A 70,975-nucleotide genomic window follows, 5' to 3' on the forward strand; every position below is an offset into this window, starting at 1 on the left:
TTGGAGAAAATACAATAACGAAGACTCATTGAGGAATTGTGTCGAACACCTTGTGAGCATTCTTCGTTTGGACTGCTTTGTTGTAATTTGACCTTCTCGTAAGTAGATAGTGAACCATATAAACAGACCAAAACCCAGAAATTGAGTGAGTTTTTTTGAATCTTCATGTTCAGGAGCAAATGAGATAATCGAAATTGCTTGGTATATTTTGGGTTTTGAGTTTTGAGAGATCTGTAGAAGGAAATTGGTTTATTATATGTTTTTGAGTTTTGGCTACCGGTTTAAGATGTACCGATTCTCAAGTTTTAAAATTTGAACCGGTATATGTTAAAAATTCAGGTTAAATTTACAAAATGGACCACGGTTTGGAAAATATTAAAGAATGTCCATTTTCCGGTTATGGAACACACAGGGCTTGAATGGGAAGCGTATAAATAGTCGATGATTTGTTAAAGTGTGAGGAACGCTAATTATTATTTTTACTTTGCGTTTCTTAACTAAAAATAATAAACAAATCAATAACAGTATTTTGAACCGCATATGGTTCAGTAATATGGAGAGGATCAAGTGGTTCATCTGCACATTGAGATGTTTTATTTCATTTATTTAAACTTTAATTAATTTTTTTTACTTTTTAATATTAAATTTTGGATAATAAATTACTAAAATTTGGATAATCAGGTATATAAATTTAGTTATTGATTCTATCAATTCTATACTATAAATTTAGTAGATTATGGATTTTGGGTCTAATTACCATATATAGTCATGAGACTTCGGTTTCTTCGGTTAGTTCGGTTCTTCAGTTTTTTTGAGTTTTGAAAATCTTGCCGAAACTCGGATAATTCGGTTCTTCAGTTAGTTCGGCTATTAACGAAAACTGGTCTTTTTTTTTTGTACAACCACTATAATCCGGTTAAAAAATAGGTTAACCGAGAACCAAACCGAACTAAATTTCTCAAACTGCTGATCGGCTAATGACCCATAACCGAAACCGAACCGAACAACCAAAATCTCAGTTCGGTTCTATTATTTTGGTTCGGTTTATTATCCCAACTCTAATCATATATATAGATTAAACCAATTAGCTAAGTTATCCTTAGGTTTCATTATCCAATTTTGCTTTCATAAACGGTATATATACAAATTGGATCTAAAAATAATATTATTGTTATTATATAAATATTTGTACATTGAATTACTACACTTTTTTTATATAGTACTAGATAAGAACCCGTCCGATGGACGGGTTTATTTTTTTTAAAATTAAAATCAAATTTAACAAAAAATTAATTAACAACGTTGTAAGTAGAAATTTTCTTTTAAAAGTAAAAAAAAATATTTACTTTTTCACTGTTTCCTTGTTTCTTTAACCACTAAAATTATTAATTCAAAATTATTTCGAATGAAAGATATATCACATAACAATAATTCATGGTATACTTATATGAAAAACAAAAATTAAAAATATTCATCATAAAGTTGGTGAATAAAACCAAAGTGGTGTTTAATTAGTCACGTTAAAAATATAAAAATGATAAATCGACTAAATTCTTTGGCCTTCCAAGCAAACGTGCGGGTTCATTTCCTATATATTCGATTGCAATAACTTTATGATCAATCAATAAAAATTAATAAATTCAAAAAATTATAAGCACGATGATATATGAATCTTATATAATTCAAATATGAACATAGAAATTGAAATAAACAATTTTGAAATAGTATAATTAAATTCAAAATATCAAAAACAAAATAGAAGCATATATGTTTCTTACATATTCAAGAATTTCAAATAAAACAATATAAAACTTTACTTAAAATCATCACATATTTCTAATTAGAAAATAATATTGATATAAATAATGTAAATTTGTAATATAAATCATGACACATGTCGTTATCTAAAATCATTAGAACTATGATATATTATAAATCTTATATAATTTAAACTGAACGTAGAAACCAAAATAAATAATTTAAAGATACAACAGTTAAACTAAAAATAAAAAAAAATTATAAACACAATGATATATTAATCTTTGATAATTTAAAGGAAAAAAGATGACTGGCTACACGAAGTATCCGCGAAGACATGGCCACACATGCAAAGTTTAAATATGTATCTCTAACTACACAAACTATATGTATCGCATGCCCACATTTACGAACTATATGAGAAGTGGTGAAACTCTTATAATTATTGAGTATGAATTACAAATTATTATTTATTGGTAGAAGTTACTATTGAGTTTAAATTATACTCCCTCTGTTTCGTTTTACTTGTCGTTTTAGAGTTAAAATTTTGTTTCATAATAGTTGTCGTTTTAGGTTTTCGATGCAAATGTTTGATGAAAATTCCAGTTTTATCCCTGCTGTTTTAATGTTTCGGCCAATGACTTTTTTTTATAAAATCTATATATACATTTTTGGATCACAATTAGCAAATAAATCCTGAAGTTGAGAAGTATTTACAATGACATGCCATTAGCATTAATTATTTAGATTTGTTTTATTTAAGTAAAGATTTTTAATTAAAATTCATTTCTCATATATTTAGCAAAAGTCTCTACAAAATCTTTCCTTATCTATTTAAGTAAAGGTTTTGAAATCAAATATGTTCTCAACAATTCACCAAAAATCTCTACACAATCTTTTTAAAAATCTCGACTTAGTTAACTTCTGATTTTTATCTGCAAAAAAAAAAAATTAATTGTAACGAGTGATGTAAAAATCAGGAACGTTGATACTACAATTTCTTCTACTTTTTTTTTCATATAATGAAAATTATTTTTTAGGGATATTTTCTTAAAACCTCTAAACAAAACAAAAGATTTCAAAAGATAGCTTCTCTTTTGGCGGGTTGACCCGCAAACCCGCAACTCCCTACGGGCATATCCGCATGAACCTGCGACCCGTAGTGGATAAAAATATTATTCAAAAAAATAAGAAATGATGTTTAATTTTACGGGACGGGGTTATATGGTGCAACGGGTTTAGATCAATATTAATATTAAACAATATACTATGGATGAAATCCTAGAATTAAAAATAAAAATTTAATTATAAAATCAGAAACACTGAACAAAATAAACAATATTAACAAAACAAATACAACTTAAAATTTTGCAAAATAATTTTTTAGTTATAAAAAAATCGACCCGCAGTAAAAAATCAACCCGCGGTGTACCGCGGGGTAAAATCTACATTTGGAAGTTTAAGGAAGAAAAATCTTTTTTAAAAAATAATAGCTCCGCGGTGTACCACAAGAAAAATATTTCTCCTAAACTGAGGCAAGAAGAAGAAGAAAGTCAAATGTCGTTTAAGTGTATATATAAATATACCATTTAAACCTAAAACACAATTAATATACTCAAAACTATTAATATAGATATATGGATGATGCATTTATAAAATAGGTCAAAATATTATATTATACTCTCTATTAATAAACAAAACTAATTATATTTAGATTTAAAAAAAAAAAATTATAGCCCCGCGGTGTACCGCGGGTTCAAATCTAGTATATTAATAAAAGGTAAAACAGAAAATTTAATGCTTTTCTTAATTTGTGTGAGAAAACCTTAAACGACAACTAAAACGAAACAGAGGGAGTAGTCAATATAATTTTCAAATAGTTAATGCATTTTAGTGGAGGAGTTACAAATGAATTTAAATGTGGAGTTACACATGAGTTTTAAAGGGAGTTAATTAGAGATTAATATATTAAAGGTAAATTTAAGAAAATATGAAAAAGAAATGCCAAGTGGACCAATCATGGGAGAGTGAAATCCTACTTTTATATGTATGATTATATAGGCATCAGCTTCTGGCTTGATCTTCACATGACATGCCAACATAAATTTTCCAAGAGTGATTGCCCAAATGTGAAGCTCATGAACGTCCACCACCTCTTCCATGTCGCACACTCCTTTTTCCATTTTGGTCGCGTCTATCTCCTTTGTTGTTGACTTCATTAAAACCTATAGAAATGTTCCTGAACATGCTAATTGTCAACCCCAACACAATGACCGAAAAAACATGGACGTGCATATAAGACCAATGCTCTTCCCCTCGGGTTTGTACCATATGATTACCCCTCCTATCATCACCCCAACACTAGGGATTGAATCACCACTTGGGTTCGTAGACTAGGACGCCATCAAAGAGCCATATCATCTAGATGGATACAATGGCATCAAGGATCTCGATCCTAAGGAAGTCATAAGACTGACGTGGGGCTGTTTCTCATCCTGAAGCCTAGAGAGAGAACAAGGATATCAGAAAGAGTACAATAATATCAGACAAGAGATGACCCGCATCAGTGAGAATGGAAAGGTTGTTGGCCTTGATCCCTCTAACCTCTTCGACGGTAGTGAAGAGGTCACAGAGCACAACAACCACCAAAAGCATCATGATAGATGTTGAGCGTTCTACATCATCTCTTGAAATATAATAGAGGAATGGGTAAAGTGAGGAAATTAGGAAAGCTGCATATATGTACACATGCATTGTAATGAGAAATTGCATAATGAGTTAATACTTGCAACACAAGAAAGCCTATAAATCTTATAGGCTATAGTAACACACTATGTTTTAAAACCGGAAATTAAAATCTCATTATTACTTGAAAACTATTAAAATAATTAAACATTCACATGAAGAATAATAAAAAAACTATAAATCCTTATTAAGAATGTTGAAATGAAAATTATTGATTTTTCGATTAAGAAGATCTTTCATATTGATGCAAACAACAATATCCCTTATATATCTCTTGTATTAAGATTTAAGTTTGAAACTAGATCATGACCCGCACGTACCGTCGGGGTTTCATATTTAAAAAAATGTGTTGTATAAAATTTACATTCAATATAGTTTTTTGTTTTGTTTTAGTGATATATATTGTAGTGTATATATTATAATAATATGTACAAAGAAAATTATAGAATTCAAAAAAATGAAATTAATTGAAAAAACAAATCTTTATTAATAGCAAACTGGAACTTTTGTTAATAGGAAACTGGAATCTTAAGAAAATGAAAACCAAATAAATTGACATCAAAGTCATTACTGCTTGTCCAAATAGAAATAATTAATTATTTAATTAGAAACTTAACCAAAAACCGAAAAAATGGATTCATCCGTCGATATTTTTACATACATGGAGAAAAACTCTCTAGCCACATTAATTAGGTTTGATCTCCAATAGAGACATGTCAAAGGAGTTTGATACTGATCTTTTACTTGTAAATCAATTGATTAAAGAGTTAGAATAAATGTGTATACATTTTAAACATAATCTCTTTTACAAAGGATAATATACCTTTCCAATGTATAATGTATTGATTTTGGAGAGAAAAATTATACACCACCACCTCATCACCAGCATTCTGAAAGATCTCCCCTATATAGTACATGGTAAATATTCACCACTACAATATAAAATACTTACTAATTTAAAATATTAAAACACGTGAAAGATAAAAAAAAAAAAAATACCTTAGAATCTCTAAGTTCAAACTACATTTTTTTTGTAGGCTTGTTAGAAACATCACAAGTTTTCATTTGACCAATACTATTTACATGACCGAGTGTAAAAAAAAAACAATTGCAAGTAATGTTAGTAATCGAATAAGCTTCTTTCAAATTATAATATAAAGATACTTATATAATTACCAATCAAGAAAATGAGAACGATAAATCAACAAAAAGGAAAAGAAGAGATGATTAGTGAGTGATAAACATGCAAACATACCCTATATTTATATCATCAAGAAAGTCGGCATTTAAAGGGAAAAAATAATTGGTAGAAGATTTTTTTAAACATATTCGCAAAATATGCTTCATTTTTTAGGATAACAATCTTTAAGTAAGATTGTTTTGAAGCATATATTGTTTATTCAATGGTGATAAATGTGTATTTATACACAAAGATGAAAGCTTGAAAACACTAGAAGACCAGGACAGGTGTCTTCATCCTGTTGCATCCAATGAATCAAGGGCAGAGAATTGATTACTCAGCTTGATCACCTCCGTACCAGCTTTCGTCATCTCTGCAACTCTGTTCTTGTTTTGCTTGTCGTTATTTGGATTTGAAGGAGACAACTGTTGAAGCTTGGACGACGTCGTTTGTGCACAGGTGGGCCCTTTGGGCTCTTCTTTGGTTTCATGGCCCACACAACGTGACAATCAAGAAGCGTCAAGCAGTTTATCTACACATCCAATGGTAACCAGGTCAAAGGTTGATACAAATATCTCTAATGATGATAGCGAGATTGCTATTCATGAAGATGATTCTCCTATTCCACAATTAAGGAAAAGTACCAGACCAAATACAAGTCCTTCTCTCATTATCAAAAAGCGTTTTTGTTATAATTCTGACATTGCTTATCCTATTCAAGCGTCTTGTTCATTTGCTAACCTTCCTACTGATCATCAAGCTTTTCTTAGCAAACTTGACCAGGTTTCTATTCCTCAAACTTATGAGGAGGCCAAAGCAAGTAAGGTGTGGCTTGAGGCAGTAGATGAAGAACATGGAGCCAAGAAGAGGAATGACACTTGTGATGTGGTTGATCTTCCACCCGATAAGAAACCCGTTTGTTCTAAATGGGTGTTTACTATCAAATACCACAGCAATGGTGACATAGAAAGACACAAAGCTCGTTTGGTGGCTAAAGCATTCACTCAAACTTATGGAGAAGATTACAAAGACACATTTGCTCCTATTGCTAAACTTCATACTGTTCATGTTGTTCTTTCTCTTGCTACTAACCTCTCTTGGGATTTATGGCAGATGGACGTAAAAAATGCTTTTCTCCGAGGAGAACTCGAAGAAGAAGTTTACATGACGCCACCTCCTTGAATTGAGATTGAAGATGGCAAGGTTCTCAAGCTTAAAAAGGCGATTTATGGTCTGAAACAATCTCCCCGTGCTTAGTATCACAAGCTCAGCAAAAATCTCATTGGCAATAGTTTTAGAAGGTATGAAGCTGATCATTCGCTTTTCACAATTTAGGGGAATCATGTATTTTTTTTGTCCTCATTTATGTTGATGATATCATTATCTCGGAAAATGTTAAATCTGTTTTTGATATTAAAAATTTAGGTGAACTTAAAGTACTTTCTTGGCATAGAAGTATGTCGTTCTACTGAAGGATTATTTCTATCTCAAAGAAAGTACACACTTGATCTCCTTAGTGGTACATGAAAGTTTGGAGCTAAACCAGCAAAAACTCCAATTGAAGAAAAGTTCAAAGACTCTCGAGAGGGGGAACCTAAGGGAGAACCTTATGACAACATTGGACAATACCGAAGAATTGTGAGTAAGCTCATTTATCTCACAATTACTCGTCCTTATTTATGTTTTGCTGTGAACCAGGTTAGTCAACATATGCAAGCTCCCACTATCAACCACTGGAATATGGTGGAAAGAATCCTCAAGTACTTGAAGGGAACTCCAGGAAAGGGCATTTGGATGCAGAAGAATGGCCATACTGAGATTATTGGCTACTGCGATGCTGATTGGGCTGGAGACAAGACAGATAGGAAATCAACAAGAGGCTATTGCACGTTTGTTGGTGGAAATTTGGTCACTTGAAGAAGCAAAAAGCAGAAAGTGGTGTCAAGATCAAGTGCTGAAGCAGAATATCGATCTATGGCTGACACTACAGAAGAGCTCATTTGGCTTAAGGCGTTGCTATTGGATCTCAGAGTCAAGACAACTCAACCTAATACCATGCATTGTGACAACCAAGCGGCTATTCACATTGCCTCCAACTCTGTATTTCATTAGCGTACGAAACACATCGAAGTGGATTGTCATCATATTCGTGAGAAGGTTGAACTTGGGATCATTTAACCTGCTTACACTAAGAGTTCTGATCAACTTGCGGATATCTTCACCAAAGGAGCAAATTCAAAGGTGTACAACTTGATTCAAGGCAAGCTTGGCTTAGTTGATCTTCACCAACCTAGATCTTCACCAACCTAGAATGTGATTGTTGTGCTCTTTTTCCCTTAACCATGGTTTTTCCCATTGGGTTTTTCTAGTAAGGTTTTTAATAAGGCAACTCCATTCTTGGCTTAATCTCCTTCTACCAAGCTTGAGGAGGAATGTTGGAATAATAATTTAATGTCCTTCTCTCTCCCTCATGCATGAAGTCTCATTTTCTCTCCTTTATGCATCTCTTCTCATTATGACTCTTGTAACAACTAGTTTTTCTCATCTCTCTCTATATATTTTGTATCTTCTTGTACAAAAGAGATTAAGAGAAATAATATACAGTTCCTCTCTATTCTTCTATTCTATCCATTCTTTTCTCTTCCGCTTACAAATCTACAAACCTGCCTCTTCAAATGGATGCACCATCTCTGTCAGCTTTAACAAGCTGGTTTTGGTCTTCTTCTTCACAGGCGAATCTAGAATGTTAAGGATCTCTTTCACTAAGTCTAACGTTGAAGATTGCTCGGTTTGATTCCTGTTTCTTCTGCTCCCTATCAAAGCTACAGAGGAGAAAGATGAAGTTTCTGAAGTAGTCTCTAAAGAACTAGAACTGACTAATGAATTTGCTGCAGGTGCTGAAGAGCTGGAACTATCTGAATCTGAGTCTGATGTAGCATTATCTGTCCTGTTAGGTGATGAGAGAAAGATGTTGCCTGTAGAAGCAGGTTCAATGCCAGTCGTACACCCAAGACTTTCCTCACCATCAACAGTGGACAAAACTGCAGGTTCGTTCTCTGGATGGGTCTGCAACAATGGCACAAGACTTATTTGAGCGTGGAAGCCCCTTTGGTCCAGTGGTTGACCAAGGGTGTTGATTATGCTTCTACATCAGGAGGTCTGGGGTTCGAATCTCAGATATTGCGATTTATTGGTGGAAGTCCCACCCGGAGGTTCTGGTTTCAATTCCCGGAGAACGTGTCTTATCGGTCAAGTTTACATGAGATCTTCAGCATGGTGCTGGTGAAACCACTAGATATGGATCTTCATAGAGAGATGTAATATTTCTCATAATTTGTAATAGAATAATAAAATCAGTGTTAAAAAAAAAAGACTGATTTGAGCAGGAAGTGAACCAAATTGAATGTGTGGTGTTGGTGTTTGAGTAGGTGCAGGAGACGATTCCACTGTGACAGTAGATCGCAAAGGAGAGATTGTATCTGAAACAACTGCAGGATTTGTAGTTTTGGGCTGAAAACTTTGTTGCCAAGCAGTTGTCAAAAGCGTGGTAGTTGATTCTTGCAGGTGAAGATAGATATCTGAGAAAGGAAAGGATTGCTCATCAAAGACGACATGCCTGCTTATATAAAATCTACCTGTGGTAGGAAGAAGACACCTATAGCCTTTATATTTATCATTATACCCAAGAAACACACATTTTAGAGAACTTGGATCAAATTTATGCTGAGCATAATCTCTTAACATAGGATAGCATGCACATCCAAACACTCTCAATGCTTGATACTCTGGTGTCTGTCCATGAAGCAATTCATAAGGACTTTTAGGACTATCCAATGATGTATGTGGAAGCAAATTACTTAGGAAATTTGTTGTGTAGAATGCTTCAACCCAATACTTCTAGGAGTTTTGCTCTGAAACATCATTGCTAAACCAAGCTCTGTGATGTGTCTGTGTTTTCTCTCTTTTAAGCCATTTTGCTGAGGAGTATAGGGACAACATATATATTGTTGGATCCCATGTTGTTGGAGATGATTCAGAAACACATTGCTTTTAAATTCTCCTCCACCATCACAACACACCAATTTTACTTTGAAACTGATTTTCAACCAAAGACTGAAATTTTGCAAAGATGGAATAGAACTCTAATTTCTGCTTTAATGGATAAAACCAACAGAAGTGAGAGTAATTATCAATAAATATGACATAATATCGAAATCTTTGAACTGACAAAACAGGAGAAGGACCCCAGAGATCACAGTGTATTCTCTCCAAGGGTCTAGTTGCAACAAAAGAGGAAGCTGAAAATGGTAGTCTACTGCTTTTACCAAGCTGACAAGCTTCACAAAAGGACTTGTTGTTATTATTAATGACAAGCAACTTTGAAGAAGATAACTGTTGGAGAACTTGTGGATTTGGGTGGCCTAGTCGTCTGTGCCAAACATCAGCAGAAGCAGTAGTTTGCCGAGAAGAATAGAACACCTGAGGAGTTTGGTTCTCCAACACATACAGTCCATCATGGCTGCTTCCCTGAAGAAGAAGCTGCTTTGTTGCCTTATCATGCACACACACCGTATCACAGTCAAACGCAAATACACAAGGATAGTCTTTTGTAACCTTTGAGACTGAAAGCAAAGATTTAGTAATGTCAGGGCAAACCAAAACATCTTTAAGAGGAAGATTACCTGATGATGATGCGAGATTAGCAGATCCTGTGTGTGTAATAGGCAGAAAATTTCCATCACCAACCATTACTGTGTCAGAACCAGTATAAGACTTAGGTTGCTGGAGATGGTATGGAGAATTGGTGACATGAGCTGTTGCACCTGTGTCTGGAATCCATTCATGACCTGAGCTCTCTGAAACATCAGTTATGCGAAGTACAGTCAAAGCAGAAGGAAGAGCTTCATATTGGTAGCTGTTGTCAAATCGATGACAACATAACAAAGCAGGATGCCCACGCTTGCCACAAATCTGACAGAGGGGTCTATCATCTGAGCTACATGTGCTTGAGGAATCACTGTAGTTTGAAATCTGCTAATGGAAGCCACGACCTCTTGTAGAGAAAGATCCTCTGCCTCTGGAACCTCCAAAGCGTCTGTTACCTTGACCTCTTCCTCTATTAGAGTAGTAAAGACTAGATGAGGGCTTACATTGGGTTCTGCAGAGTAAGCTTGCAGCCTATCATCATAGCTAGTAATCCTTGGAATGACATCCGTAAGTGTTTGTTAAGAAATATCTATAGATCCTTCAATACTTGTTTTGATGGGTTCATATTCCTTACCTATACCATGTAAAGCCGCAAAAATTTTCATCTTTTCAGGCACAACACTACCAACGGAAGCTAACTGGTCACATACGTTCTTAAGGTCCTTAAGATAGTCTTGCATAGATCACATACGTTCTTAAGGTCCTTAAGATAGTCTTGCATAGATCTATCTTTCTTTTCTAGAGTTTGGAGACGTCGTTGCAACTCAAAGAGACGAGAGGATGAAGCTCTATTAAAGTGATTTGCAATAGTTGTCCATACCTCATGAGAAGTAGAGCAGTTAACAACAACACTGAGGATGTCTTCAGCAAAGGATCCAAGCAGCCATGACTTAACAACTCTATCCGTCTTGAACCATGTCGAATATTCTGGGTTTACTGCCAGAGAAGTTGATCCATTGATTCCAGGAACATCGATGGTGGAGCTTGGAGCTGTGATGGTGCCATTGACAAACCCTAGTAACCCTTGTCCATCCAAGAATGACTCGAACTGAGATTTCCAAAGAATGTAGTTCTTCTCAGTGAGTCACAGTAACACAGTTTTAAATTTTTAGAAGAGGAACAGAATAGAGCTCCATGGATCTACAGCCTGGATGCTCTGATACCATAAAGGGAGTTTGAGATATGAGAAAAGATGAACTTTTAATCTTTCATTTCGATAACTGTTAGGGTTTTACAATGGTGATAAATGTGTATTTATACACAAAGATAAAAGCTTGAAAACCCTAGAAGACCAGGACAGGTGTCTTCATCCTATTGCATCCAATGAATCAAGGGCAGAGAATTGATTACTCAGCTTGATCACCTCCGTACCAGCTTTCGTCATTTCTGCAACTCTGTTCTTGTTTTGCTTGTCGTTATTTGGATTTGAAGGAGACAACCGTTGACGCTTGGACGACGTCGTTTGTGCACAGGTGGGCTCTATGGGCTCTTCTTTAGTTTCACGGCCCATTATTAAAAAAGTCCACCTCAAAAGTGGGAGCCTGGAGGGCTCGTTTCTGAAGAGCAACGACCGCATCAACAAAATCTTTTTTAGTTGGAATCGCACTCATCTTCTTGAAAGTCGTCATCTTGTTCACCATCTATCTGCTTTATCCCCATCACCAAATATATATATATATCAATTACTCTTCTGATTGTTTTGGACAGAGACAAAAAAACTCCCACTACGCGATAAGAAATTTCAACCCGACACCCAAGACCTAACTGGAGTTTCTACAAACGTGTTCATCAGATCTGAAAGAATCTTATGAAAATAGACTAAGACTAAGGACAGAGAAACTTACCACAGATCCAAAGGAGAGTTTCGCCTGAGAGAAATTTTATGTATAGCACGATGGAGGAGGCGCAACGACCCACTACTCTAGGCCAACCTTTTATATCGCACAGACTAAACTAGGGTTCGCCACCACAACGACAACATGTTTCCATTAATTTTCGTAAAGAAAATTTTATATGCGTATAACTTTCTTTCTTTTTTGTAGGCCTTTTCCATTAAGAAGAGATCACAATTGGTGAAGTTTACAAAATAAGCCGAAAACGATGCCACGTTTTATTGCTACCGGTTCACTTATTCCACCGGTTAACTCCGGCTATCTTATTTTAATATCGGTTATTCCAATTTCCGGTTTAAAATCCCTAATTGTGTGTAAACCGGTTTGGTATGCCTAAACGGTTTCCACTTCACGTTATATGTAATGGCCACCGCTAAACATCAACATCAATATCAATGAAGATTTGATTCTCTTTTTCACCTTTCTCTCTCTATGACTGCGTAACAACCTCCTGATCATTCCTCCATTGGTCGATCTTCGAAGGTCATGTTCTTCACATACTCGCTTCCAGGTCTTTGATTTCTTCTCTGAAACCGGATTCACACTGAGATATGTAGCCCCAACATTGTCGTAGTAAATAACAGGAGCTTTGGGAAGCTGAATATGTAGTTCTGTTAACAAGTTGCAGACCCATCTCAATTCTGCAGCGGCATTTGCTATTGCTCGATACTCAGCTTCCGCAGGGGATAACGTTGGAGAATTAAGGAAAGAGCTGGCTATGATTCAACAGAGGTTTCAGTTGAGTCTGCCTCAAGAAAGCTATTTTTTTTACATATACAAACAGAATGTAATGGATGATGACCGGTCATTCCGGTAGCACCGTGTTGATCACGGCGACACAATTGAGATTTTCAGCGGAAGTGTTTCCGGTGGCTCTTAATACCCTCAGATTCTTTCAATTCTTTAGCTAATTGTTTAAGATCAAATGTCTTCAGTAAGATCTCAAATCTTTGCCAGGTACAAGCATAAAGAGTTGACAAAAGGGAAGCATAGGATGCTGTGTGATCACATGTGAAGGAACGAGATCTAAAAGAGGAAATGGCCGTTTGGTGTAAGAGAGTCAAGCTTACTCTATTGGGTAAATGTTGGGAAGCTCTCCATCATGTCACTTTCTCTTATGGCCGTTAACCTTTATCTCTCTTTCTCTAGTATCAACACTTAACCTAGAATCCCTTATTATGTAACCGAGAATATCAAATGAAAAACAATGAGTTCTTGCAAAATATTATCTCTATTCTCTCTAGCAACATGATTTACTTTTTTAACAAAAAAAAAAAAAAAAAAAAAAAAACATGATTTACTTTTAATCTCACTTCCGCTCAAACACTCTCTTAATCTCTACTAAACTCAACATGACCTACGGCCTGTGGCAACCGAAAACAGAAATTTCGGTCCAGTTATAAAGGTGGAAGCGAAGAGAACCGACAATGGATATTCACTTGATGAGTTATTTGCGCCGGCGACGGTTGGGAGTGAAGGGAGTTTGAGATATGAGAAAAGATGAACTTTTAATCTTTCATTTCGACAACTGTTAGGGTTTTAGAATATAATATGGAAAACTACCCTAAAAACTTGGAGATTGCGTAAATTAATTTGTAAAGTCAATATTCAGAAATTTATAAGAAACTTAATCGCTGATGCTAATATTTGAAATTAATAATCCATAAAAACATAGATTACATAAATTAATTAAATAAGAATATTGGTGTGAATCAATATTTTCTCATTTTCAAATATTTGTATTAAAAATTTTAAAAATGGGTATTTACATTTTATTTTAATGTTTTTGGAAAAGAAAATAATCGAATTTAGAAGAATGTATATTCCAAAAGCTTGTAACAATTTGATTTGAAAGAGATAAATTTATATGGCTCTAAAAATATAATTTGGAGATATAGTAACTATTATAATACGTTTTATTCTATAATTCAAATTTAGTTTAGTGATATATTTTTAATATAATAAAAACTACCCGTTTAAAACAAAATATTTCAAACTTTTATATCATTTAAATTCTGATTAAAATTTAAAATATTTTAATCTATACTGTAAATATTTTCTAGATATTTACAAATCTAAAATCCAAAAATTATTTGTTGAATATGCTATATTTTAAAGGATGGTAGTAGTTAGTTTAGATAATATATGACAAATATGATAAAATTTTATTATATTTGGAAAATCAAATTTTTAAATCTTTTTTTCATGTGTACTAATCAGAATTAATTAGCATAGTTTTGTTAAGAAATTTTTTTAAAATTAAACTAAATGATAATTTAATATTTAATTAGATTGAAATATCTAATAATATATTATGAAAATAAATAAGTTTAAATATATCCAGTTTCAAATTAAATAGCTTGATTTGTTATGGAATCTTCCTTAAATGATTTCCAAAATATAGGGTAGTTATTGATTTAATTTTGATATTTTTTTTAATCCAAGATCCGCGTGTTTATCCGACTATACCAACAGGTCAACCCAAGATCCGCTGGCTTTTTATGATTAAATTATCTCAATTGTCCTTTTTTGACCCTTTTTTTTTCTTTCTTCAAATTTAAAAAATCCAATAGCATACTATGTAATATTTCTACAACTTAAATGTCTTTTATTATTTAGTGATTCCCAATTAATAGTATAGATATCGTGAGGGTGGAAAAAATTTATTCTTTAAACCATAATATCCAAATTAAATATAATATCATTTGTTACCATCTTATTAATATCATATGATCAATATACAATATATACATTATATATATATATATATATATATATGTTCATATTTAAAAGGCGTAATATATATTAAACATATTTTAGAATGAAAACATATAAAATATTGATATAATCAATATCAAATTTCAATTTCTATATATAAGAGATAAATTGTTAAAAATGCCCCTTTTTCAATACCCCTTTTCAAAAATGCCCCCTTTGAGAGTCCATTTTTAAGTTTGCCCTCTTTTAATTTTTAATGACAATTTTACCCTTATTTGAAACAAAATTAGGTCCACAAAATACAAAATATTTTTGGCGGAAAAAGTGATCCGCAATTTTCCCGCCAAAACACTTGTAAAAACTTGTAAAACCTTTAAAATACCTTGTAAAATTTTCCGTAAAAATTATTCCCGCCAAAAAAATTTACCGCCACAAGTGATTCCGCAATTTTTTTGGCGGGAAAAGTTTTAGCGGAAAAAATTTACAATGTATTTTAAAGGTTTTACAGAGTATTTACAAGTGTTTTGTAAGGTTTTACAATGTATTTTAAAAGATTTTACAAGGTACTTATAAGGTTTTATAAGGTATTTATAACTTGTAAAACCTTATAAAAAACTTGTAAAACCTTATAAAATAGCTTGTAAAATCTTATAATATCTTATAAATACCTTATAAATACGTTGTAAAACCTTATAAAATACATTGTAAAACCTTATAAATACCCTGTAAAAAACCTTTAAAATACCTTGTAAAATTTTCCCGCCAAAAATTTAACGTCAAAAAAATTGCGGAATCACTTTTCCCACAAAAAAAAATTTTTGGCGGGAAAATTTTTTACGGGAAAATTTTACAAGGTATTTTAAAGGTTTTACAAGTTTTTACAAAATCAAATTTGTAATTTTGATGTGTGCACATTCTCATGTTTTCCTTATATATTTGTGATATCTTTTATTAAAAGAATGGTAATTTAGTCATTTTGTACATAAAAATGGGTATTTTTAAAAATAGACAGGCAAATGGGGCATTTTTGAAAAGGGGTATTGAAAAAGGGGCATTTTTGTGAGTGTCCCAAAATAATATCTCAGAAACACAGTTTTCCAACTTTTTCTACATTTTTTTTTTGTTTGTTTTTATCATTTGAAAATAAAAAGAAAAATCAAACTATATTATGCTAAATAATTAAAAACTAATTTGAAATATAAGAAATGTATCTCCTAAACACAAGCTTTGGCCCATTGGTTGATCAAAGGTTGATTAATGCTTCTACACTAAGAGGTCTGGGGTTCGAGTCCCAGATATTGCGATTTATTAACAAATTTGCAGATTAATGGAGGCAAGTGTGCAGGAGATCTCCAGCGATGTACAATTATAGCCGTGCGCCAGGATTCTACGCAGAGAAGGAAGTGTCGCTAGGTCGTGGATCATTGAAGGTATTCATCAAGATCATGAAGAAGGAAGTGTAGTCTGTCGTGGATCTACTAAGGGTCGGCAGAAATTGTCAGTTGTAGAATCGTCTATGTAACAGTTCTCATAATTTGCAATTAATAATAAATCTAGACGGCAAAAAAAAAACACAAGCTTTGAGAAGCTGACATGTGTCAATGACATGTGTCATCTTTCCTATTGACATGTGTCTTTCCTCTTAATCTCAAATAAATTATTATCTATTTTTGTTAATTTTCTCTCTATTATCATAATTAAATAACTAGATTTTAACCCGCGGTACACCGCGGAATGATTTAATTTTAAAGTTAGTATAAAAATATTTTGTAAATTGTATGTCCTTATAACATATTTATTTATATTATAGTTTACAATTGTTATTAAGTAACAGTATACCACGAGTCCACGAGATAATTATTAATAAACTGAGGATTTAACCAGTATTAAAGCGGTATATAAATATTGATTCAAATTCGTCCGCCATATAAATCATTTCCGAAATATAACCCGTTCCGTAATTTCTTAACCCGTCCTGTGATTTGTATTAAAAAAAAAGGATTAAATCCGTATTGAAGCGGCGGATTAATGATATTTTAATCTTTTTATTATTGTTGATTTAAAAACCCGTCCCGCCAAACCCATCCCGCCAAAAAACTCATTTATTTTATTAATGTTCTTATTTAGACAATGATTCTGAATCATTGTCTAAATATTTTAATCGATGTAGAACGTTGAACACACATTTTCGTCAATTGGATAATATATGTCCGTTTTTAAAATTTCGAATCACAGTACATGCAGAAAAAAAATTGATTTTTTTTTTTTACTTTATGTATTATATGATGATTCAAAACAGTTAAAAACAAATCAAACAAAGATGATAGGAGAATCATAATTATAAATCTTAATCAAATCTTCTAAAAATCAAAATTATTAAATATGGAATATCCAGTGTATGAGTTGGGTTAAATATAACCCGACCCAACAAATTTTTTGTGAAGGAATTTTTAAAATGGGTCGGATATCCGATATACCCGAAAGCTTTTTTACCCACCCGTCACAAAAAGTGCTGCGATTATACTAGTATAGATATCTCAAAAACGCACTTTTTTACTTTTTCCTACATTTTTTTTTGTTTTCTTTTTCATCATTTGAAGTTAAAAAGAAAATTCATAATATTTTATGCTAAATAATTGAACATATAATTTGAAAATTTTGTTTCATTGGTTTATCTTTTTAATTTGGAGTTCTAATAACAACAATTATTTGGTATTTCATTATTTTGATAAAATTAATAACATTTATTTCCAATTAACCACAATGAAAAGACATTTAATCCTACTAATTCAAAAGAAATTAAGGGGTGAGGATTATTACTATAAGATTACATATTACAGTAATAATATCACAAAATCATTAAAAAATTAATAGTTTACGAGTTAATAATGGATATTCGAAAATATAATATATTTTCTAACTAATTATAATTAATTAAATTAAAAAATGAAAACAAAATAATACTATAGACTATAACATGAAAGAAACTAAAGCAAATATAATCTCAGTTCATTGATATACACATTAATTCTACATATTACTTGTCTGTTTACAATTGAAAGTAAATAGCTAATATGAGTAAAAGAAAAAAGAAAAATGTAATAACGAGATAGATAACAAAAGAATTAAACTTTACATCTCTAACACGAATCTCAAAGATAATCTACGTTACATTTTATTTGTCTTTAATTTGTAAAGGTATCACAATGAAAAGACCAAATAAATCATTTCACTATCAAATTATGAGTTTAATGACACCATATAATTTATGTAGTTAATACTCCACAAAATCTAATAGTTTACAATCATTTGTTATAAATAGTAGTTCTTCTCTTCACTACAAGTCTACAACTCACAAATTTACGCTATATTTCTTCTTCTATATATACAAAAGAGAGTAAATTTTCTTTATATTTTGTGAGATATTTTTTTTCGTAGTTTTCTTGAATTTACAAGTGAGTTGTGTCACATAAATTCACAGTCTTCTATGTCCATCATGAGGTGGTTGTTACCCAAGTCTTTTAAAAAGACAACTAAATGAGAAAGGTTGTATGATTTTAGTTATTGAAAAGTCGATGTTTCAATGTTAGTTTCTTACTTGACCTAATTCTTTCGATTTCTCATATTATTTTTTGCTTACATATTTTGCATTCCACCAACACTTGCAAGAATATATGGGAAGTCATATATCAATTGTAGGTGTCAATGGTTCCTCAACATGCTAATTGTCGTCACCAACATAATGACTGAAAAAACAAGGGCGTGCATATAAGATCAATGATCTTCCACTCAGGTAAGTCATAAACCCATTAAGAATCAGACTTAATAAAATATTTTATTATATACTAAAAAAGGCAGACATTAGCACTTTCAAACTTCTTTTTATTTAACAACTAAAAAGATATGATCATTTAGTATGCACTTGAAAGAAAATTTCATACCGTGTCAATTCTATTACTTTTTCAGTTTATTTCTTAAAAGCCCCATATCAACTCTATACCAATAGTAAAAATGAGACCAAAGTGTGCTTCTTTAACTAGTTGGATCCGATTACTTTCTTCTTATTGGTTAAACTTGTGTTTCTTTATACTTTTCAAAAATATTTATAGATATTATCATTCACATTTGTAAAAACTCACAAAACAATCATTTATTCCCAAAAAAAAAAAAAAGAGAAGAGAGAACTCTCTTAGATCTTAGAAAGTCTATTTTTTTTTTGCTTTGAATCAACCATTATTTTCGAGAAACTATATAGACAATATATGGCAAATATCCGAGAAAGTATTGCCGATATGCTATGGGAAAATCGAAATAATATATTTTGATTTAAAATTTTTTAAAAAAATTTGTAGTATTTATTAAAAAGATATGTTATTAATTATTATGAGAAAATTGTTAAAATTAATTTTTCTGGTTTTTGTAAACACTTTTGCATACTATGGTACGCTTTTAACCATTCAAGTGATAAATTCTAGCGCATACTATTGTATGCTTTAGTGCATTCTAAAGTATGCATGTCTCCATACCAAAATGTTGGTATGCATATCTCTTAGTATGAAGTATACCATTGAACCATTCAAGGCCTAAGTATATAGTTTCAAACATTTTTATTTTAACCAGTTGTATGTTTGAAAAATAATAAGATAATGGCGATTTTTTTCAAACTATGCCTAAATTTATCGTATTTTGGAAAATGATCACCCATTAAAATCAATTATTAAGTCAATTCTATCAGTTTATCCATTCATTTGAACATTCATGTTTTCATTTGAATAAAATAGATATCATTCTTAAGTTAAATAAAGGGGTTGCCTCGTTATTTATTTTCTCCAAAAAAAATTAATTTTGTTTTTAATTTTCTTACACCAAAAGACATTTATGTATATTTCTTGTATGAAAAAACAAGAAGTGATATTTCGAATCGATATAATCAGGAAAAAATGGATAGTGCCCACCAAGTGTTCGACAAAAGTTCACAATACCATAATTCACGATTTTGGGTTTCTTTGTGGAAGAATTTTCGCGCTCAATTCTTAACAGATCACGTGACCCTCACGTCAACAAACCAACTAACTCTTGACCCATAGATTCTTCTCTTCCACGCTTCCTCATTTTCTCTCTCTTTGCTTTTTATATTTTCTCGAGAAAATCAAGAAAGAAAATCGCCATTGTTGCTTTCTCGGAGAAATCAGTCAACGAAATCATGGAGATGGATTCATCAGAGGTTCAAGAAGTGGAGAAACTCGAAGAAATTGATCCGTAAATAGTAAAATCTCATCATCCAAGTATATTTATGCTTCGTCCTTAGATTTTCTCTGAGAATTTTCGTCTCTTTGGTGTTTATCTATCATTCAGAGATCTCTCAGACTCGAATACAGAGGAATCTGAAGAGGAGATACTCAACGAAACTTCTGTTTCAGCTCTTGATATGATACTAAAGGTTTCACAAACTTCACAAACCAAAAGACTCTGTTTTTATCGTTCTTGTTTCTTTGATTAATGTTTTCAAGAATGTGAATTTATGCAGTCTCTGTGGAACATTAGAGTTTTCTTAAGCACTTTGTTGATGGATTATGTTCAAGAAGCAAATCAGAGCCTCACAAATGATGAATCTGTTCCTCTAGAAGACATTCTTCGTATTTTTCTACTCAACAATCTCAGTCTCACTCATCCTCTGGTCTCTGCTCTGATCGATCTTTAAACCTTTTTCTTATGTGTTTTGTCAATTACTTCTTTCTCACGCTTCATATGTTCTTTAGGAAGAAAACGGTGTTTCTAAACTGTTTCTAAACGTCTTGGAGCTTATCCCTCGCTGGAATTCACACTTTGAAGTGAACGAAGTCGCGAAAACGATTTGCATTAGATGCAAGACTGATATGGCATATTCAGGTGAAAGGTCTTATGGTATTATCATCAATGCTAATTCACTCAGAGTATTCAAGGCAAGTCATTTCTTTTTTCTCTTATCTTTTAAAGTGGAAGAGAGTCCTTAAGCCTTTCATGAGATTGATGCTAGAAACGTTTTTGGGTAATCATAGTCTGCATTCAAGGATTTTGCATTTGAGAATATCCTTAAGGCCATCAGGATCAATGTAAAGAGGCTTTGTGATAAGGAAGGATGTGAGAAACGAAACTACGTCGATACTATGATAAGTAACCTTCCATCTGCTTTTATTGTTGGTAAGCCTATGATAAGCTTTGGATTGTTGATTGGTTAGTAGGCATTAACAACAAAATGCAGTAGTTTTGAGCAATGTTTTCTCGTATTGTTTATAGCACTTCAGTGGGAGAACAATGAGACCGAAAAAGAGATTTTGGACACAGCTTCTGTTCTGGCGACTGAAATAGATATTAGTGCCATATACCGATACGAAGGCGACAGTGCGTTTACCAAATACCGTCTTGTCTCAATGGTAAGAGGCCAATTATATAATTTGTTTCAGTTTCATTCAAGTTTCCTATGTTTACCAATGTTAAATATTCAGGTTTGGTCGCATGGAGATCTATACAACTGTGTAGCTTATGAAAATAATAGATGGGTCAGACATTTTTGTTCTGAGATGGAGGTAAAACTTTTAGACATTTTTGTAAAAGATAAGCAAGTTACTTGGTCTGTGACTGAGTGATGTATTTTGGTTGTCCAGGTTATTGGAGACTGGGATGGTGTTCTCAGCAGTTTTCGAGAACTGCATATTCGACCTGAGATTCTATTCTTTGAAAACGTAAGCTCCTTCACCTGCGTATATATTTGTTTTCCTATGTGTGTTTTCTCAATTCCACCTACTTGAATTGCAGGCTATGCCGAGGGACCAGATGTTTTCCGAGCAGGGATCTGAAGACTGAATAGAAGCTTTTTCAATGGTGTAGGAAAGGGATTCATGTATGAAGTCAAAAGCTTTTTAGGAGTTAGTATAGATTTTGATTGTGAACAGATTTTTCTGTGTTTTCTTCAGCCCAAATTTAGCACCATGATTGTTATGATCATTGAATAGTAGATACTTAGATACCATTTTACCAAGTTCAACACTTGTATGTAGATACTATCCTTTTTACGTTGGAAGAATATGAGAGAAAGTAATTGTAGAAAATCATGAAGAAAGAAGCCTATTAACCAAAGCAAAGTTCTTATGGTGTTAGTTGTAAAAAGAACCAGTTTGTCAGTCTCAAACATGAAGCTTTACCCTTTAGCTGAAGAGGTAAGCCGAAAAAAGTTGCCTTTGTTTTTAGGTTTTGGGATGGTACTGATCTGGTTGGTTTTCATAGCAGTGGATAGTTTCTGCGGTGGTACTTGATCGACTTGAAAGTTCAAGGATTGATTTACTGAACAACCTCATCGATCTTTTATGTTTTTCTTTTACATTCTTCTGACCAATGAAATAACTCAGCCGGTTGGTTTGATTTTTATACAGAGCTTTCATCTTACTTCTGGTGTGCTCTTTCACTTGTTGGCATCACAACAAAGCAAAGTTAGCTGAGCAGAAGTAGATGATATATTTGAAACGTCTGAACAACCATTTGATGTCACCTCTATAGAAGATGAGAATGTTTAAGTAGATAGATCATTAATAAACGCATAAAACAGAGTAGTCATAAGTCAGACATAGACATGCATGGTAGATAGATACATAGATATCCTAAAAATAGACAGAGCGTTTGGTGGAAACAACTTCACATTTCAATTCTACGCTTAATACAGAGTACTCCTAGAGTAGTAGACATGGCATGGTAGATAAACAGATATCCTAAAAGAAGGGATTGTTTTTGATGGCCTTAACAACTTCACATTCGATCTCTACCTTCAACGTATCTTCGCGGTCCAAGTAAGCCTCCTGAATTTTAGCACAAGGCATGGATTGAGGAAGACCATACGCTCTGGTCGAGGCCATGACCCAACAGGTAACTACAAAAACAAGAAATGTATGTAAAAAAGCACATTAGTTATAAACTTAAAACCACTAGTTTATAGTCAAAGGAATAGGGACATTTCACATTTCACATTTCACATTTCACATCATCATAAGTTGAGAACGCCTATTGAAAATGTCCTAACAATGAACATTGCCAAACAGTAAAACTTACGGGATTCTGTTAGGTGATTGGATCCATGCGGGTCAAGAACCTGCAGTTGTACTCGCACGAAAATCATCTCACCCCTCATTAAAGTTTCACCGTCAGCTAAAAGCAAATTCTGGTGTAACTGGCCATCTGTCTCAGAGTCTCCCTTTGGATACAAGGTTAGAGTCCTGTAAAACATTATCATCCACTTGTTAGCAACTTACCACTAATGCACACATACAACAATATCTGTCAGAACAAGAAGACTAACCAATTCTTTTCTCCCATGTGAAAGGTTTTGGAAACGCAATCATTCTGTTTCAGACAAGAGAAATCACGAATGCTCCAAGAGAATTTGTGAAAAGGGAGATTCAAATCAACAGGGACGGGTGGTAAAGCAATCTTCACATGAGCACCAAACTCATGTTCTTCTCCGTACAAGATAAATCCCTTTGCACGGTCTTTGAGTGTTTCAACCGAGAGAGCTTGTGACAATCCCCAAACCGTTTTAGAAGAATTGAAACGTTTAACTTCAACATCTACATGTCAACATGTAAAAACACATATTACTGAATCATTCATATATGTATGCATACGAGAGAGAGAGAGAGATAATAAGGGTATGAGCAGACGAACCTTGAATAGAGAGGTACTTCTTCTCTTCCTCGCTAAAGACAAAGAAAGTGAGATGAGCAAACACATCAATGGGTGGTGTTGTCGATGAGAGACATTCCACATACATTGAAACAAAGCCCCTTCCATTGTCCTCTTCATTTCCTTTTGGGTAAACAACCAATCTCCTGATTTTTACAAAAAGGACAACATTTCTTACTTATATATGTATGCAGTGAAGAAAGATGTGAACTTTAGAGAAGAAAAATGTGAACTTTAGCGAAGAAAGAAGTAAACTTTAGCGAAGAAAAATGTAAACTTTAGCGAAGAAAGATGTGAACTTTCAAGTATAGAAGAAGATGACATACCAGTTGTGTCCACCGGAAGAGAAAGGAGGGGATTCGTATTTGTCGTTAGCAAGCTGAGAGAGTCTGACAAGAGAAGAAGAAGGAGGAGGAGTCTTTCTCCAACTCTTCAGAATCGCAGGATCTGATGCACATGAACCCATTTTCTCTACACAATGTTGCAACCCTAGAGAGCAAAACAAAACATATCCATAATCAGAAAAGAGCCGACGAAAATCGAGTTACATGATCTAAATGTGATACACAAGAGAAAATGACACAGAAAGTTATAGAAAGCTTTGTGCTTTTTTCGCTTAAAAGACTAAAGACGTTGAAATCTAGAAAAAGAATCGACGAACCTGAGAAAGAGAGAGTCTTGAGAGTGTATCTTCGTCACTTAGATCTAGGGTTAGATAGATAGTATTTATATAGAGGTGTTAGAGTTGAACAAACAACAACAAAAAGTTAATGTGTTAGAATGGGCCTAAAGCTGGCCTGGTTTGTTTTAAAATTGTTGGTTTGATGGACCTTTTCGATATCTCCAAAAAGGATTTGACCATTGAATATTTGAATCCCACAGAGATATCATCTTCTCTTGTATTTTGAGTTCTCGGAGGAAGTATGGAAGCTGGTTATATACCACACATTTCCTTACCAAACTTTCATATACACAAAAGTGAGAAACCATTATCAGCTGGCTTTCCACTTCATCAACAGACTATTAAACCATTTCGTGGCACAAACAATAATCTTCTACTTTTGGAAGGAAAGGAATCATATGCTACAAAAAAAAAAAAAGCGTAAGCCCTAAACAAACTATGTAAAAACTCTGTTTCAAGTTTGGTATAATATATATCATTTGCTTGTGGCTCAAATCCTTATAGCTTCCTAAAAATAACCTCAATTCAGCAATAATATCTTTTAGTAATTAAAGTGCAAGGACAACCTTTTAGTAATTAAAGAACAAGGAGTTCACAAGGACTAGAGCCTCTTGGCATCGCAAGGAGTTCTTTAACGATGTCATACTTTGGTTTTTGGTTATTATAAGTACCAAACCTTAATTTCTCCAGGACTGTTGAATTCTTCAGGAAGTATATTACTAGCTCCATTTCTCCTTCATACTTTGGGACTGATCGTTTGAATTCCACAAACTTGAGCGATGATGCCAAAAACCGAGGCACTACTGATGCTGCTGAGATACTTTGTCGAAGTAGCACTGAAACGGGTACGGAAAACGGCAAAATAAAAATTTCTAGATACGGGTACAGATACATGAAGTGAAATGGATACGAATGTTAGAATTTTGACATTGTTTTTCTCTGAATCATCTATAGACGTATTTTAGAACACTGGGATACACCGATTTTGAAGCTAGAATGTCTCGGAAACGTCTCTATATCCTCCCCACCTGATGTGCCCGCCTTGCTCGAAACGTCTTGAGGATGTTTCGTAGCAGTACCCATGCTGTCCCCATTTCCGAAACGTACGCGGTACGGAAGACGACTACCAATAGAAGTACCCGTGCTAATGTCGCGATCCTTGAGTTTTGGCATTGCTTGAAAAGTCCAGAAAGAGAAACCATGGTGACTCGCTCTTTTACATCAGAAGAGTATGAGAGAATGAGTTGTAGAAAATGCACAAGCACGCCAAATTAGCTAGAGCAAATTTCTTATGGTGTTGTTATAAGAAAAAACCGAAGGGTCAGTATCAGACATGAAGCTTTAGCAGAAGAGGTAAGACGCCTTATGATGATCAGGTACAATGGAGACTCTACAAGTATAGTATAATGATAAACAAAGCTTGCCAATAAAGGAACTGAACAACACTTGTCTCATAGTAAATCTAACAAAAGCCAATTTTAACTAAATTTGCCAACTATGTTCATCTTCAAAAGTGTGATCGGTCAATACATTATACATCGAACCGAAATGCATAGACTATAGTAATGAATCAATCTGAGCTGTGCTTGTAGTGATTAGGTACGTAGTTTTGGAAAATGAAAATGTAACTAGCTGAGAGTACTACAAGACTACTGTAACTAACTCTTGTTAAGTCTAGTACAAGACTACTGTAACTAGCTTTGAAGTGAAGCTCAGGAACAGACATTTATTGGTTAGTTGAGAGCTGTAGGTTTAATAAGGAGCTAGTGTTATGAACTGAGACATTCTTGATTGATCTAGGATCTTTGTTTCTTTGCTTATGTATGTTTGATCCAAAAAGTGAATAAAGAGAAAGAAAGATGGTGATTTTGTGAAATATTTATTCAAAATGGCAATTCACGGTTTTCTAAGTGATCTCTAATATGCCCTATAGCAAGAAGAGAATGCAAAAGTTGAATCATAAAAATATTTTAAGATCTTTAATAAATAGATTGATCTTAGGATCTTTGCTTCTTTGCTTAGGTCTGTTTGATCAAAAAAGTGAATAAAATAAAAAAAAAGATGTTGATTTTGGGCTGAAGAGCGAAAAAATTATTCAAATTGGTAATTCACGGTTTTCTAAGTGATCTCTAATCCACTCTAATATGCCCTATATCATTTGATGTAACCTTAATAGATGAGAATGCAAAAGTTGAATCATAAAAATATTTCAAGATCTTTAGTAAATTGTCAAAAAAAACAAAAACCAAAAGCAAGGATATATACCAAAACAAACATCAAATATCTAAGATCATTAATAAACGCATGAAAAGTCATACAGACATTGAGACATACAATAGTCAGACATGCATGGTAGATAAATAAATATATATCCTAACAATAGATAACTCCACATTTCAATTCTCTACGCATAAAACAAGTAGGTAAGTCCTAGAGGGCATTGTAGATACATAGATATCCTAAACATAGATAGACCGTTACTTCACATTCAATTTTACGCTTAAAACAGAGTAGTCCTAGACTCTAGAGTAGTAGACATGGCATGGTAGATATCCTAAAAGAAGGGATGGTTTTTGATGGAGTTAACAACTTCACATTCGATCTCCACCTCCAAAGTACCTTCACGGTCCAAGTAAGCCCCCTGAATTTTATCTAAAGACATGGATTGGGTCTTACCCCTTGCTTTGTTCGAGTTCATGAGCCAACTGTGAACTACAAAAACAATAAATGTATGTAAAGTACATTAGTTATAAGGAGAAGGACATTTGACATCATAAGTTAAGAACACCTATTGAAAATGTCCTAACAATAAACATTGCCAAATAGTAACATCAATAGTTTTTGACTTACGGCTTCCTGTTAGGTGATTGGATCCACGCGGGTCTAGAACCTTGAGGTTTACTCGCACGAAAATCAGCTCACCCTTCAATAAAGTATCATTGTCAGTTAAATGCAAATGCTGGGATAACTCGCCATCTGCTCTAGAGTCTCCCTTTGGAAACAAAGTTAGAGTCCTGTATTAAGACATTAACATCCACTTGTTAGCTAGTTAACACTAATGCACACACATACAACAATATATCAGAAAAAACAAAATTTGATAGACTCACCAATCTTTTTCTCCCATGTGAAAGGTTTTCGAAACACAATCATTCTGTCTAAGAAGGGAGAAATCACGAATAGTCCATGAGAATTTGTGAAAAGGGAGATCTTCACCAAAAGAGTCGGGTCGTGAAACAATCTTCACATGAGCACCAAACTCATGTAGTTCTCCGTACAAGATAAATCCCTTTGCACGGTCTTTGAGTGTTTCAATCGAAAGAGCTTTTGACAATCCCCAAACCGTTTTTGAAGAATTGAAACGCTTCACTTCCACATCTACAATGTTAACATGTATATACACATATCACTGATTCATTCTCATATATATATGCATACGAGAGAAAGAGAGAGATGATACGGGTAAGAGCATACGAACCTTGAATAGAGAGGTACTTCTTCTCTTCCTCGCTAAAGACAAAGAAAGTAAGATAAGTAAACACATCAATGGGTGGTGTTGTGGATGAGAGACATTCCACATACATTGAAACAAATCCACTTCCATTGTCCTCTTCGTTTCCTTTCGGGTAAACAACCAATCTCCTGATTTACACAAAGGACAACATTTTTTACTTATAGATGTATGCAGTGAAGAAAGATGTGAACTTTAGTGAAGAAAAATGTAAACTTTAGTGAAGAAAAATGTAAACTTTAGGCTTTAGCGAAGAAAGATGTGAACTTTAGTGAAGAAAGATGTGAACTTTAGTAAAGAACAAGATGACATACCAGTTGTGTCCACCGGAGACGAAAGGAGGGGACTCGTATTTATCGTTGGCAAGCTGAGAAAGTCTGACAAGAGAAGAAGAAGAAGGAGCATTCTTTCTCCAACTCTTCAACATCGCAGGATCTGATACATTTGAACCCATTTTCTCTACACAATGTTGCAACCCTAGAGAGCAAAACAACACATACACAAAATCAGAAAGGATTCTACGAAAATCGAGCAAAGTGATACACAAGAGAAAATGACACAGAAAGTTTTGTGCTTTTTCTCTTAAAAGACTAAAGACGTTGAAATCTAGAGAAAGAATCGACGAACCTGAAAAAGAGAGAGTCTTGAGATGAGAGTGTCTTCGTCAATTAGATCTAGGGTTTAGATAGGATTTATATAGTGGTTTTAGAGTTGAACAAAAAATAAAATAAAATTAATGTGTTAGAATGGGCCTAAAGCTACAAAGCTGGCCTGGTTTGTTTTAAAATTGTTGGTTTGATGGACATTTTCGATATCTCCAAAAAGGATTTTGATTAATTGAACCTGAAATTGAAGCTTAGCATCATTCTTTGGTTCGTGTAATGGGATGGCTGATTTTTCAGCCCTATACTAGTTACAATCTCAGTTTTCCACCCCAAACTTTTTACTTTTGAAAAAACCACCAAAAAAACTTTAATCTCAATAAAACTATACGTACTTTCGGATTTGTTCGTAAAACTACGCCTCCAATTGAACCGATCAATTAACCGATAATATTTAATCCGGTTTGACTTACCCAGAATTTTGACCCAAAAACAAATATAAAAGAAAAAAAATGTTTTCTCTATAAATAAATTTATTTATTTTTATTTATTTATTTTTATAAACAATTAAAATAATAAATTATAACTTAATTTTATCAAAAAATAATATTTAAACAATGGAATTTGTAAGCATGATAGCTGATTCTTAAATATATAATTTAAACAATGGAATTTTTGTTTAGAGAGATTATCATTTAATTTGTATTTTACTAACTTGTTTTCGTATATCCTAGAGCAATTCTCAATAATACCATCAACTGAGTTTTAGCAACCATTTCTTATGTGCAACGAGTTTTAGCAAACCATATTTACATAATACCACTGAATTTAGCCGTTCGTATATAACTTTTATTTTTCTTCTAAAGTCCGATTGTTTTATTATTTTTTAAAAATTTTTACATAGTTCTTGCTAGTATTATCTATCAAATTGATTCAGATACATAGATTCGGTCAGAAAACGAATTAAATTATTCAAAATTCACGGTTTTTTTATTGTACTTATGGTAACTAATAATAAAAGCATATTCCAAACAATATTATACATTAATTACGTATAATAAATTTGTTCATATATTTTTGGGACTAATTCCATAACAATCAACGTTTTTGTCATTAATTTCGTTCATTTTAGCCAATTATCATTAATTGAAAGATATTTTACTTGCTTCTAAAGATTTCTAGAAAATTTATCACAAATAACCCATCTGTTTTATAAATTAAATTGATATTTTTATTTTGGTCGTGTAAATTAAATAGATATGAAATCCATGTAACTAATTTTAATTTAATTAGATTAAATCGAAATTATGATATTTTCATACCTATAGCTTACCAAAGAAGTTTAATTTTCAATTTATAAAGATTTCTTGAATATGATTTTAGAATTATTCAACAAGATTATAAGTATTTATTAAATTTTGTGAATCATGAAAAATAATAATTAATTTTTAATCATTATACTTCATCTTTCAATCTCCCATCTAAAAAATAAGATACATATTCTATTATTACTATGTCCAAACTTCATTTTGTTGTATGACTAAATAATATTCCCATTAAAACTGTCAAAGCGAGTTGATTCGTCCCGTTAAATCCGTTTTGCGATAGACAAAAAATATTTTGACTTGTAGTTAGTCGGTCCGCACGACCCGCGGGTAGCATATATGAAATATAAACCCGTCCCGCGAATGTATGCGGATTTGCGGGATTGTCCATGGATTTTGTTTAAATAATTGTAAAGTAACCAAAATTTAAAATACTACTAAAATAAATAAATAAATCAAAATACTATTAAAAGTTTGTTTAAATTACCACATGTTGAATAAATTATAATTTTATCAATAAATACTAATATGCGGGCTGATCCGCCAACCCGCGGATGAAAACCGATTAAACCTATGACCCACTGCGAATTAATCCATGTGGCCCGCTTATTTGCGGGTTTAATATATTTTCCCAAATCTGCCCCATAGTGAGATGATGTGGGCTCGACCCGCGGTTTTTGACCTATTTTGACTGCTCTACTTCCCATGAATCGTCTAATTTTAGAATTTTAAAACACAAAATTCTATTTTGTAAATCATAATTAATACGATGGGTATATTTATAAACAATTTTACATTTTCTCTACAATTCGTTATTATGAATATTTATAAGTACTAGGGGTTATTCCGCGCTACGCGCGGCTAAGTTTTATAAATTATTATTTTGTTAGATATATAAATTTTGAAACGATTATTCAAAATTTCAAATTCAACATTTGACTTACAAATATTTGTAAGGAAGATGATATTATATTTAAAATGTATGTTGATTTTTAGCTTAAGAATTTCACTGAATAAAGTTTAAAAATATTATTTAGGTTTTTTTTTTTTGTCGTCGTCAAAATAACTTATATTAATTTGAATACAAATGGTTTGCAATCCAAGATGGAGGATTTAGACAATTAGAATTAAAGCTAGAACGTATGCTTCCATATTGAGCTAAATTATGAGCTAGCGCTACTTTGTTAAAACCGCGATTTACATGAATAAAACAGACTTCTTTAAACTTAGTTGCCCAATACGTAACAATATTATTTAGGTAAAGAATTAAAATATGTATTGAAATTATGATCAAATTTTTAGGACTCTGAATCTCATTGAACACACCATTACTCTGATTATCTTGATAATTAGCACTTATTTTTATAAGTCTCTGCTTTTGTTTTAGATTTAAACGTGGTCCTTATTTTGTACTACATAATTAACATCTGTCTCTTATTAACCTTAATGGAAAAAAAAAAAAATTAAGTGGAGGTCATTTCTCATGCTCATAACCTTGAGCTACCTCTTTGGAACGTATTATTCCTCTAGCCAACTTAGAGATGGAGAATATACAACCATCATCAATAATACTAAACTGAAGTGAGTGCTTACTTTTGGATTATGGAAGTCGATCGGATGATATCCATCACCACCGCTTCCGCTTGGTTCTCTGGTCTGTGCCTCAATTTTCGAACCGGTGGTCTCTATTAGAGAAACAATCTAAATAAGGTTTTCTTCTCATTGATTGTAAAATGTGATACAAATGTTGTTTATATACAATCTACTAACCGAAGTAAACCAAGATACATAAATACAGTAAACCGGATAAAGGAAACCGGATTACATATGCTAAAACACCCCCTCAAGATGGAGCTTCATAGAGATTGAAAAGTCCCATCTTGGAAATGAGAGTATGAAACTGTGTAGGATACAAAGGCTTAGTCAATGCGTCTGCAAGTTGATGTTCTGAACGCACATGCATTGTTTTGATGAAACCAGACGTCACCTTATCCCGCACAATGTGACAATCATTTTCTATGTGCTTGGTTCTCTCGTGAAAAACTGAGTTCTTGGCAATGTGTAGAGCAGCCATGTTATCACAATAAAGAAGTGCAGTGATCGGTTCTTTAACACCAAGATCCTTCATGATCTTTGCGATCCAAATCAGTTCCTTTGTGCCAACATACATGGCTCTGTATTCTGACTCTGTAGAACTACTAGAACAGACATCCTGCTTCTTAGACTTCCAAGAAACCAGAGAATCACCAATGTACATACAATATCCTGTAACTGATCTTCTTGATTCTGGACAGGTATTCCAATCAGCATCAGTAAAACCTTTTAAGGTAAGATCTGGATCAGAAGAATAGAAAAGACCTTTGCCAACACTTCCCTTTAGATAACGCAACACTTTGTATACTGCTTGGAGATGAACTTCTCTGGGAGCAGAAGAGAATTGACAGAGCTTCCCCACAGCAAATGAAATGTCAGGTCGTGTTGTACAAAGATACAGCAATTTACCAATCAACTTCCTGTAATGTTCTGGATCCGGAATCAGAGGAGTATCATCTTTGTGTAGAGAATGATTAGGCTCCATTGGAATGGAAGAGGGCTTGCATCCAAGAAATCCTGTATCCACCAACAACTCCAATACATATTTTCTTTGGCAAATAGAAATGCCTTTAGAGGATCTGGCAATTTCCAAGCCTAAAAAATATTGAGGAGCACCAATGTTTCTGAGCTTAAAAGCCTGTTCAAGTTGAGAAATGAGAATAGGAACCACACTGTCACAACTGCTAGCAATGATGATGTCGTCAACATATACCAAAATAATCACAAAAACACCATCAGCAAACCGTGTGAAAAGAGTATGATCACTGTGAGTAGACTGAAATCCCATTGCACAAAGAGTACTTGAAAATTTGAGAAACCATTGACGAGAAGCTTGCTTCAAGCCATAAATGGATTTTTGTAGCTTACAAACCAATTTGTCTTCAGAATTCTGTAGCAGGAACTTCATAACCAGGAGGTAACTCCATATAGATTTCTTCATCCAACTCCCCATTTAAGAAAGCATTAGATACATCCAGTTGATTAAGATGCCAATTCAACTTTGCTGCAAAAGCTAAAAGAATCTTCACTGTGGCCATCTTAGCAACTGGTGAAAAAGTGTCCACAAAATCAATTCCCTCCTCTTGAGTGTAGCCTTTAGCTACTAATCTAGCCTTATATCTCTCAATGGAACCATCTGCATTATGTTTAATCTTAAAAACATATTTGCATCCTATTGCCTTCTTACCAGATGGAAGAGGACAAACCAACCAAGTACCAGTCCGTTCCATAGCTTTCAACTCCTCACCAATAGCATCACACCACTCTTTTAGTTTCTTAGCCTCAGAATAGTTACGGGGTTCAAGAGTAAGTGAAATATTTTGAATAAAAGAGCAGAAAGAAATGCTAAGTTTATTATAAGAGATATAGTTAGATATAGGATAAGGAGTAGAAAATGAAGTATTATGTATATAGTAATCCTGCAAATGAGCTGGGAGTTTGGTAGGTCGTCGAGAATTTAATGCCAAAGGCAAAGAATTCTCAGAAGATATCACATCAATAGGAAGAGGTGTATCTGGAGATGAGTTTGCAGAATGCAAAGATGTATCATCAGGGTTTGCAGGAGAAGGAATATGAGGAAAGAAAGTCTGGGTGCCTTCTGTCAATGTAGAAGACACAAACGGGAAAAAATCCTCATGAAAAGTGACATGCCTAGAAATTGAAATGGCATTACTCTCTAAGTCTAGAACTCTATAACCTTTAAAGCCAGAAGGGTATCCTATGAAAACACAAGCTTTAGCTCTAGGATCAAATTTTGTTCTTTGCTTAGGAGAAGTTGAAACATAACAAAGGCATCCAAAGGTTCTAAGTTGACTATAATCACGTTCAGTATTGGTAAGAATCTGATAAGGAGTCTTGTTATCTAGAACCGGAGTTGGTAACCTATTTATTAGAAAGACAGCAGTCATGACACATTCCCCCCAATATGCTAAAGGAATTTGAGATTGAAACATTAAAGCTCTAGCTACATTCAGGATATGTTGGTGTTTGCGTTCCACAACAAAGTTTTGTTGTGGGGTTTCAGGACAGGAATGGTAAGCTTTTATTCCCTTAGCTAGATAGAGATCTGTGAATTTTAATTCTGGAGCATTGTCAGACCTAACAGCCTTAACTTTCACATTATACTGATTTTCAACTAATTTCAAGAAACCAGGGAAAACATGTAAAACATCAGACTTTGACTTTAGCAAGTAAATCCAGGTGGCCCTACTATGATCATCTACAATTGTGAGAAAATATCTATAACCATCATGAGTAATTTCAGAGAAAGGACCCCAAGTATCAATATGCAACAAATCAAAAGAAGAAGAACATATATTTTGATTTGAATTAAAAGGTAAATGTTTTTGTTTGGCTAATGGGCAAATGTAACAAAGATGATTCTTATTCTTTTTATTTGATTTTGAAATTTTTAAAACATCAGAAAGTACATCAATCCTAGACTGAGAAGGATGTCCTAGTCTAGAGTGCCAGAGATTTGCATTAACAACATAAATAGATGAACATGATGGTAAAATAGAAGAATCAATGCTACCTTGAATTTCAAAAGTGACATGCTTAGTATCAGACTGAAGAATGTAAAGATTGGACACTTCACTACCCTTGCCAAGCATCAATTCCTGAGTAAGATCCTGAATAAAACAAGAAGTGGAAGTGAAACTGACAATGGATCCCAATTGTTTTGTTAACATGCTGACACTAAGCAAGTTAAAACGAAAAACAGGTATGAATAATACATCATGTAAAAGAATAGTACTACTAAGCTGCACAGAACCTATTCCAACAATGCTCACTGTAGTTCCATTAGGCAAATTCACAAAGGTATTAACTAGGTCTAGGAAATCTAGGAACCTATCCCTACTGTTAGACACATGATGAGTGGCTCCCGAATCTATAACCCATGAACTACTAGTAATGCCAATTTCAGAGGTAGAAGAAGTGAGCATGTCATAATAGTGGAAGGATAAAGTGACAGAAATGTACCAGATATCGGTTTGATACTTGGTACAGAAGTAGAAGTAGAGGCTTGAGACACTGCTAGAGTAGGAGTGATACTAGAAGTGTGAAGCTGTCCACTACAGTAAGAAAAGATATCTTGGAGTTGATTTGCACTCAAAGCTTTACCAATGAGATCTGAACCTTTACAGACTGAAGTAGGAGCACTTGAAAGACTCAAAGATGCCACATTTGCACTAGGAGTGGTAGTGAGAGTAGGTTTCTGCATGGAAGGTGCAGGAACATCAACTACCTGAGACTGAGGAGGCTGTGGTGATGGTGGAGAGGACTTCTTCTTCCCTGTCCACCCAGGTGGATATCCATGAAGGCGATAACACCTGTCTTTAAGATGACCAACAGCTCCACAGTAAGTACAAAGATGGCGAGGTCTCTGAGGATAACTAGCAGCATTAATGCTCCCTTCATAAACTTGAGTAGAACCAGTAGTAGAGACTTGAAATGCAGAAGGAGAAGGTGATGCACCAACAAAACCTTTAGTTGCAGAGGTTACATTCCTTTGACTCTGATCTTGATCCAACATGTTGTATATATCACTGAGACTAGGTCTGTTCTTCTTGTTGATGATTTGACCTCGTATATTAGCATAGGAATCATTCAGCCCCATAAGAAATTGTATAACTATGCTAGTTTCTGCATCTTCCAATAATTCTTCAACCTTTCCACAATTACATTTGCATATCTTTTGCGATTTTGTACTGGCTAACTTCTGCCATAATGTCTTCATCTTTGTATAGTAAGTTGATAAATCCAGAGAACCTTGACGCAATGTCAGTATATCCTGTTCCAACTGATACTTTCTTGGCAAATTACTGATGTGAAATCGCTTCATCAAATCAGTCCAAACTTCAGCCGCATCATTGAAATACAGTATACTGTCATAAATCTCTTGATTAACAACATTGAGAAGCCAAGATTTCACCATACTATTACATCGATTCCAGATTTTGTATACAGGTTCAGATTCAGCTGGCCTAGGCAACGATCCATCAATAAAACTCCATTTTTTCTTAGATTCCAAAGCGATCGTCATCGCAATACTCCAACTATTGTAATTAGATCCATCGAGTTTATGAGTAACAAGAGATAAACCTGGATGATCACTAGAATGCAAGAAAAAGGGACTGTGAGAGCTATCGAAGGATTCAAGTCCAGAGGAGATCCTTTCAGCTGAATCACGAGCCACATAGCTTCCAACAGTTCTTCGATCGTCATTAACAGCTCGAGAAATCGGAGATTGAGCTCGCTTAGACGTACTCGGAGAAGTCGGAGGCGTAGAAGAAGATCGAGCTCGCGTTTTCATTCCTTTCTTCGCCATGGAAATGAGATAACAACGAACCGATTGAAAGATAAAGAGAGAAGAGAAACGAATGCGGAAGAAGAATCCGATCGGAGAATGATCGGAATGAGAAGATCGCACCGCACAAGTCACCGGAGAAAGAAAATTTTCATCGCCGGCAAAAGTTTGTTACGGAGTCGCTCTGATACCATATTAGAGAAACAATCTAAATAAGGTTTTCTTCTCATTGATTGTAAAATGTGATACAAATGTTGTTTATATACAATCTACTAACCGAAGTAAACCAAGATACATAAATACAGTAAACCGGATAAAGGAAACCGGATAACATATGCTTAAAGTCTCTTTCTTAGATTCTTCTTGCCTTCAACATTTGGAAACTTGATCTTCCACATCATCCACCAAAGTTTCGACCTTGTGATTATTCTCTTGGTCTTCTCTATAAATAACATTTGCCTCGTAATGCTTGTTTCGAGGGAATATGATTTCATCGTGAAAAACGAGCAAAAATAGGAAGAGAAACCGAATAGGTTACACAAGATTCATTGGGAAGGGAGAATTTAATAAAGGTTGAGGTAGAGAGGAGAACTGGAGAAGAAACGATTCGGCTTTGGCCTAATAAAGTTTGCGTTTAGGTTTTGACTTTTGACTTTAATTAGTACCGTGTAAAATTGGATAACGTGGCTTGCAGAGGATTGTGAGTGAGAGAACTTTTGAGAGTTGATGACGTGGCAACTTGAGAACACATTGTTAAAAAACTGAGTTGGATAGCCTCAGAGGCCTCAAACAACACTTTTTATTAGTAAGAGATACTACACGATTCGTTCTACTAAAAACACACACAATATTAAACGCAACGTATGTAAACCAATATTCTCCCGCGGTGGACCGCGGGTCCGATCCTAGTACCACTGAATTTAGCCGTTCGTATATAACTTTTATTTTTCTTCTAAAGTCCGATTGTTTTATTATTTTTAAAAAAAGTTTACATAGTTCTTGCTAGTATTATCTATCAAATTGATTCGGATACATAGATTCGGTCAGAAAACGAATTAAATTATTCAAAATTCACGGTTTTTGATTTCTAAGTGATATCTCTAGTCCACTCTAATATGCCCTATAGCATTTGATGTAACCATAATAGCAGAAGAGAATGCAAAAGTTGAATCATAAAAATATTTCAAGATCTTTAATAAACCAAAAGCAAAACAAACATTAAATAACTAAGATCATTAATAAACGCATGAAAAGTCATACAAACATACAATAGTCAGACTCAGACATGCATGATAGATTAATAGATATCCTAAAAACATAGATAGAGCGTTAACTTCACATATATAGAGCGTTAACTTCACATTTCAATCTCTACGCAACAAACAGAGTAGGTAAGTCCTAGAGTAGTAGACATGGCATGGTAGATATCCTAAAAACAGGGATGGTTTTTGATGGAGTTAACAACTTCACATTCGATCTCTACCTCCAAAGTACCTTCACGGTCCAAGTAAGACCCCTGAATTTTAGCTAAAGGCATGAATTGAGGAAGACACATCGCTTTGGTCGAGGCCATGACCCAACCGTTAACTACAAAAACAAGAAATGTAAGAAAAGCACATTAATTATAAACTTTGTACCACTAGTTTATAGTCAAAGGAGTAGGACATTCGACATCCCAAGTTAAGAACATCTATTGAAAATGTCATCAGCATCTAACTTATCCCTTGCATCAGCGCTGACAATAAACATTGCCAAATAGTAACATCAATAGTTTTAGACTTACTGCTTCCTGTTAGGTGATCGGATCCACGCGGGTCTAGAACCTGCAGGTTTACTCGAACGAAAATCAGCTCACCCTTGAATAAAGTTTCACCGTCGGCTAAATGCAAATGCTGGGATAACTCGCCATCTGCTCTAGAGTCCCCCTTTGGATACAAAGTTAGAGTCCTGTAGTAAGACATTAACATCCACTTGTTAGCTAGTTAACACTCATGCACACACATACAACAATATATGAGAAAAGAAAACTTCTGATAAACTCACCAATCCTTTTCTCCCATGTGAAAGGTTTTCGAAACGCAATCATTCTGTCTGAGAAGGGAGAAATCACGAATAGTCCATGAGAATTTGTGAAAATGGAGATCTTCACCAAAAGAGACGGGTCGTGAAACAATCTTCACATGAGCACCAAACTCATGTAGTTCTCCGTACAAGATAAATCCCTTTGCACAGTCTTTGAGTGTTTCAATCGAAAGAGCTTTTGACAATCCCCAAACCGTTTTAGAAGTATTGAAACGCTTTACTTCAACATCTACAATGTTAACATGTATATACACATATCACTGAATCATTCTTATAGAGAGAGAGAGAGATAATAAGGGTATGAGCTTTTGACAATCCCCAAACCGTTTTAGAAGAATTAAAACGCTTTACTTCAAGATCTACATGTATAAAACACATATTACTGATTCATTCGTTATATATAAAGAGAGAGAGAGAGAGATAATAAGGGTATGAGCATAAGGACCTTGAATAGAGAGGTACTTCTTCTCTTCCTCGCTAAAGACAAAGAAAGTGAGATAAGCAAACACGTCAATGGGTGGTGTTGTGGATGAGAGACATTCCACATACATTGAAACAAAGCCCCTTCCATTGTCCTCTTCATTTCCTTTTGGGTAAACAACCAATCTCCTGATTTTATATAAGGTTACCAAAAGACAACATTTCTTACTTATATGTTTATGGTGAAGAAAAATGTGAACTTTAGCGAAGAAAGATGTGAACTTTAGCGAAGGAATTCGTTCAACAAGAATGTTTAATTTGCACATTGATTATGTTTTGGCCAAAGTTATTTTTTAAATAATTAATAGATTGACCAGACACTCCAAGAGATATATACAGATAACTGCTCCAGAAAACACATTATAGTAACTCAGCTTCAGAAATAAAATGAAACAAGGCAAATTTTAATGAACCATTCACAATCACAAGTCACAAGAACAACAAAAATCTAGGAGAAAATAAATAGTTTGATTATTAATTTATCGCTAAGTAAATTTCAATTATATATAAAAAAAATCAATTATATCGATAACTTCTTATGAAAGTAAAATGCGATAGAAATAGAATGCAAATACATATGAAAGAAATCCAATGCTATACGTTAAAAATAAAAGACATGAAGTGAAATATATACATTTTCTTATTAACACGACATAACTTTAATTTTTTTTTGTTTTCTCTACATACAATCTTGGAAGAAAATGGACACCAAACATAAACACGCAAACAAAACATCAAACCAACCAACAAGCAAACATCAAGCATTCACAAAACCCGGTTAATTACACTCGGATCTCTCGGGTTTCTACCGCTTCATAGGAACCGATGAACACGTCACCGTAGATAAGTCCGGCGAGTGCACCACCCACAAGTGGTTCCACCCAATAGATCCAGATTTGGGACAAGTCACCACTCACAACAGCTGGTCCGAAAGACCTTGCTGGGTTCATGGAGCCACCACTGAATGGACCAGCAGCGAGGATGTTGGCACCAACTATGAAGCCGATAGCGATTGGAGCGATGGTCCCAAGCGATCCTTTCTTTGGATCAGCTGCTGTGGCGTAAACGGTGTAGACCAAAGCAAAGGTCACTACGATCTCCATCACGATACCTTCGACCGCTCCTAAACCGGCTGCGACTCCGTGGGTCGGTACGCTCTGCAGCAAACCGGAAAACAAATCATTTTATACCCTTAAACCGTTTTGTTTTTGAAACGTAATAATATTTTTGTCATATAAACTAAACCGAGTGAAACCAAAACTTTACTATTTAATTTTTCTTACTGATCAAACCGAATTTGGTAAAACTTTTCTAGTCTAACCAAATAAACTGAAATTCATAATTTTGATTAACATAGATAATTTACTGTGTTATTGGTTTATTGATTTGTAAATCCAAATAGGATTTGAAAATCTTATTAATGATGAAATCAAGACATGAATTTTGAAATAACATGTGTTTATCTATGGATTTGAATCCTTCTATTTTTTTTTCTTTCAAATCCATTTAAAATATAATTTGAATTTTGAAATCTAAAAGCAAATGACAAAACGAATAACATAGGATTTTAACTAATATTTATAAATTATGGAACCAATATCACATGATTTTAGTTAGGATTTTAAAATCAATGATTGAATAACAAATAATTTTTATTTGAATTTCCAAATCCTTATAAATCCATGAACCAATAACCCATCATAAATTTGTTAGAAATGATTTACCAAATCAAACCGAAAGTTATGATTCAAACCAAAGGGAACCGGAAAACAACAATATATCTCTCTGGTTATTTTCCACCTAATAAACCCAACTCATAAGAGTTATCAAATCAAACCGGGAAAATATATGTTCTATATCGGTAAAAATTCTACTAAATAACGTACGTAAAGCCAACCAAAAAAATAAAAACCTAAATACGGTAACCTACAAACAGAGCCGGTCCTAGCCACAAGCTAGGGAAGCATGTGCTTGCGGCCCCGGATGTAGTTATTAATATATCGGCCCTCTTTTTTCAAAAATTCTCTTATAGCTCAACTGGTTAAATGCTTGATGGAAGAATGTGAGGTTGAGGGTTCAATTATCACAATTGTAGAAATGCTTTAACAATTTTTTTGGGAAGAATTAGGCCTTTTTTTTTTAAGCTTGTGGCCTTCAAAATGTTAGAGCCGGCACTGCCTACAAAACTGATATATATTCATGATCCAAACCGGAGAAACAAGAATAAAGCCACTCCTATGCCTACTACTATACGTACCTTTCCATTGGTAACAAAGACGAGGAGAAGACAAGCGACGATGGAGCCAAGACACTGAGCAATCCAGTAGAAGAAACCTGTGATGAGTGTTATGTTTCCGCCGATGGCAAGGCCAAGAGTCACTGTTGGGTAGTGCCGGTCCAAACATTTTAAGTGCCCTAAGCGAAAAAAATAAAAAATTATTTTGATTTAAGTGTTCTAAGCGAAAAAATATATTTTCGAGTTTACTACAAGAAAACATAGCAATTTCCGACGAACATTTCCGACGAAATGTTTAGTCGGAATTATTCCGACGGATTTCCGGGGAATTTCCGAAAAACTTTCAAGAAAATAATATTTCGTCGGAAAGTCGTCAGAAAAATAAAAACTTTTCCGACGATTAACATTTCGTCGGAAATATTTGTCGGAAACCATGGAAAATTCCGACAATCCAATGTCATTGCAAACTGCTCGGAAACTTGTCGGAAAATTTGTCGGAAAAAACTAGGTAAACACGTGATTATTCACTGCACATGTTCCGACGAAATCCCGACAACTTGATCGAAAAAATTAGTCGGAAAATTAGTCAGAAATTCTAAAGTGGTTACCTTTAATATTTCCGACGAATTTCCGACAAAATATCGTCATGAAGTTCTGTCGGAAATTCGTCGGAAATATTACAGGGTACCACTTTAGAATTTCCGACGAATTTCCGACAACACTTTCCAACGAAGTTCTGTCGGAAATTTGTCGGAAATATTAAAGGTAACCACTTTAGAATTTCCGACGAATTTCCGACAAACCTTTTCGACGACATTTTGTCGGAAGTTCGTCGGAAATATTAAAGGTAACCACTTTAGAATTTCTGATGAATTTCCGACAAAATGTTAGTCGGAAAAGTTTTATATATATACTAGACAACGAAAGAATCATAAACACAAGAAAATAGTTGGAAAAAAAAAACACACAGACAAGAAAATCTTGGAAAAAAAAATGTCTTCTCATAATATTTATAAAATTAGAGAGTGGATGTATAATCGTTTAGATGATGAGACCGGAGCTATGAGGCAGGAGTACAAGGAAGGTTTAATGGAATTCATGCAGTTTGCATCTAATCAAGAAATGACGCGTATCGAAGGTATTATGGCATGTCCTTGTGTCAAATGTTGTAATGATCATTTTCTTGCAAAAGACATTGTTTGGAATCATTTATATTGGGGAGGTTTTACACCAGGATATTATATATGGTTTTCTCACGGGGAGGATTTTAGATCGGGTCCTAGTAGTAGTCATGAAAGAAGAGATGAAAACGTTATAATTAGCGATGAGCATATTCACCAGGAAGAAGATAATGTAATTGGAATTGGTAGTGGTGAAAGAAGAGATGAAAACGGGACATTTGTTGATAAAAAAGCTGAGGCAATAGCTCGTCGATGTCGGGAGATGGAGAAAGAGAAACTTACACAATTGAGTCAACATGAGGACACGCCTGATGATTATCAACTCACCCAAGCAGAAAAAAACGATATTTTCCGATCGGTAACTAATAGTAATTAAAATATTATAATTTAGATAATATGTTTTATTTCCTAACAATATTTTCATTATAATAGCAAGTTGAAATTAAAAAAGGACGTAGATTTGGATTCGGTTCCATTCCGTTTGACGAAGACATGGGCGGAAGTTCGTCAGATTCACATGCACACGTGAATTGTCAAGAAAACGCAGCCGAAATGAAAGAGTTGAAGATTCAATTAAAAGATTGTAAGTTTTGGATGGATATGATGGCCCGTCTTCATCCCGACCTCGTTCCGCCTTCTCGCCAAGATCAACCCGGAAATGAAAATGAAACAAACAACATTGACAATCTATTTGATAATATATAATATTCGCGTTTGTAATAATTTTTAGTTGTTTAAGAACTTATTAATGTTTAATTATGTTTTTTATACTAGATTTGAACCCGCGGTACACCGCGGGAATATAATTTTTTTTAAAAAAATCTAAATATAATTAGTTTTGTTTATTAGTAGAGAGTATAATATAATATTTCGACTTATTTTATAAATGTACCATCCATATATCTATATTAATAGTTTTGAGTATATTAATTGTGTTTTAGGTTTAAATGGGATATTTATATATACACTTAAACGACATTTGACTTTCTTCTTCTTCTTGCCTCAGTTTAGGAGAAAGATTTTTCTTGCGGTACACCGCGGAGCTATTATTTTTTAAAAAAGATTTTTCTTCCTTAAACTTCCAAATCTAGATTTTACCCCGTGGTACACCGCGGGTTAATTTTTTTATAACTAAAAAATTATTTTGCAAAGTTTTAAGTTGTATTTGTTTTGTTAATATTGTTTATTTTGTTTAGTGTTTCTGATTTATAATTAAATTTTGATTTTTAATTCTAGGATTTCATCCATAGTATATTGTTTAATATTAATATTGATCTAAACCCGTTGCACCATATAACTCCGTCCCGTAAAATTAAACATCATTTGTTATTTTTTTTGAATAATATTTTTATCCACTACGGGTCGCAGGTTCATGCGGATAAGCCCGTAGAGAGTTGCGGGTTTGCGGGTCGACCCGCCAAAAGGGAAGCTATCTTTTGAAACCCTTTGTTTTGTTTAGAAGTTTTAAGAAAATATCCCTAAAAAATAATTTTCATTATATGAAAAAAAAAGAAGTAGAAGAAATTGTAGTATCAAATTCCCGATTTTTACATCACTCGTTACAATTAATTTTTTTTTTTGCAGATAAAAATCAGAAGTTAACTAAGTCGAGATTTTTAAAAAGATTGTGTAGAGATTTTTGGTAAATTGTTGAGAACATATTTGATTTCAAAATCTTTACTTAAATAGATAAGGAAAGATTTTGTAGAAACTTTTGTTAAATATATGAGAAATGAATTTCAATTAAAATTTTTTACTTTAATTAAACAAATCTAAATAATTAATGCTAATGGCATGTCATTGTAAATACTTCTCAACTTCAGGATTTATTTGCTAATTGTGATCCAAAAATGTATATATAGATTATTTGGTGAATTTTATTTTTTTTAATTATGTTTATTTATGTTTTTATATAATATTTGTGTTTGTTTTATTGAATTATTACAATTAAATTAAATTAATATTATTTAATTTAATTAATTACCAATAAAATATAAATATATTTTTTAATAAAATATAATATTTCGTCGGAAATTCATCGAAAAATAATAAAAAAATACGATTTGTCGGAAATTCGTCGGAAACTATTAAATATATTATTATATTATATTTTGTCGGAAATTGGTCGGAACGTTCCGACGAACTTCCGACGATTTTGGTCGAAAAATCCTCGGAATCGTACTCGATCTTGCGGCGTCGTCTCTAGTAATCTCCTCGGAATGGCGTCGCTATTCCGACGGACATTTCCGACACCTTTCTGATGGGCTTTCGACGAACATTTCCCACGATTTTCCGACAAATATTTCCGACGAATTTTCCAACAACTCATCTCGACAGAAATTTCTGACGAATTTCCAACGAATATTGTTTTCCGACCAGAGAATTCCGACAAACTGGGTGTAGTCGGAATTTGCTATGTTTTCTTGTAGTGACTATTAATTATGAGATATTAGCAGTATAAATAAACCACTAAGCTACATATTTAATCACTATGAACTTAATTTAATGATATGTATTAGTGTTTTTGTGGATTATACAATAATTTTAACGATTTATATTGAAGCTACCATTGTTTACACACTAGTTAAATTAATTCATACACCTATTTAAACAAAAATAAATGATGGACCTATATGACCATTTATATATATGCATGACTGAAACTCTAAATAAAAGAATCTTGAAGAAAAAAACCAGAAAATAACAAAATATTTACATTAAAAAGTAATAAACAAATTACATATATTGGGATGAAAGACCTATGTTAATATAATGTAATCAAGTCACGTGTGAACATTTTCTAATATTCAAGCCAAAGCCGTAAGCGGTCGCTTATGTTGCTTACCCTCAAGGCCGGCACTGCTGCTGGGTTAAGGTGACCACCAGATATATTAGCCGCAATGGAAACTCCAACGAAAAGACAAACGCGTGAGCAATCGCAATCGCTACAAGACCAGCCGGGTCCAAGGCTCCATCAGAGGTTAGTTTGTCAAACGCTATAGCAGAGCCAACACCGGCAAATATGAAGAGAAGAGTTGCGATAAACTCAGACAAGTAAGCTTTTAGAGATGATACACTGAATGAGTCACCCACACTTCCAACTTCGATCTTCACCATTTTTTGAAAAACTAGTTTTTGGTTTTGTTAACTTTTTCTATTTTATGTTATTTGGGCTTTGGATGGGCTCTTGTTTATATATAGCGAAGAGCAATTGACAAAAGGTGGGGTTGATAATGATATTACGTGGCAGAATCATTATTGGATGCCGCCCAAACTGCCTCTTATTTGATTAATGGAAGGTTAGCAATATTAAACATGTTTAGTGTCAACTATAGTGGGATTTAATAACATGTCAGGATAAGAATCTTCTGTTGGCATTTTGCTATCCCGCATTTTAAAATTAATGTTGTGTCACACCAATAATGATAATGGTCTTTGTTATTTTTGTGTTTCTTATTGGATTAGATAAGTAGGGAGGTACTAAATTATTAGTAGGGATTTTAAGTTAAATCCAATTTGCTTTTTTTTTTTTTTTTTTTTTTTTTTTTTTTTTCTGTGTGGAATTTGACTGGGAATATTTTACAAGGAAATCTAATTTTTAACTAGCTGCGATTATGACTATTCACAAAACTAACATTATACTGAATATAGATATATTTGTATAAACTTACATATTGTATTTCTAACAACAATTTGTATGCCTTCTTGAAAATTTAGATTTCATAGAAACAAACATGTAGTCGCTATGGAATATTTGGTGTACTATTTTCTTTTAAATTAATCTTCTGACGTTCAACGTTGTATTAAAATCACGAGATGTAAGGTACATCGAGTTTAAGGAAAAATGAGGTAATAGCATGTGCCATGGACATGCAAATTTTATCCTATTTAATATTTATGAATAGTTTTAATTATAGCAAAATATTTATTTTTCATAAATAAATTTGTATTTTAGTAAATATATATTTGATATATATGTACAATATAGAATAAATCTATGCATAAAACTAAATATATATATATCTATGAAAAATAAAGAGAAATTGTTAAAAATGCCCCTTTTTCAATACCCCTTTTCAAAAATGCCCTCTTTGAAAGTCCATTTTTAAGTTTGCCCTCTTTTAATTTTTAATGACCATTTTACCCTTATTTGAAACAAAATTAGGTCCACAAAATACAAAATATTTTTTGGCGGGAAAAGTGATCCCGCAATTTTCCCGCCAAAACACTTGTAAAACCTTTAAAATACCTTGTAAAATTTTCCCGTAAAAATTTTTCCCGCCAAAAAATTTTTTTGCGGGAAAAGTGATTTCGCAATTTTTTTGGCGAAATTTTTTTGGCGGGAAAATTTTTGGCAGAAAAATTTACAAGGTATTTAAAAGGTTTTACGGAGTATTTACAAGTGTTTTGTAAGGTTTTACAATGTATTTTAAAAGGTTTTACAAGTTACAAATAACTTGTAAAACCTTATAAAAAACTTGTAAAACCTTATAACTTATAAAACCTTATAAAATAGCTTGTAAAATCTTATAATATCTTATAAATACCTTATAAATACGTTGTAAAACCTTTTAAAATACATTGTAAAACCTTATAAATACCCTGTAAAAAACCTTTAAAATACCTTGTAAATTTTTCCCGCCAAAAATTTTCCCGCCAAAAATTTAACGCCAAAAAAATTGCGAAATCACTTTTCCCGCAAAAAAAGTTTTTTAGCGGGAAAATATTTTGGCGGGAAAAATTTTACGGGAAAATTTTCCAAGGTATTTTAAAGGTTTTCCAAGTTTTTACAAGTGTTTTGGCGGAAAAAATTGCGGGATCACTTTTCCCGCCAAAAAATATTTTGTATTTTGTGGACCTAATTTTGTTATATTTCCTTATATATTTGTGATATCTTTTATTAAAAGAAGGGTAATTTAGTTATTTTGTACATAAAATGGGGTATTTTTAAAAATGGACAGCCAAAGGGGGCATTTTTGAAAAGAGGTATTGAAAAAGGGGCATTTTTGTGAGTCTCCCAAAAATAAATTCAATATTTATTTGTGTTTGGCTATTGGTTTTAGAATATTAAGAACAAAATCAAAAATTTAAAAGTGTTTGACAAAAAAATCATGACAATTATGGGCTTGCAACATCAGCAAAAATAATTCAATTTTAATATATAGAGGATGATCAAAAACGTATTCAATTAGTTTTACTTTTAAATAAAGGTTTGACATTAAGTAATTCGTCTATATTAACCTACATGTGGTGCTATACAATTCATGTAAATTATACAAATTAAGCGATTAGATACTTATCCAAACTTTGATGATAATTGTAGTTGATATTCGAATAGTATTAAGTTAGAAAGGGTATTTTGTTGAATTTCGAAAGGTGATCCACAATGATGGCCGGATTATCTAAATGTTATTTTATATTGCTGAGCCAACGATTTTCACGTTATATTTAGACGAATAAAAAATATTATACGAAATTAAAACCTGACATATTTCGGTTTAGTCATCAAAAGGTTATTTACTCAATAGTTTATGTAGTGAAAAGGTTTAGGACATGGATAACATAAATTAATAATCGCATGTTCTTTTATGTAGTTAGCAGTGTAGCTGCCACGTAGCCCGGGACCGAAACCCAAATTAACATCCGAAAAAACCCGAAGATAAGCAAACCCATCCGATGGTTGAGTCAGTAGTGTTTCGTCATCATAATTAAAAGATGCACAGCCATTGAATATTTACATTTAGACTATTTACATTGGTTTTGATTTTACAACACCCAACATTCTACATCATCTTCTCTCTCTTCCAGATCATAATTCAACACCTATATAATTTTTACTCTCTACAATAGTTTTGTTTAATAAAATTACAACACCTTACCCCATAATTTTTCTTTTCATATTTTTCATTTTATTTATGTTTAAGTTTTTTGTGATTACATATTATTAATCACAGTTAATATCAAATGAATCTAAAATAAGTAAAAAAAATTTTTATAAGATAATTTTTGTTTTTATTTTATATATCATTTTATTTTATTTTGTAAATAATAAAAACGAGAAATACAAATAGTCGTTAATAAAACACATACATTGACGAGAAACTTAAAATGCAATACAATCAGCACACAACACAAGTAAGGAAATACTCATCACTTAATTGATACAATAATCTCAACTCACAAACTAATAAATCTCATTCACCACCGAACATTCCCCTCTGTGCCCATATGTGTTTGACTAGATCTGCTTGAAGTTCGTGATGTACATTTGAATCACGCAAATCAGATCTAGCACGCACATGATTTGCAAATACAGGTAGAACTTCGGTCGAGAATGGTTATTGTGTACTAGACCTACTTGCCTCAGATTGATCATAATCATTCCAATGTTAAGCATATGTCTCTCGTTCATCCTCAACAATCATATTATGCAATATGATACATGACCTCATGATGATAGCCAAATCGGTTATGTCCCACATGCGAGCTGGTTCACGAATGATTTTAAATCGAGCCTGCAACACTCCAAATTCACGTTCAATGTCCTTGCGACATCCCTCCTGACGTTGTGCAAATAACTTGTCGGGTTCACTTTGAGGCAGCCTAATCGATTTAACGAAAGTGAGAAGGATAAATACCGTCAGCTAGATAGTATGCCATATCATATGGACGTTGGTTCACGAAGAATTTGACTCTTGGAGTATTTCCCTGTTCAACATCATCGAAAACCGGTGAACGGTCTATAACATTTATATCGTTCAAGGTGCCGGGACATCCAAAAAAAGCACGCCAGATCCATAGATCATGAGATGCCACTGCTTCAAGTATAACAGTGGTGGTTCCCTTATCGCCTCGAGTAAATTGACCTTCCCACGCCGTAGGACAATTTTTCCATTCCCAGTGCATGCAATCAATACTCCCAATCATCCCCAGAAACCCTCGCATCTCACTAACACGCATAATTCTCTGCAGGTCATCTTGAGTTGGGGCTTTGAGATACTCTTGCTCATACAGTTGTATGATTCCTTTGGAAAATCTTCGCAAGCACTCCAAAGCAGTAGTACCTCCAATTTTGATGTATTCATCCACTGCGTCGGCTGCCACACCATATGCTAACATTCGCATGGCCGTAGTACATTTTGCTAATGGATATATACCTTCTTTCTTAGCTGCGTCAAATCGTTGGGTGAAGTAGTTGTCGCTGCATGATAGGTCTCCAACGATCCGAAGAAAACCATGTTTTCGCATCCGGAATCGCCGACGAAACATTGCATTGTCAAGTGTAGGTTGATTGGCAAAGTAGTCGTCAATTAGTCATTGATTTGCTGCTGCATGATCTCTCTTGAAGTATTTTCTTTTGCTACGAGGTGGATAGTCTTCTTCTATTTTGTTTCGGTGCTCTCTAAACCGGTTGATGATATACCTCTCTTCAATTTCAGACTGCTTTTGGTAAGCTTCGATATCAAAAGGATATTCTGATGGATCCATTGAGATTTTTTTTAGTAAGATGAGATTTGTGGTATTTTTACATCAATGGAAGAAAGAGTCCCTATTTATAAAAAAATAGTTAGAAGATTGGATGCGAATTGAGTGGTTGAAACCGAAAAGACACGGATAAGGATAAGATTCTCTTATTAAAAGCCAAAATTCACGGATTACATTATTAAAGCATAACATGACAATACAAATTAATAAAGGAAGAAAGTGACAAACACACATTATTAAAGCATGACGAAACAATACAAATTATTAAAGGAGATAATGACAAACAAACATTACTAAAGGAGAAAAGGACAAACACACATTATTAAAGCATGAAGTGACAAAATACAATAGCCACTTGACAACAATTAATTTCCAAATAAATCGTTGCTCAACTTCTGCAACAGCTCTTTACCCTTGTCGTCGAGATGTTCCTTTTCAGTTAGCTTGAGATACATCTTCATCTTTTTAGCCTGGGTCTTTTCTTTAATCAATTCGTTTGTCTCCCTTTGCAACATGGCTATGTTGTTCAATAGATCCAACTCTTGCGTCTTTAATTGTTTGAATTCATTCCTTTCTTCGTTGACCACTTCCAAGGCTGTGCCCTTACCTTTCTTTTTAGCCATTTTCTTAGCAGCATCCCTCCCCATTGGACGAGTACTAGATCCTACAGAGTTGGCGTCACTAGCATCACTCTCGTGGGCTCTCTTAGATCCACTGCTTCCAGAGCCAGTATTTCCTCCTACTTGACTACCATAACGTGGCTGATCACGGATTGCGAGCCACTCTTTTATATATTTGAAATTTCCATTACCAGCACTTGAATATAGTTCATGCGCTTTCGCCAAAACATCATCCTCCAACCACCCGCTTCGTTGCATGCGTTTAGCGTTATCGTAAGCGCCAACCCATTTGCCCAAGCTTTTGTTCCCGTAGTTGTAGTGATTTCTACACGAAACTCCATCGCGCGGAGTATCAAATGAGCTATGCTCATTACAGTACTCATCAATTTTACCCCAATATGAATCCCCTTTTTTGTTTCTGCCAACGACGCTATCTGTTCCATATTTTATCCACCCACTCAGTAGCACCAAATTTTGTTCAGTGGTCCATTTGGAGCTTCTCAGACGAGCAGGAGTTGAATCTTCTTCATTTGGAATGGCTTCATGAACATTGCTCATACCACCAAGAGCCATTTGTGTAGAAAATTTGGGAAATTCAGTTGCTCCAACACTTGTATTAGTTTCATTACCCATTGGAGCAGAAGAATAAGAGGATGCTTGAGATGAATACGACATCATCGATCCATGATATGGACGATAGTTTGGAACAGCTGACGGCATGAAGAAATTTGGTGGATATCCATAATTTGGTATATGTTGGGGATTGTTGGGAGATTGATTTTGAAACTGATAATTGTTTGGATTTGGATAGTTAAAAGGGTAATTAGAAGAATTTTGGGAGCTAAAATGATTATTATTAGGATCCATTTCACTAAAAAGATGGGTAAAACAATTAAAAAGAGTTTATGAAGGCTGATAGCAAAAATATAGTAAAAAAGATGGATTTTTGTGTGTGTGTCCAAATTAAGTAAAACAAGTCTCTATTTATAGAGTATGAAAAATGATGAATTTTGGTATAAAAATATTAAAATGAAATTTAATATTTTGTGACATAATTGATCTTAAATAATTGAGTGGGATAAGAAATATCTAAAATCTCAGCATCCAATAAAAACTATATACATGTTTTATCCAAATATTATCATATAATTAAAAAAATCACCCAATCAATGTCTGCCACTTGTCACCATGAGGCCCATTTCTCTCGTTTCAACCCCGTTGAATCTTTACAACTCTGTTAACTCCACCTCATCATTTATCATTTATACAACACATCATTTGAGTGAATCAACAGTTGTAATAATTATTCAACTGTTTAGAAAAGCACCATTGTATCTAGTCTTAGTGATTTGACTCTTCTTCTGAGACTTACCGGTCTTGTCTTTCCATCCTCATAATTGATGTATTAGAGTTTACTCAAATGAAATGCTTTCTCATTAATCTGAAAGTTAAACTATAAAATTGCTTATATACTACAGCTAAGATCTATACAAAATATCTTACCGACTCTGTTAACAATTCTGTTAATGACTCTGTTTTACGACTAACAGTGTTATTGAACTCTGTTAACCAACAGCTGTATTTTCTTGATACTCAAGTTTCTTCATATAGTGTAATAGCCCCCTTTAAGCTGGCACAAAAATGTTTGAAATGCCCAGCTTACTCATATTAGCTCTGAACTGGCCATGATATAATGGTTTAGTGAGTATATCTGCAACCTGGCATTCTGATCTCACATGAAGAACGTTAAGAGTACCCTCTGTAACTCTGTCTCTTACTGTGTGCATATCTCTTTCAATATGCTTTGCTCTTCCATGGAAAACCGGATTGTTTCCAATATGAATGGCTGCCTGATTATCACAATATAGAACTGTAGGTGTCTTAGGAGTAATATGCAGGTCCTCCAACAAACTCCTTATCCAAACAATTTCACAAACGGCTAAAGCGAATGGCTCTGTACTCAGACCCTGCAGAGGATCGAGATACAATTTCTTGTTTTTTCGACTTCCATGAAATAAGAGATCCACCAAGAAAAACACAGTAACCCGATACAGACCTTCTTGAATCAGGGCATGAAAGTGTTTCGTATTAATCGTAATAGAATTTTGTAACAAGATTTTTTGACCACCGTACAATATAGATCCCTCTCTATTTATATGCGAACCCTAGACTATATTTCATAAATGCAGCCATTTCCCCGCCGCAAATCGCGAACAGACGTTACTTGCAAACCGTGGAACAGACTATTAAATGCTCTGCAATCAATGTCTCTTCATTACGGCTCGAAAGATTCATTCGTTACACGCATTCGGGAATGCCCATTTCTTACAGTCCGCTAACAGTTCTCGGCCCATTTAGGATCTTGCGGCCCACTTACGATAAACCGTTTTCCCTCCGGGCTGGACATATACCAAGATCCGTCACCAACAGTTTGCCCCCAAGTTATCTGAAGTGCATAACTTTGGGGGACTTAAATGCACTATAAACTCTCCGTAGTGAAAGTAAGGGAGGTTAATCCCGCAAATCTTGGGATTTCCTCGGAAAGATTTCGACGCTTTGGGATCCTAGGGTTTTCTTTTCCCGCCCAGTCGGTCAAAACTAATCTTATAAAAACCAAAGGACCCTTTGGGTTCCACACCTACTTCATTGATAGAGATGATCTTCGTCTTTAAAAGGTAACCTTCTTCCCTTCTTCTCCTTTTATTTTTCTTAAATCGTTTTAGAGAACTAGGTTGACTCTCCTTTAGAATAGGTGTTAAGATTGCTGTTTGCTTTAGTTTTTTTAGATCTCTCGACGGTTTTTGGTCAGGAATTCTCATAGACTTCATTAGATTTTCAAGCGTGGGTCAGGAATTCTCACCGTGGGTCAGGAATTCTCACTGTCATCATCGTATCTCTTCAGATCTTATCGGTATCCTTTCGTTTCTTAGGGAAAAAGCATACGTCTGTTCGTCGGAACTCTTGGGAACCTCCAAAATTTTCTTACATTGTTCCTTAATTCATATTTCTAGATCTATGTCCTCGCCTTGAATTTCTAATAACTGTTATGGCTCTGAAGCGAGCTCAGAAAGAGGTAACCGTTATGGAAGGGCAATTTGGGAAATAGACTCCGTCCATCCTTGGCTCGTGGAAGCTAATTATAACAAGAGGAGGATGCGAAATTGATAGTAAGATTTTGCTCTTTAACAGATATCAATCCCTAATACACATGCCATTGTAGTATATTAGGTTATCAATCCAATCTCAGTGTGACTGCAAGCATTCAAGATATGAAACCAAAAGCAAATAAGTCAAGCCAATTGTGAAAGGGTTTTGTGTGTTTCTATTGATCCTAAGCAACCAATTTAACATGCAAATACCGAATTTAAAAGCAATAAAAGAGAACTAAACAGCAAGTAAACAAGAGCAAGAAGTAAACTAAAGACCAGAAACTATCATGCATAAGCTTTGGAAAAGAAACTAGCAACCTAACAATGCAGAGAAACGATCTAGGCCTAACAGGTCGAGATGGTCACAAAAGCTAACAGAAACGAGATTTAAACAAACAATAGAGATAAAGGGTCCTGAGGAATGGGGTAATCGATTATGGCAGTCTCCTTAGTCTACCTAGGTGGTTAACAAACTCAATCAAGCTATCCCTAGACAATAGATTCGAATACAAATCAATCCACTCTCGTGACAGAGATTCTCAAGCTAAATCACTTTCATACTCAATTCTCATTGAAGAAATATAACCTAGCAGGCATTATGATTCAATCTAATAAAGTCAATAAGCATTCTAAACATCCAATCTCTTGGGTTAGAGTATGCAAATCTCTGGAAAAGTTTGTTCAGACATTTCATCAAACACCTTTTGGGTGTGGAAATGTCTGAGATCAATTTCCAATTGATCAGAGAAGAAATAGCATTAAGATCTACTAAACCAGAAGGGAAATCAAGCAATTCTACACTTAACCACCTAAATATACTAAGGATTCCACACCTAATCTATCCCATCCTCAAGAACCCTAATCCACTACTCAAGAACACTGAAGAACTTCATGCATAAAAACCCAGAAAACGTTTCAAACCCAGAAATCATTAAAAAGCAAGTATGTTAATGATAAGAGGCAGATCTACAACTTTGATGAAGAAACGAAATCCAAAAACTCAAAGGATCAACAGGAAAAACGATTACAAAAACTAGGGTTTATGAGAGAAAAGAAGAATATCTGCTGGGTAAAAGTAATATCCGCTGGACAATAGCATGTACCCCTATTTATAGGAAATACTAGGTTGCCCTAATTGGCTACAGGACAAAATAGAGAGTCGGTGGAGGCCAACTCGACGTGTCGTCGAGCCTACCACGTCGAGACCATGTGATTCTCAAAGGTGGCGCCTTGATGTCCATCTCGACGTGACGTCGAGCCTGTCTGGTCGAGTCTGCTCCTAGGCTGCTTCTTGGCGTCCATCTCGACGTGACGTCGAGCCTGTCTGGTCGAGACTGCTCCCAGGCTGCTTCTTGGCGTACATCTCGACGTGACGTAGAGCCTGCAGGTCGAGACTGCTCCTGGGTGATCTTGAACGACTTCATTCCTCTCCAATTCGATCCCAAGTCTAGCTCCAAGGTCGTGTTGTTCCTCCTTGCTCCATTAAGTCCCAAATAAGCTCCAAAGTACCTAAAACTCATCCAATATGCAACATGCTATGCCATGCAATGCAAATCGTACTAAGTGATGAAAATCTTATGAAAAAGGACTATTAATGCAGTGAAACAGAGAGGAAACTAAGCTAAATGCATAAGAAATGTGTGCTAAAAAGAGGTAAAATACAGAGATATCAACTCCCCCAAACTTAGCTCTTGCTTGCCCTCAAGCAAACAAATAGAACCAAGCTGGAGAAGAGGTTTGAAAGTGGAGACTCAGAACCAAAACATGCATATAGAGTAAGTGAATTCAATGTCCAGGTTGCTAATTATAGAATGCAAGGTTGACTGATCCTTACTTAAAAACATTAGCCATCTCCTTCACATCTCAACCTAACCTCTGCCTTAATCAAATCAAGCATTCAAATCTGCACATTCCCTTTAACATTTATTAAGTGGGAACCGTGAATCATACTATGCAATGGATATGAACACATTTGGCTAAAGGGTAAAGGTTTTAAAGACAAAGATGGTCCCTTAAAGTTCTGGTTTAAATCGCAACAGGGGATCTCTCAAGAATGATTGAGCTTTAGTAGAATGCTAAAGGTAAGTATCAAGTTATGCATACAAGGATAAGACCCCATCTACCCAGAATATAATCAATATCAACCCAAATAGAGGTCCTATTTCTAATCCCAGAATCATGAACTTAACTCTACCCTTTTTGCATTCAAAGCATTTACAGACTTTACTCAAATCATCCCTTTTCTTTTCTTTGCTTTCTATCCTAGGAGAAGCTTTCTTACTGCTTTGTCTAGCGGATCAGGTTTCTTTAACAACTAGGGTTCCCTTTTCTTTCTTCTTATAAACACAAGGCTTTTGCCCAAACTCTTTAAGCTATTTATAGAACCCTTTTTCCTTTACTTTAGCACACCCAAATCCTTTACTAGACTTCTCTTACTTTAGCTACTTCTCCTTAGGACTCTTTTCCCTTTTCTTTTCTTTCAATGATGAACACAACCTTTTCTTTCTTTTAAACACAACCCAAACCCAGAATTAAGCACCCACCTAGTCCTATCTGGTCCAGATAACGTGAACCAGAACTACATGAGATACTATCCTTGTCGTTACAGACCTAACACTTTCTACCAAGCTCAATCAGAATAAGGCCTCACATTCACACACAAATGATACATGGCTTGAAAGAAGGTTAAGGCTAAGGGTGGGGAATAACTGCTCCAAAGATGGGAGTCAGCTACTTGGACTAGCAAGAGTGATCAAAAGGTAAAAGAAAGTCCAAGTATTTTAAGGTATCCATGAGTTCATAGCACAATGCACAGCATGATAATTATAAGTCAAAATTCAAGTTCAAATAGATAGGGAATGGCATCAGATCAAAGCGAGATTCGACTAAAAACAAGAAAGTTAAGCGTTGAATTCAAAAGATGGTGCGGTCTTACTTCAAGTTCAGTCGATTATGCATTAGAGAACTAACAACCAGGGCACTGAGTTCTACTTAGTGAATAGGCATATTTACAAGGTTATAATCATCATAATCTCCAATGCAAATGCATGATGCAACAGCCCTAAGTGAAAGCATACTAAAACAATCCTAAAATGACAATGCAAGCTATATGAACACTCTGTTTTTATGAAATCATTTTCGAAAAATTTCAAATTTTTTTATGGTTTTTCTATGCCTTAGATGCAATGATGCAAAATTTGAAATAAGAAAACAAAACACAATGTCAAATACTCCCTGAGCCCTCCCCCAAACTTAAATTACACAGTCCTCTGTGTAACAAGCATTTGGAAGAGAGTACTCAGGGCAAACCAACAGAGACACAAAATGAAATGCGGTATATACAAATGTGAATTGGAGTTGTTACCTCATGGATGGGTGAAGAAGGAGGTGATTGACCTGGTACTGGTGGGCTTCATGGGCTAACTCGACGTTGGGTCGAGCTAGTACGTCGAGTAGGCTTCATTTTTCTGCTTGGAGTCATTCCAAGGGGCAAGCTCGACTTGTAGTCGAGTAGGGCACATCGAGACAAGGCAACTCATTCTGTTTTGCCCCTTGGCTTCCTTAAAACGCTTTATCCTGAGACACTTAAGCAAAAACATCAAAAATAACAAGGAAATAACTAATATTCACAAGGATAGACATGGAACTTCCTCCCAAGTGAGCTTGTTTAAAGTCTTTAGCTTGACTTCTCACAGTGAATAAGCTTAGGGTGGATTGTAAAGAGCAAATGAGGTCTCATCTGTTCTGCAGGTGGATGAATCATCTGGCTTAGCAGGCTCTCTTGACAAATCTGCAGTTGAGTACTCAATGGCCCTTTTCTCATAGTAAGCTTCTTGTTGATCAACTGGATAGTCTTCTGCTATAGACCATTCTGAAGTGAATTCACTCCCCTTTGCGCTGACCAGAGTAGACGCTTCATCATTTGGGATGTCCTTGATTTGGAGTGGTACTTGGTTGGCTATCCCATGGAGCTTCTTGATTTGATCCTTCAGCTCTCTCACAGTGCCTGTTAGCTCCCTTATGGCTTTATCCTGCCATTTGGACCTCTCCTTGAGTTCTAACCAGCCATCTGGAGCAGAATTGCTAGACTCTAGCAGCTTATCACGATGTTTGGTCGAGCTAGAGTTCTCCAGACGAGTTGTAGGCTTGCTCAAATGTATACTCGAGTCAGCTGGTTGAGCATGTGTTGAGCTTGCTTCATATGTTGTCTTAACCACTGTTTTTGACCCAATCAAGCCTTTTAAGACCTCTGACCCTGCTACTTCCTTGTGTGATTCTAATGACTTACTACAGCTCAAGGTTTCAGTGAGAAGATATCCTGCTTCACCACTCTTAGTCAAAGAAGTTTGCTGGTGATCTTCCTCAGCAACCTCCTCTAGCTGTTCATCAGCTAGGCAATCCATTACCTTAACTACGAAGGTCTGTCCTTCAATTGTTGGCTTCCTCGTGGCATCATTGATGTCAAACTTCATTGTGAAATCATTTCCCAGATTAAGATCAATCTTCCCATTCTTAACATCAATGACAGCTCCAGCAGTGGCTAAGAAGGGCCTTCCTAAGATTAAAGGATCTTTTGGTTCATCCATTTCTAGCACTATGAAGTCTGTAGGGATTTCAGTATTTCCAATCTTAATAGGCAAATCTTCTAATAACCCATGAGGAAATCTGACAGACTCATCAGCCAAGATCAAGGAGATGTTGCAAGGTTTATACTTGCTGAAACCCAGTCTCTTGGCCACGGAGAGAGGCATGAGACTTTTAAAAGCACCTAGATCGCATAGGCAGTTACTGAAGGCTAAAGTGCCTAGAGAGCAGGGTAGAGTAAACGAACCAGGATCTCCCAATTTCTTGGGAATAACCTTCGTTTGGATGATTTCACTACACTCATGACTCTCCATCCCTTGCACTTCCTTAATTCTCTCCATTACCATGTCTTTGAAGTACTTGTGAGAATCCGGAATCAGCATGAAAGCATCAATGAGAGGCATCCTCAATTCAATCTCCTTGATGTGTTCAGCAAACATGGCTCTGTACTTCTCAATGATATCCCTCTTGAATCTTCCTGGGAATGGTATTTTGGGCTTGTAGGGTGGTGGGATAAAAGCTTTCTTCTTACTCTTATCAACAGTTGGTTTTTCGATTTGGTGACTCTTAGCTTGATCCCTAGGTAAAGTCTCTTGGTTTAGCTTAGTGGTGTCTTCTACTTGAGTTTCATGCTGAATGAAATCCTCCCCCTCTTGAATCTCACTGTCCTCAGTGACAGGAGCTATGCTAGGTCGAGTTTGCAGCTCTCGACCACTGCGAAGGTGAATAGCATTAACATGACCTTTCTGATGCTGAATAGCTTTCCCTGGCAGTTGCCCTAGATTCTGAGGCGCAGAAGTAGAAGCAATTTTGCTCTCCACGTACTTCAACCTGGAGTTTAGAGCCTCAAACTTGATATTGACATGTAGATCATTGTAGGAGTAGTCAACTTTATTTTGAATCTCAGCCATCTTCTTATCACCAGCTGCTTGACCTTGTAGAATCTGCTGAAGCATTTGTTTCATCTCTTGATCTTGGGCAGGTGGAGCTTGCTGGGTTTGCTGTGCAAAACCGGGTGGTGGGTTATGTTGTTGATAACCTCCACTAAACTGTTGCTTTGGTGCAAACCCTTGATTGTATGGTATGAAAGGCTTGGACTGATTCTGTTGTTGCTGAGGGTAAACCTGATCTTGAGGGTTTGCAACATTCGTGCTCCGGTAAGATAGATTAGGATGAGCAGGCATGTAGGGGTTGTAGCCCTTGTTGTAGCCACCTTGGTTCTGAATGTAGCTGACCTCTGCAGCCTGAGTATTCTCCCCCTCTTGGATTTGATAGTGCTCTTCTTCAGTGATATAGTGGACTGGCTTCTGTTGAGTAAGCAGTAATTTATCCAGCTTGTCGTTGAGAGCATGAATCATCTCTTTAGTATGCTTTGCATCCGGATCTCCAATACCTCTGTTGGAGCGATCAAAATCTTCATTATAATTACCGTCGGACTGAGCTAAGTTCTCAACCAATTCCCAACCTTCTTCAACATCCTTATTCAAGAAATTCCCATTTGAAGCAGTGTCCAAGACCATTCTGAACTTGGGCAGAGCTCCTCTGTAGAGTGTACTGAGCAAAGAAGCTTTCTTGAAACCGTGATGTGGACATTGTGTAGTGTAGCCTTTGAATCTCTCCCAGGCTTCACAAAAGGATTCAGACTGTTTCTGGGTGAAACTGGAGATTTCATTCCTTAGCCTTGCAGTTCTTGAATTTGAGAAGAACTTTGTCAAGAAGGCCGTCTTACAATCGTCCCAAGATGTTATGGAGTCAGGAGGTAGTGTCTTCTCCCATTGGTGTGCTTTGTCTCCCAACGAGAAGGGAAACAGACGCAGTTCGAAACCATCTTCACTAACACCATTTATCTTGGTGAGGCTGCAGAGCCTGTCAAAGTTATCCAAGTGGTCTAAGGGATCCTCCATAGGCAACCCATGAAACTTGTTTCCTTGTATCATTGAGATCAATCCACTCTTGATCTCGAAATTGTTGTTCTGGACAGGAGGTGGAACTATGCCCTGTCTCTGTTGATGGTTTCTTGGTGCATCCCCAGCACCAATGTTCCTTGGTATCCCAACTCCTTGATTGTCTTGTTCTTGTGGTTCCATGGCTACTGGATTGTGCAGTTCACAACCGTCTCTGGCTCTACGTTCTTTCAACTCACGAGCTAACTGGTTGATGTTGTCTTTGTAGCTGATGAGGTTGCTGGAGCCTTTAGAACGAGTTTGCATACAAAGTGGTTAGTCTCGATGTGGCAGTCTCGACGTGAGGTCGAGATGGTCCCTAACAATGCAGAGTGGCAGATTCGATGTGGCAGTCTCGACGTGTCGTCGAGATGGTACCTGGAGCACAAAAACAAGCAAATGAAATGAAGAGTTAGTAACCAAGGTAAAGAAAGAACTTGATCTTAAACGTTTCTGAAATCTTAAATGGAACAATGCAACACACGACTGGCAACGGCGCCAAATTGATAGTAAGATTTTGCTCTCTAACAGATATCAATCCCTAATACACATGCCATTGTAGTATATTAGGTTATCAATCCAATCTCAGTGTGACTGCAAGCATTCAAGATATGAAACAGAAAGCAAATAAGTCAAGCCAATTGTGAAAGGGTTTTGTGCGTTTCTATTGATCCTAAGCAACCAATTTAACATGCAAATACCGAATTTAAAAGCAATAAAAGAGAACTAAACAGCAAGTAAACAAGAGCAAGAAGTAAACTAAAGACCAGAAACTATCATGCATAAGCTTTGGAAAAGAAACTAGCAACCTAACAATGCAGAGAAACGATCTAGGCCTAACAGGTCGAGATGGTCACAAAAGCTAACAGAAACGAGATTTAAACAAACAATAGAGATAAAGGGTCCTGAGGAATGGGGTAATCGATTATGGCAGTCTCCTTAGTCTACCTAGGTGGTTAACAAACTCAATCAAGCTATCCCTAGACAATAGATTCGAATACAAATCAATACACTCTCGTGACAGAGATTCTCAAGCTAAATCACTTTCATACTCAATTCTCATTGAAGAAATATAACCTATCAGGCATTATGATTCAATCTAATAAAGTCAATAAGCATTCTAAACATCCAATCTCTTGGGTTAGAGTATGCAAATCTCTGGAAAAGTTTGTTCAGACATTTCATCAAACACCTTTTGGGTGTGGAAATGTCTGAGATCAATTTCCAATTGATCAGAGAAGAAATAGCATTAAGATCTACTAAACCAGAAGGGAAATCAAGCAATTCTACACTTAACCACCTAAATATACTAAGGATTCCACACCTAATCTATCCCATCCTCAAGAACCCTAATCCACTACTCAAGAACACTGAAGAACTTCATGCATAAAAACCCAGAAAACGTTTCAAACCCAGAAATCATTAAAAAGCAAGTATGTTATAGATAAGAGGCAGATCTACAACTTTGATGAAGAAACGAAATCCAAAAACTCAAAGGATCAACAGGAAAAACGATTACAAAAACTAGGGTTTATGAGAGAAAAGAAGAATATCTTCTGGGTAAAAGGAATATCCGCTGGACAATAGCATGTACCCCTATTTATAGGAAATACTAGGTTACCCTAATTGGCTACAGGACAAAATAGAGAATCGGTGGAGGCCAACTCGACGTGTCGTCGAGCCTACCATGTCGAGACCATGTGATTCTCAAAGGTGGCGCCTTGATGTCCATCTCGACGTGACGTCGAGCCTGTCTGGTCGAGTCTGCTCCTAGGCTGCTTCTTGGCGTCCATCTCGACGTGACGTCGAGCCTGTCTGGTCGAGACTGCTCCCAGGCTGCTTCTTGGCGTCCATCTCGACGTGACGTCGAGCCTGTCTGGTCGAGACTGCTCCCAGGTGATCTTGAACGACTTCGTTCCTCTCCAATTCGATCCCAAGTCTAGCTCCAAGGTCGTGTTGTTCCTCCTTGCTCCATTAAGTCCCAAATAAGCTCCAAAGTACCTAAAACTCATCCAATATGCAACATGCTATGCCATGCAATGCAAATCGTACTAAGTGATGAAAATCTTATGAAAAGGACTATTAATGCAGTGAAACAGAAAGGAAACTAAGCTAAATGCATAAGAAATGTGTGCTAAAAAGAGGTAAAATACAGAGATATCAGAAATCCCAAAAGAAGTACTTCCCCTTCCTGGATCTGCTTATCGAGCTCGGAGTTTCTCTTCCCAAGTTGTGCCCAAATGTTATCTATATTGTTTTATGCCGTCAAACTTCAGCCGAAGAAAGCGGCTACCTTCTATCTCTTGCCGACCTTTATTATTTGTACACGATGGAGAGGAAACCAACAAAAGGAACCTTTTATCTCGGACCTTGGAAACAGTTCAAAGTTTTTGACAATTTCCTAGATAAAGACGAACAATGGAGGAAGGAACAATGGTGAATGTACATGCTACTTGGTTTTGGACGGGAACGCTCGCAATAGTAGTTAGAAATAAGGGAAGACCAGAAATTCCTTTATAACTGCATTTATGATTTCTTCTATGCGGACTGACTTGGGTTTTACACTTTCTCTTGCAGTTAAGTTCAAGCAAGGTTCGCGTCCCATACTTTTTCCCAACACTTAGTCGCCTTCTATAACAATCAGATTGCCTAAGACTCCTTCACTTGTGAAAGAATCAGGAGATCGGGAAAATGAATCCGCTCGAGGATAGACCTAGTTGTTGCATCACCTCTTCCCCACCCTCTCCTACCGCAAGCAGACATGTTTCCACCATTGTGCCACGAAAAAAAGAATCTAGAAAAAGAGAGAGCTCGGAGAGCCAAGGAGAGGAGCAACACAAAGCAGCGATGTATCAAGCTCTCAAAGAGAATAAGGGTAAAACACTATCAACCAAAGGGAAAACTTCGAGCCCATCTCGCTCTTCGGATATATCAAGAACTCTGGATCCGAAGAATTTAGATGGGGGATCCTCTGGTATAAACCTACGAGATCGGGTAAAGAAAAACCTAATGAATCATCCAGGAAATCCCATCCTCTGACCCAAGATATGAAGATAAAAGCTTTGGATACGGATCTACCATCCTTTCATCGCTCATCCCGTCCCCGTCTGCCTGAACTGAGCGAGAAGTGTCCTCTACTGGAGGTGGGTCGCCTCGGGTCAAATCCATGGTTGAAAATAAAGAATCTTCTCGTGGTATCGTAATTCGTGCTCTGAGGGAAAGTGGTTCGAAAGACAGCAATAACCGCGAGGCTCCATTACCCACATATCTCGAACTGTGAATTATAGTTTTGATGGCCCCGAATTTATCCATTGACCCAAATGAATCAGGTACTTCTCCAATGTCTCTTGCTGATATGATGAGAAAATTTGTCCGCCCAGGGTCGGTAATCCACCTCCCCCCCCATTCAGCAAGCTCAAGGACATCAATTGAGAAAGTTACTTCCGCTTTGCCGGCAAACATGGAAAGTTAATAAGATCCCGGTTTACTTTCTTCTTGTCACCGCAAGTCATGAGGACTAGATTGCGAACTCCCATTCTAGGAAAATTAATTCATTGCAGGGTCGAATTGCTGACCTGGAGAAGGAGGTTCGAGAGCACAAGATCATCGAGGAAAAGAACGCGAGAGCAGTCAACAAGGCGAATCATATCAGGGATATGACGAAGGAGGCGGAGGCTGGCTACAACGAGCTAGAGGTTACAAATCTGGACTTGTTCAAGAAGCTTTAGGGTAAGAATATGTACTTATAGGCTGGAAGAGTGCGAGGCCCAATGCAAGCTTATCGAAGAGAGGCGCGGCGAGGATATCAAAGCCGCGAAGAAAAAGGAAAAAGTGGCTTTTCGCGAGCACTTTTTAGTACGAGACTTTCCTCAACGAAGTAAGCAAAGTCGAGCCCGCCGCCCTATGGGCTGCAGAGACGAAAGCCAACTACGAGCTTCTCAAAGAGATCAAGAGTGGGGAAATCATTGATACTGATCAGGAGCTCAGAATTGTCATGAGAGACGAAGAAAAAACAGCCCAAAAGGTTGCCGAGGTGAGTACGCTAAAAGTCGTCTCTCTTGAATGTGCTCATCTTCAGGTTGACATTAGTCACGTGCAAGAGAAGGATGCAACTCTTCCCAAAGAAGAATTGGTTATCGGCGAGTCCAGGACTAATCGAATCACTCTGAATGGACATGAGATCGCTGCGATGTGGTCCGTTGATGTGGAAAAGGAACCCGAAGCATAGGAATAATATAGATCGCTGCGATGTGGTCAAGGATGATGTAGTTCAATTTACAAAGATATTGAAAAATGCGTTTAAATGTAAAATCTCTTGAGACGAATAGAAGTCCACGACATGCGCACTGTTGAACCGAACCGATTTGTTCAAACCGAACCGAACCGAAATTTGGACAAATCGGTTCGGTTTCTTTAATTTGAGTAAACCGATCGGACTGAGTTTGAATTAGGTTCGGTTAACCGAGAATTTCGGTTCGGTTAATCCAAACCGAACGGTTAACCGAACAACAAAAAAACCCTAGCCTCTTAATAGCCCTAGCCGCCGTTCTTCCCTTCCACTTCCTCATCTTCCATTACTCTTCTTCGATTCATGACCATCACTTTCTTCTTCTTCTATTCATCATCTTCCTTCTTATTTCTTCCTTTTCGATTCTTGACCATTATCTTGTTCTTTTTCTCCTTCTTCTTCTTATTCCTTCTTCCTCTTCGATTCATAACCACCATCATCTTCTTCTTCTTCTCTTATTCATCATCCTTCATCATCATCTTCTTCTTCTTCTATACCGTGAGCTCCGCCTTTCAGATCTTGCCGTCGGTGTCTTCGGGATTCATCGGACGCTCGTCGGTGAATTGTGACCAGAGGAGATGAAGCTCATTTGTGTTCTTCTTCTTCGTGAATGACAAAGCTTTTGTTTTTTTTTTGTTAACAGGCCATTGTCTTTTCTGAACAAAAAAGCCTATTTTTCAAAATTGTTTTGGCCCAAAATTCAGAACCGAATAACCGAATTGAAATAACCGAATAAACCATGTCCGAACCGAACCGAACCAAATTATTAGTCGGTTCGATTCGGAATAGGTTTCATATTCCAAAAAAACCGAAAAACCGACTGACCGAAACCGAAAAACCCGAACGGTTCAAATTCCCAGCCCTAGTATACACAATTTTGGACCACTTGGGTAATCTGGTACGACCTTCTGAAAGACCCCAACCCGGACTCCCTAAGCCCGGAGAGGTTCTTCCCGAACGGATCACTAAGTGGTCCGATCCTTAGCCAAATTTTAGGGTTCATTCCTTAAGTCAATCCGTTTCATATTATTCCGCGATTCATTATTTAGAGTCATTATGCAACCTTAGAGTAAAACAAACGATCGGATACTTTATTAGATAAGTAAAGGATTCGATACAACTTATGAGTTTGCATATAAGCTATTACAAGTCATATAATCGATCCTATTCTACCCGATTCACCACCACCCATCTTCCCGACCATGAGTCTCTCGCGCCTAAGCCATATCCTTCCCACGATCACCATCCTTCCCTGAAACCAACAAGACATAAGTACACGTCTTTTACTTAGTGGATGCAAGTCCATGCAACGCACTATACGTTCTTATAATCCTTTGGTCCGGAAAACGGATCGGAGAGAGGAAGTAAGCGCATCAGTTCGGCCTAGAACCGGTAGATCCTTGCGGATCCGCCGATTCCTTGCCGAGCCGCCTCCCCGTCTCAACCAAACCGTTACTCCTCCCAAAGTATGCACGATATGAATATGCTCATGAATGACTAGGCCGATCAACGAACTAATCAAGCAACCCACAATATCCTAGCCCTTATACCATCCGCACGTCCAGAGATCGTAATCTCCGAGGCATTACCACGGCTTTACACCCACCTTGACTACACGGATTCGATCGGTGAATGATCCGTGTTGCCTCTCTTGATCGCCGATAGAACGCTCGGCTCCGCAAACTCTCCTTTTAACCGTATTCCTCTCGGCAAATGCCTTAGAGTTTCCTCTGGATTTTTAGGTGTTTGAGCGTGTCCGAAAAATGAAGGAATCGCCTTCTATTTATAGTGTTTACGGATAAAACCGTTTTTCCCAAAGGTGCCCGTTCGGTGGGAACGCTTGTTCGCATATATTCGTTGAAACCGCTCATTCATGCATGTTTGAGTAACCGTTCGTCCGTGTCTGTTCGGCCAACGTACGTAACCGTCAACCCAACCGCCTTACTACCTTCCCACCCGACCAGCTGACCTAGCTAGACTGTCACTCGACCAGCTGACCTTCACTCCGTCCAGCTTAGGTGAGCTACCAATCAGCTGGTCCAGCTAGTCGAGCTGGTTAGCTCAACACTTCTAGCTCGTTTCAGCTTGTTAAGCACTTGGGAAGCCATTCTATCCGCTTCCCTTAGACTTAGCCCGAGGTTTCCACACTTCCCTCGAACCAAGTCTTCCCCGGCGATCCTATTGAGGATCGCGGGTGTTACAAGTCTCCCCCCCTTGAATGGGATTCGTCCCCGAATCCGACTTAAGTGGATCTTCATCCATCTCCTTAAACCACTTAGGAAAATCGGCCTTCATCTTATTCTCCGTTTCCCAAGTAGATTCTTCGCGGCCACCGCAATCCCACAAAACTTTTATCATGGTTATCCATTTCCTCCGAGTTCCCTTCTCCATTCGATCCATGATTCGAATTGGTCTTGCTTTCACCGTTAGGTTTTCTTTTAACAAGGAAGGAATATCTTCGACACGCTCCTCGTGTTCGCTTAGACATTTCCGAAGTTGTGATACATGGAAGACCTTGTGGAATGCATCCAACTTTGGTGGTAGTTGGAGTTTGTACGCCACAGCCCCTACCCTTTCGATCACCTTGTATGGACCAACGTACCTTGGACTCAATTTCTTCCTTTTAGTAAATCGCCCTTTTCCCTTATAAGTCACCGCCTTAAGATATACCAAATCTGCCACTTGGAACTCCAACTCTTTTCGACGCTTATCCGCATAACTTTTTTGTCGGTTTTAGGCTTCCTTTAGTTTTATCTTAAGGAACTTCATCTTTTCGGTGGTTTCATCCACAATCTTCGGACCGAACAGCATACGTTCGCCCACCGGTGTCCAACATAGCGGCGTCCGACATGCTCGGCCGTACAACGCTTCGTAAGGCGACATACCAATACTAGCTTGATAGCTATTATTGTACGCGAACTCCACCAACCTTAAGTACTTTTCCCAATTCCCACCCCAATCCAAGACGCATGCACGTAACATGTCCTCAAGGGTTTGAATCGTTTGCTCGGATTGTCCGTCCGTTTGTGGATGGTAAGCTGTGCTCAAGTTCACCCGCGTCCCCAAGGCTTTTTGGAAAGCCTTCCAGAAATGCGACGTGAAACGTGTATCCCGATCCGACACAATGCTTACCGGAACCCCATGTAACCGGACTATCTCGTCTATGTACGTTGCTGCGATCTCCTCGGCTCCATCCGTTTTTGAAATTGCCATAAAATGCGCGGACTTTGTTAGTCTGTCCACCACAACCCAAACCGCATTGTGTTTAGACTTGATCCCCATAGGTAACCCGGTAACAAAGTCCATTGTTACATAGTCCCACTTCCATTCCGGCATAGGTAGATTTTGCACCAATCCACTCGGAACTTGGTGTTCCGCCTTGACTAGTTGGCACGTCGAACACTTAGCAACCCATGCCGCTATGTCCTTCTTCATTCCAACCCAATGGTAGTATCGTTTCAAGTCTCGGTACATTTTACTCGATCCGGGGTGGATCGAGAACTTCGATTGGTGCGCCTCTTTGAGGATTTCTTCCTTCAACTCCTTATCGTTTGGCACGCATACCCGACCATTCACCACAATCGTACCATTATTAGACGTTTGGTATTCCGTCTTATCGTTCCTTGCCCAATCGTTTATCTCCTTGTCTTTCTCTTGAGCCAAACGAATTCTACTAAGTAGATCGGTTTGATCGGCCGCACCTAATCCTAATGGCTCATAATCCTTAGACAATGCATTTAAATGCAAAGTTCCCATCATGTTGACCAAAGCCTCTTGGTTTTTCTCCGCTTCTACTTCAAAACGTCTCCTACTTAAGGCGTCCGCAACTTGATTTGCTTCCCCCGGGTGATATGCAATATCTAAGTCGTAATCCGCCACGAATTCCATCCACCTTCTTTGCCTTAGATTTAACTCCGGCTGGGTGAATATGTACTTAAGACTCTTGTGGTCGGTGAAGATTTGGACTTTAGCTCCGTAAAGATACGATCGCCAAATCTTCAAGGCAAACACCACCGCCGCCATTTCCAAGTCATGCGTAGGATAATTTCCTTCGTGTTTACGCAATTGCCTTGAAGCATAAGCGATGACACTACCATTTTGCATCAATACGCATCCTAGTCCCGTGATCGATGCATCCGTATAGACCATGTAGGGTTCACCTTCTTCCGGTAGCACCAATACCGGAGCGCTTGTTAGCATAGCCTTCAATTCCGAGAAACTTTTCTCACATTCCTCCGACCATTGAAACTTTGTACCCTTTCCGGTTAGCCGGGTCATCGGTTGCGACATACTCGCAAAGCCCTTAACGAACCTTCGGTAATATCCCGCCAACCCGAGGAAACTTCTTATCTCAGTGGCATTCTTCGGTCGTGGCCAATCCTTAATAGATTTTATCTTCTCCGGATCGACGGACACTCCTTTATCCGAAATAATATGTCCGAGGAATCCAATACTCCTTTGCCAAAACGAGCACTTGCTTAATTTTGTATATAACTCGTGCTTTCTCAACCGTTCTAACACCGCCCTTAGATGATCTTGATGGGTTTCCCAATCCTTAGAATAAACAAGAATATCATCGATGAAGATGATCACAAACTCGTCTAAAAATTCCTAGAAAACACCATTCATCATCTTCATAAAGGCTGCCGGTGCATTGGTTAGTTCAAATGGCATGACCACAAATTCGTAATGGCCATACCTTGTCCAAAACGCCGTTTTCCGAATATCCAGCGGATCTATCGGAATTTGGTGGTATCCCGAGGCCAAGTCTATCTTTGAAAACCACTTGGCACCTCGAAGTTGATCCAACAACTCATCTATTCAATCCCCGATAGTCAATGCATAGCCTAAAGCTACCATCCTTTTTCTTTACGAACAAGACCGGTGCACCCCATGGTGAACTACTCGGTCTAATGAATCCTTTATCCAACAACTCTTCCAATTGTTTCTTTAGCTCCGCCATTTCCGCCGGTGCCATCCGGTACGGAGCTTTAGATATAGGAGTTGTTCCTGGTTCGAGTTCAATAGTGAATGGATCGGACCGGTCCGGTGGTAAACCACTCACGGCCTCAAACACATCCGAGAACTCGTTTGCGATCGGAATGTCTTTCAACTCCGCACTCACCCCAACTTCGTGGGTTGTGATTGTGGCTATGTATGCCTCACTCCCTTTCTCTAGCATCCTTTCCGCTTGGATTGCCGAGATTACCAAACTTCCCGAAGTTGTCCTTATTCCTTGGAATTTTAACATTCCTTCCTCCCTCTCGAATTGAATCCGTCCTCGATGACAATCAATATGTGCCTTATACTTTCCCAACCAATCCATACCCAAGATAACATCGTGTTTCTTGAGTTGAACAACGATTAGGTCCGTAGGCATATTGACACCGTTAACTACAACCGAGATGTCCCGAACAATACCGGACGGGTACATTGCTTGTCCGCCGGCTGCTCTAACCATTCCATATTCGGTGTTCCGTTCTTTAATGAACCCACCCTTTTTAACCATCTCGGAACTCACAAAACAATGTGTAGCTCCGGAATCAAATAAAGTGTGTGTTTCCACATCACCTATACTCAAGGTCCCTACACATTTCCCTATAGTGCTAAGTACCAAATCCGTTTATGCACGATGAAATGCAATGCACGAATTAAAATAAAAAGCACAAAGGCTTACCAGTGATCGCCCTGAAGTTCCCAGCGTTGTTAGCTTCCTCCGACAATTCGTAAACGCGCAGTGCTATAGCCTGCCTCTTGGGCGGAGGCGGTAACCCATTTCCGCTACGGTTTACCCTTTGTCCAGCTTGTCTTTCCGCTTCCAGCTTTGGACATTCTCTCTTGAAGTGTCCCGCTTTCCCACAGTAGAAGCAAGTCCTTTGCTCATTCACACTCTCTTTCGGAGTTCCTTGTTTAATCCGTGGACAGTTTTGAATACTATGATCCTTACTCCCACAACGCACACATGCACCAACAGCCCTCCAGCAAGTTCCGCTGTGATTCTTCCCACAAGTAGCGCACTCTCCGCTCTTAGTATCCGATTTGGTGTCCTCCACCTTATCAAATTTCCTCTTCTTGTCCATCGGTCTCGTTGGCTGCGAAGGACGCGACGAAAACTTCTCCGGATTCATCCGTTTCTCCTCCTGAAGCCCAGCTTCGATCATGGCTGCCCTCTCAACCAATTCGGACACCGAAGTAAAGGTTCAAATCAAGCAATGGTTACGGATCTCGATCCTTAGTCCTCGGATGAAACGACGAACTTGAGCTTGTTCATCCTCGAGTTCTCTCCCCACATATCGCCTAAGACGATTGAACTCTTCGTCATACTCGCGCACCGTTCGGTTCCCTTGAACCAAATCCAAGTAGGCGCACTCGAGTCTGTCCCAAGCCTCCGGTGGAAAGAACTTCTTGTTGAATTCTTCCTCAAAATCCGCGAAGGATTGGATTTGATCACCTTTCCGTTTCTCGACGGTTAGCCACCAGTTATGTGCATCGCCCTCCAAGAAGTGGATTGCAATGTCCTTCCGGTAATCCTCCGGGCATCGAGTGGAGTTAAAGTTTCTTTTGAGCCGAGTCCTCCACTCATCCGCCACGATCGGGTCGGAACTCCCCGTGAAATGCTTTGTTCCCAACTTCGAGACATGCGCGAGTAAACTTAAGTAGTCTCCCCGCTTCCTTGAAGAGTTCGTAGGCAGATT

The 70,975-nt window shown here is 36.2% G+C and overlaps 7 protein-coding genes and 2 long non-coding RNA genes across 11 annotated transcripts in view; 2 read left to right on the plus strand and 7 right to left on the minus strand.

Moving 5' to 3' along the window:
• LOC9324377 overlaps positions 1-413 on the minus strand; it is a 5,408-nt gene extending 4,995 nt beyond the window's left edge. The window contains exon 1 of the mRNA XM_021035227.1: positions 1-413. This exon is cut by the window's left edge and continues 2,051 nt beyond it. The gene's annotated coding sequence lies outside the window, so the exon portion shown is untranslated.
• Positions 414-11,582: 11,169 nt separating this feature from the next.
• Positions 11,583-12,423, minus strand: LOC110230960. The gene is made up of 2 exons (XR_002334053.1): positions 12,235-12,423; positions 11,583-12,034 (listed from the first exon to the last, which is right to left on the minus strand). It is a non-coding gene; the product is annotated as an uncharacterized LOC110230960 (long non-coding RNA).
• Positions 12,258-13,516, plus strand: LOC110230963. Its single transcript, XR_002334057.1, has 2 exons — positions 12,258-12,348; positions 12,433-13,516. It is a non-coding gene; the product is annotated as an uncharacterized LOC110230963 (long non-coding RNA).
• A 6,388-nt stretch (positions 13,517-19,904) lies between these two features.
• LOC9324379 lies at positions 19,905-22,046 on the plus strand. 2 transcript variants are annotated; one of them, XM_021035273.1, is made up of 9 exons: positions 19,905-20,259; positions 20,356-20,440; positions 20,528-20,677; positions 20,760-20,942; positions 21,039-21,180; positions 21,277-21,413; positions 21,486-21,566; positions 21,645-21,722; positions 21,796-22,046. In XM_021035273.1, exons 1-9 carry the CDS (start codon positions 20,204-20,206, stop codon positions 21,841-21,843), a joined length of 960 nt encoding a protein of 319 aa, XP_020890932.1. In that variant the 5' UTR covers positions 19,905-20,203; the 3' UTR covers positions 21,844-22,046. The 2 variants fall into 2 exon arrangements, with proteins under 2 accessions (XP_020890932.1, XP_020890933.1); XM_021035274.1 differs by having other exon boundaries at positions 20,177-20,266.
• Positions 22,047-22,535: 489 nt separating this feature from the next.
• LOC9322884 lies at positions 22,536-24,450 on the minus strand. Its single transcript, XM_002888270.2, has 6 exons — positions 24,371-24,450; positions 24,036-24,198; positions 23,692-23,855; positions 23,327-23,594; positions 23,080-23,243; positions 22,536-22,900 (listed from the first exon to the last, which is right to left on the minus strand). Exons 2-6 carry the CDS (start codon positions 24,173-24,175, stop codon positions 22,743-22,745), a joined length of 894 nt encoding a protein of 297 aa, XP_002888316.1. The 5' UTR covers positions 24,176-24,198; positions 24,371-24,450; the 3' UTR covers positions 22,536-22,742.
• A 2,203-nt stretch (positions 24,451-26,653) lies between these two features.
• LOC9322885 lies at positions 26,654-28,608 on the minus strand. Its single transcript, XM_002888271.2, has 6 exons — positions 28,530-28,608; positions 28,217-28,379; positions 27,870-28,033; positions 27,502-27,769; positions 27,242-27,405; positions 26,654-27,103 (listed from the first exon to the last, which is right to left on the minus strand). The coding sequence occupies exons 2-6, from the start codon at positions 28,354-28,356 to the stop codon at positions 26,946-26,948; spliced, it is 894 nt and encodes a 297-aa protein (XP_002888317.1). The 5' UTR covers positions 28,357-28,379; positions 28,530-28,608; the 3' UTR covers positions 26,654-26,945.
• A 2,923-nt stretch (positions 28,609-31,531) lies between these two features.
• LOC110230933 lies at positions 31,532-36,575 on the minus strand. 2 transcript variants are annotated; one of them, XR_002333996.1, is made up of 3 exons: positions 34,906-36,575; positions 34,457-34,553; positions 31,532-33,203 (listed from the first exon to the last, which is right to left on the minus strand). XR_002333996.1 is itself a non-coding variant. In XM_021035258.1 (2 exons), the coding sequence occupies exons 1-2, from the start codon at positions 36,251-36,253 to the stop codon at positions 34,519-34,521; spliced, it is 1,383 nt and encodes a 460-aa protein (XP_020890917.1). In that variant the 5' UTR covers positions 36,254-36,575; the 3' UTR covers positions 31,532-34,518. The 2 variants fall into 2 exon arrangements, 1 of the variants encoding a protein (XP_020890917.1); XM_021035258.1 differs by having other exon boundaries at positions 31,532-34,553.
• Positions 36,576-37,450: 875 nt separating this feature from the next.
• LOC9324381 (MATH domain and coiled-coil domain-containing protein At1g31390) lies at positions 37,451-38,925 on the minus strand. The gene is made up of 4 exons (XM_002888272.2): positions 38,760-38,925; positions 38,276-38,543; positions 38,016-38,179; positions 37,451-37,819 (listed from the first exon to the last, which is right to left on the minus strand). Exons 1-4 carry the CDS (start codon positions 38,863-38,865, stop codon positions 37,662-37,664), a joined length of 696 nt encoding a protein of 231 aa, XP_002888318.2. The 5' UTR covers positions 38,866-38,925; the 3' UTR covers positions 37,451-37,661.
• Positions 38,926-39,475: 550 nt separating this feature from the next.
• On the minus strand, positions 39,476-45,328 carry LOC9324382 (aquaporin TIP2-3). Its single transcript, XM_021035170.1, has 3 exons — positions 45,166-45,328; positions 41,052-41,209; positions 39,476-39,951 (listed from the first exon to the last, which is right to left on the minus strand). Exons 1-3 carry the CDS (start codon positions 45,326-45,328, stop codon positions 39,577-39,579), a joined length of 696 nt encoding a protein of 231 aa, XP_020890829.1. The 3' UTR covers positions 39,476-39,576.
• Positions 45,329-70,975: the final 25,647 nt, after the last annotated feature.

Source organism: Arabidopsis lyrata, assembly GCF_000004255.2.
Source record: "Arabidopsis lyrata subsp. lyrata unplaced genomic scaffold ARALYscaffold_2, whole genome shotgun sequence".
Taxonomy (NCBI): domain Eukaryota; kingdom Viridiplantae; phylum Streptophyta; class Magnoliopsida; order Brassicales; family Brassicaceae; genus Arabidopsis; species Arabidopsis lyrata.

Bases quoted from the DNA above. Each gene is read 5' to 3' on its own strand.
- LOC9324381 (XM_002888272.2), bottom strand. From the start codon at position 38,865: ATGTATGTGGAATGTCTCTCATCCACAACACCACCCATTGACGTGTTT. The intron at 38,544-38,759 runs GTCCTTATGCTC...TTAACATTGTAG, and splicing joins GAAGTACCTCTCTATTCAAG to ATGTTGAAGTAAAGCGTTTC. The intron at 37,820-38,015 runs GTAAGTCTAAAA...TTGTTTTTGTAG, and splicing joins CGATCACCTAACAGGAAGCA to TTAACGGTTGGGTCATGGCC.
- LOC9324382 (XM_021035170.1), bottom strand. From the start codon at position 45,328: ATGGTGAAGATCGAAGTTGGAAGTGTGGGTGACTCATTCAGTGTATCA. The intron at 41,210-45,165 runs GTCTTGTAGCGA...TTTTTCGCTTAG, and splicing joins TGGAGCCTTGGACCCGGCTG to GGCACTTAAAATGTTTGGAC. The intron at 39,952-41,051 runs GTACGTATAGTA...GGTTTGCTGCAG, and splicing joins TCTTTGTTACCAATGGAAAG to AGCGTACCGACCCACGGAGT.
- LOC9322884 (XM_002888270.2), bottom strand. From the start codon at position 24,175: ATGGGTTCATGTGCATCAGATCCTGCGATTCTGAAGAGTTGGAGAAAG. The intron at 23,595-23,691 runs GTTCGTCTGCTC...GTTGACATGTAG, and splicing joins GAAGTACCTCTCTATTCAAG to ATGTTGAAGTTAAACGTTTC. The intron at 22,901-23,079 runs GTAAGTTTTACT...TTGTTTTTGTAG, and splicing joins CAATCACCTAACAGAATCCC to TTACCTGTTGGGTCATGGCC.
- LOC9322885 (XM_002888271.2), bottom strand. From the start codon at position 28,356: ATGGGTTCAAATGTATCAGATCCTGCGATGTTGAAGAGTTGGAGAAAG. The intron at 28,034-28,216 runs GTATGTCATCTT...TGTGTAAATCAG, and splicing joins GTCTCCGGTGGACACAACTG to GAGATTGGTTGTTTACCCGA. The intron at 27,406-27,501 runs GTGAGTCTATCA...GTCTTAATACAG, and splicing joins CACATGGGAGAAAAAGATTG to GACTCTAACTTTGTTTCCAA.
- LOC9324379 (XM_021035273.1), top strand. From the start codon at position 20,204: ATGGAGATGGATTCATCAGAGGTTCAAGAAGTGGAGAAACTCGAAGAA. The intron at 20,441-20,527 runs GTTTCACAAACT...GAATTTATGCAG, and splicing joins CTCTTGATATGATACTAAAG to TCTCTGTGGAACATTAGAGT. The intron at 21,723-21,795 runs GTAAGCTCCTTC...CTTGAATTGCAG, and splicing joins AGATTCTATTCTTTGAAAAC to GCTATGCCGAGGGACCAGAT.
- LOC110230933 (XM_021035258.1), bottom strand. From the start codon at position 36,253: ATGGCGAAGAAAGGAATGAAAACGCGAGCTCGATCTTCTTCTACGCCT. The intron at 34,554-34,905 runs GTACATTTCTGT...TGTTTTATTCAG, and splicing joins AAGTATCAAACCGATATCTG to GATCTTACTCAGGAATTGAT.